Source organism: Pseudophryne corroboree, chromosome 4 (assembly GCF_028390025.1).
Source record: "Pseudophryne corroboree isolate aPseCor3 chromosome 4, aPseCor3.hap2, whole genome shotgun sequence".
In the NCBI taxonomy this organism is placed as follows: Eukaryota; Metazoa; Chordata; class Amphibia; order Anura; family Myobatrachidae; genus Pseudophryne; species Pseudophryne corroboree.
In genome coordinates, this window is record NC_086447.1 from 393,165,167 (window position 1) to 393,237,255 (window position 72,089).

At 46.4% G+C, this 72,089-nt stretch overlaps 2 pseudogenes; one reads left to right on the forward strand and one right to left on the reverse strand.

The window, feature by feature from the left end:
• Positions 1-8,033: 8,033 nt before the first annotated feature.
• Positions 8,034-8,152, reverse strand: LOC134912165 (5S ribosomal RNA; annotated as a pseudogene).
• Positions 8,153-9,533: 1,381 nt separating this feature from the next.
• LOC134913146 (5S ribosomal RNA) lies at positions 9,534-9,652 on the forward strand (annotated as a pseudogene).
• The last annotated feature ends 62,437 nt before the right edge of the window (positions 9,653-72,089 follow it).

The following is a 72,089-nucleotide window of genomic DNA, read 5'->3' on the forward strand; positions in this document are numbered from 1 at the left end:
GTGTTTTCCCTATTATGCTGTTTAGAAGTGCAAACCACCCATCGGCTGTAAGATCTGTACTGTCTGTGGTCACGCAGAAACCCCCATGGGTTACTTACTGTACCTACAAGTTTTTTCCTTGTTTTCACTTGTAATTGGCTTTCAGGTGGCAGCAGCATTACAGCGACACTGCTGGGTGCAGACATGTAGTCAGGTGCTGCTTGCTGCTGGAGAGCCAGGATCCAGGGGCCTGTAGGAGGTACATCGGGGCTATAAGAAGCAGCCGTGAGGGCGTCCCTTGGGAGCCATAGTTACATCCGCCTCACATGTGCATTCACTTGACTTGATGTTACACATGTCAGCATAGAGGAAGCGCTGAAACACTATGTGGTACAGCCTGATAGTGGTGGCTGCACCTGGTTAGACCTGCAGCAGTAGCAGCCAGCGCAGTGTAAAAGGAGGAGGCCACATACAGAGACATTCTTCTTCAGATGCTCGGATGTACACCAGGGAATAGCTTTGGAGCAGCATTAGCATAAACTGTGACTGTGGCAAAGAATGCAGACATGGATCTACATCTGACTCAGAATCAGGCCACCAATTACTACATGGATCTTATCTATGAGACAAAGGGGTATATGCAATTAGCGGTGAATCACGGCAATTTTTCGGCTGTTTTTTAATTCGATACAATTTGACCGTCTAATTTCGGCAACTGGGTGCCGAAATTGACCATATTCAATAAAAAACGGATTCGACAGTCCCGCTGACGAAAAACGGCCGATTTGACGGATTTTGTTCCGATTTTTAAAAAACGGGAAAAAAGGGTAAAAAACCCGAAAAAAAATTGCTTGGGGTCCCCCCTCCAAAGCATAACCAGCCTCGGGCTCTTCGAGCTGGTCCTGGTTCTAAAAATCCGGGGGGAAAATGGACAGGGGATCCCCCGTATTTTTAAAACCAGCACTGGGCTCTGCGCCTGGTGCTGGTGCAAAAAATACGGGGGACAAAAAGAGTAGGGGTCCCCCATATTTTTTACACCAGCATCGGGCTCCACTAGCTGGACAGATAATGCCACAGCCGGGGGTCACTTTTATACAGCGCCCTGCGGCCGTGGCATTAAATATCCAACTAGTCACCCCTGGCCGGGGTACCCTGGGGGAGTGGGGACCCCTTCAATCAAGGGGTCCCCCCCAGCCACCCAAGGGCCAGGGGTGAAGCCCGAGGCTGTTCCCCCCATCCAAGGGCTGCGGATGGGGGGCTGATAGCCTTGAGAAAATGACAAGAATATTGTTTTTTCCTGTAGTACTACAAGTCCCAGCAAGCCTCCCCCGCAAGCTGGTACTTGGAGAACCACAAGTACCAGCATGCTGGAGAAAAATGGGCCCGCTGGTACCTGTAGTACTACTGGAAAAAAAATACCCAAATAAAAACAGGAGACACACACCTTGAGAGTAAAACTTTATTTCACACCTGCCGACACACACATACTTACCTATGTTGACCCGCCGACTGCCACGTCTCCTGATCCGACGATCCGGGGTACCTGTGAATAAAATTATACTCACCTCAATCCAGTGTCCAGATATAAATCCTCGTACTTGGCAAAAAAAATAAACGAACACCCGACCAACGGTCTGAAAGGGGTCCCATGTGTAAACATGGGACCCCTTTCCCCGAATGCCGGGACCCCACGTGACTCCAGTCACAGAGGTCCCTTCAGCCAATCAGGAAGCGCTACTTCGTTGCACTCACCTGATTGGCTGTATGCGCGTCTGAGCTCAGACAGCGCATCGCACAGCTCCCTCCATTACTTTCAATGGTGGGAACTTTGCCGTCAGCGGTGGGGTTACCCGCGGTCAGCCGCTGAAAAGTTCCCACCATTGAGTATAATGGAGAGGCTTTGCGATGCGCTGTCTGACAGCTCAGACGTGCAGCCAATCAGCAGAGTGCCAGGACGTTGCGCTCGCTGATTGGCTTAAGAGACCTTTCTGTGACAGCAGTCACGGGGGGGTCTCTGCATTCGGGGAAAGGGGTCCCATGTGTAAACATGGGACCCCTTTCAGTCCGGCTTGGTCGGGTGTTCGTTTATTTTTTTTGCCAAGTACGAGGATTTATATCTGGACACTGGATTGAGGTGAGTATAATTTTATTCACAGGTACCCCGGATCGTCGAATCAGGAGACGTGGCAGTCGGCGGGTCAACATAGGTAAGTATGTGTGTGTCGGCAGGTGTGAAATAAAGTTTTACTCTCAAGGTGTGTGTCTCCTGTTTTTATTTGGGTATTTTTTTTCCAGTAGTACTACAGGTACCAGCGGGCCCGTTTTTCTCCCGCATTCTGGTACTTGTGGTTCTCCAAGTACCAGCCTGCGGGGGAGGCTTGCTGGGACTTGTAGTACTACAGGAAAAAACAATATTCTTGTCATTTTCTCAAGGCTATCAGCCCCCCATCCGCAGCCCTTGGATGGGGGGGACAGCCTCGGGCTTCACCCCTGGCCCTTGGGTGGCAGGGGGGGACCCCTTGATTGAAGGGGTCCCCACTCCCCCAGGGTACCCCGGCCAGGGGTGACTAGTTCGATATTTAATGCCACGGCCGCAGGGCGCTGTATAAAAGTGACCCCCGGCTGTGGCATTATCTGTCCAGCTAGTGGAGCCCGATGCTGGTGTAAAAAATACGGGGGACCCCTACTCTTTTTGTCCCCCGTATTTTTTGCACCAGCACCAGGTGCAGAGCCCGGTGCTGGTTTTAAAAATACGGGGGATCCCCTGTCATTTCCCCCCCCGGATTTTTATAACCAGGACCGGCTCGAAGAGCCCGAGGCTGGTTATGCTTTGGAGGGGGGACCCCACGCCCTTTTTTTCCGGGATTTTACCATTCCATCTAAAAATAAAAAAAATATTTTAATAAATATATAAATAATACTTGTGCCTCCCAAAAAGACAAACCAAGTACCTAATCCCTTCTAATATAAATAGATATGCTATTACCAATAAAAAAAACACCAAAAAAAACATGTTTTAATTTTTTTTTATTAGATTCACCTACCAAAGTGTGGCGGATTGAAAATGATGAATTTACTGTCTAAAAGCACTGTTGTCGAATTTCCAAACTTCAATTGAATATACTTTTGTCGAATTGCCGCATTTGTACCATTGCAGAAATGTCGAATTTGACAAATGTCGAATTTCAAAAAGTCGAATTTTGAAAGTCCGTTTTTTTGACGGAAAGTACTGAATTGCATTGTCGAATTTTTTTTTTTTGGAGAAAAAGTCCAGTTTTTCGACAATTTCGGGAATTCGACCGCAATTGCATATACCCCAAAGAGTATTTTAAATACTGTAAGCCACATAAATATCTTGGACTCCACTGCTGTCAGGGCTGCTTTAAGAGAAGTGAGGACCCATGTGCAGGCTCCATGCGGGCCCCTTCCTCTCTGGCAGCGAGTAGACTCTGGTTTTATGACAGAGTCTACTGTGCATGCGCAAGTCTCCGGGAACATTTAATCTGCACCTTGTTCTTGGGGGGCATCACTGTTGCACATGCGCAAACCACTGGGAAAATGGCTATTTTCCAAGTGACTTATGTCTAAAGTGGTGACCGCCACTGCGGGAGTCCAAGGGGTAAGTATATTTCTATAGGTGCAGGGGCTTGTGTGCATGGCACACCCTGCACCCAATTATAGATACACCTATGACTTGATCCTGCGTCAAGTCTACCCAAATCCTTACAAATGGAGGTGTAAATTGCAACTAATTAGTTGTTTGTGCTGGTTAGCCATTCAGGGCCATTCCACAATCACGTATGTAACAAACGCACTTTACATACATATATAATTAAGTCAATCTATTTCATAAATGTAGAAACTGATACCAAACTGTACTTTATACAGTACTATAGAAGGTTACGGTGCGGGATGCCGAATGATCTCACATGTTTTTTTAAAGGGGCAAACATTTACAAGTTATTTGCCCTGTAAGTGTTTGCCATTGATCTCGGACTCCATTACAAACCGCCGCCATTATTTTAAAGTTCTGGGAATCATTGAGTATATTCCAGATGTGTTGTGAATCTATTTTCAGGGTGGCAAAGGACTAACAGGTAAGTATCACTAAACACAATTTACTTATACTTTGTTATAATTTCTTAATGTGATAAAATGATGCCAGTCATCAGGTATGCGAAAATCTGGAGATCTTTCATCAGCTATGATGATCTTGATGTTTATAGCCTGCCTGATTTTTTAAGTCAGTACCAGTGGCGGATTTTACCTATGGGCTGCAGCCCCCCCCCCCCCCCGGTAAAATCCGCTACCTTACTCAGTGAGCCAGATGCACTCTGTTAGACTGCACTAGCTAAACTGTGACTGGCAGTGACTTCCTATTGGAGGCCTACCTGTCAGTCACCCGCAGGACAGGCAGTCCCATTGGGAGGTTTTTCCTCTCTACGGGACTGCCTAACCAGGCTGCTGTTAGCAGAGAGCTGGCTTCCTATAGGCAGGGCCGGAGCTTCCACTAGGCAGCTTTAGGCAGCTGCCTAGGGGCGCCGGGACCTGAGGGGGCAGCCTGCTACAGCTGCCTGAAAAAGGGGATCCGGTCTGAAGATCGACAGTGTCTAGGTCGACAATGTTTAGGTCAACCACTATAGGTCGACAGTCACTAGGTCGACATGGATGGAAGGTTGACAGGGTTTCTAGGTCAACATGTGCTAGGTCGACAGGTCTAAATGTCGACATGAGTTTTTCACATTTTTTTTTTCATACTTAACGATCCACGTGGACTACGATTGGAACGGTAAAGTGTGCCGAGCGAAGTGGTAGCGGAGCGAAGGCACCATGCCCGAAGCATGGCGAGCTAAGCGAGCCATGCGAGGGGACGCGGTGCACTAATTTGGGATCCCGGTCACTCTACGAAGAAAACAACAACAAAAAAATCCTCATGTCGACCTTTAGACCTGTCGACCTAGCACATGTCGACCTAGAAACCCTGTCGACCTTCCATCCATGTCGACCTGGTGACTGTCGACCTATAGTGGTCGACCTAAACATTGTCGACCTAGACACTGTCGATTTGATGAACCACACCCCTGAAAAAGGTAGTGTGGTCTTACATCTCACAGCCGCCGCAATCCCCCCGGCACTCGATTCTTACAGTAGCCACAACTGCAGATGGGTCTGGGGTGCTGTTCCCCCTGATTGGAGTGACCGGGCTGCTGTGGGGTAGCACACTATAATATTTATTTAGCACCCCCTTTAACACTGTTGTTAATCCTTTAGGTCTTTTAATTACACCGTCACTAGTGTATCACTTTTTGTATACAGATTTTGCTTTCCCTTTAATTAACACATACTAACACTTTACCCTCTCACATGTGTGCTGCCCTGGGGTGGCTGGCCTGTGCCGGTTTCTGGGGTTCTGCACCCTAGGCCCAGATATAGTATTAGGTTTAGGACCACCAGCATCAGAGGAGCCTTGTGGAGGCCTGGTGGCTTTGCCATATTTTTAAAGATATATGTAACTAAGACCTCTGGATTTCTATTATATATAGGTTTTCAAGTCATGTTACCAGTATAGTTTGGTGTGCTGGGGGGGCACTGGGGGTTAATCCCCATCCTGTCTCTTGCTTTAGAATTACCCCTCCCTTTCAAGCACCTGAAGTATATTGTCAAATTGATATGAGCAACTTGTATTCTGTTTTGCTAGTAGCCGCAACTGCCAAGCTCCCGTATTGCAGCCTCCAGCTCCGTCTCCACCCGGCACAGGCAGTAACTTTCACAGCTCCTGGGATCCTGGCTGGGGGTGACATGCGGTGCTGCTCTTCAATCCAGGCTCTTTCACAGACTCAGTGGCAGATTTATTAAGCCTGGTGAAGTGATAAGGTGGAAGGTGACAACACACCAGCCAATCAGCTCCTTACTGTCATTTTTCAAACCCAGCCTGTGACATGGAAGTAAGGAGCTGACTGGCCTGTGCTTTATCACCTTCCACTTATCGCTTCTCCAGGCTTAATAAATCTGGCCCTCAGTCCCAACTCTGCATCGCAGCCTGCGGGTAAGGTGGCTGCACAGTGCACCTTCTGCATTTGATAAGGAAAGAGGGAGAAAGCAGCAGTCTGGGGGGGAATGCACACAGATGGTGGGGGGGATAGAGCAGTAGACATTTAACAGAGTAGGGGGAGGGGGGAGGGGCGAGAGCAGCAGGCACCCACACAGACTGGGCAGATGGGGAGAAAAGAGCAACCATGCAACAGACTGGGGGTGGGGGAGAGCAGCAGCATGCCTTTCACTTGAAGGCAGCGCCAGATTAAGGTCCTCATGGGCCTGGAGCTGAAATTTATGCAGGGCCTATTGTGTGTCGCAGCAAAGGGTGTGGCCAGCATGGTGGGGGGGTGGCTACTGGTATGGGGGTGTGACCAGTGGTGTGTGTGTTTGAAACAGAGAAATCTCAGTACTTACATAATTCTATTACATTAATAATTTTTTTAAGAGGGGAGGAAAAAAGGGAGAAGAACAGTGGAAGATGGGAGGAAGACAGGAGGAAGAACAGGGTCTAGATGGAAGGAACAGGAGCGTATCTATGCTTTGGCCAGGATGGCACTCGCCAGGGGCGCCAGCAGAGGTGGGGCACCACCCAACGGTGCCACCAGCGGCCGCACAAAGTGAAAAAAACGAAACAAACTACAACTCCCAGAAGCCACATTGCCTGGTACAGCTACATGCCTATTGGCTGTATGCCCAGAGTAGGCATGTACTGTACTTGTCAGCAGCCGCGGGATGTTCAAGGCAGCTAAGCAGTGGACAGTGAGTGACGTGACCCGCTGTAACTTGTGACTACAGCGGTGGTGGTAAAATTATAATAAGGTAGTGGCAGGGTTAATCCTCTGACAGTTGTTACCCCTCCTTCCCTCCTCTCACAGCCTTCATGTCAGCACAGGAACGAGTGATGGATGGTGAGAGGCGAGCAGCAGCGAGTGTGCAGTGAATGCTGTGCTGCTTTATTACTAGTCAGGACGTGAGCACATATTCTGTGCTGCCTGGTAGGGAAGGGGTTACGAGAAAACTGTTATCGTTCTGGCCGGGGCATGATCTGGTCACGGGTGGCGGGTGCAGTGTGCTCTGTTAGGACAGGATGTTGCTGGTGATAGTAAATGCAAGTGAGGGTTGGAGGGAATTGAGGAGGGGGGATAATGATGGGTGGAGTAGGGAGTACCAAGCCTGAGACACCTGGTTTTAGAGTTAACAGAAATTTGGTTTGGTTCCGCACAGGAAAAATGTGGTAATGATGAACATAGATTAATACACAGATTGTAGAAAACTGTTCAGGGAATGACCAACGATACTAAGTTTAAATTTAAAGATTCTTAATGAAGACATCTAAATAATTATTTGAGTTGGTGGTGCTCCCAGAGTCAGTAATGGTTAAGCAAAGAGAAGAAAAAAGAAAGACTCTGTGTTGGGGCACGCTTAGAAATTTGAAATAAGTTTATTAAAACTTAACATTTAATTAATAACGAATAAAAGTAATGAGGAGTTTGATACAAAAAAATTGTTCAAGAACACAAAATAAACATATATATTGACAGAAATCAGGATAAGCCTGATACAAAATTATGGGCACCTGTGGTGAAAAATATACTGAAAAACATAAAAAATTACAAAAAATTAATATTATTAAGGTGCCTGAGTTAATCAAAATTCAAAATTGGAGTAGAGGTAAATGATATGTACATATAATCACCGCAGTGATAATTGTAGGTAAGCACCTAGTCTAAAACCTCATGAGAATAGATGAGAGGCACAAAGGTTCATAATTGAAATGTCAAATGACTGAGGGTAATCACCTGGTAGAGATTCTGTTTGCTAAAAGGCTAGATCCTTATAGATAACAAAGCATTTAAGATAAAAGTATGATTATTAAAGATATAAAAGAGCATTGATAAATAAGCCTAAAGGCAAAGCCAATTGTAGATAAATAGAAGGTTTGCGGGAAAGTTGGATAAGGAATAGGTAAGTTTCAGAAGTTGCTCTAACACTTCTGCTGTTTGTGATCAGAGGTCACAATCTTACTGCACCTGATATTCCCAAGGGGTCACCCTACTAGGTACTGATCAGGCTTATCAGCGCTTAGCTTCCAAGGTCGGATGAGATTGGGCGTTGCTGCTGAAATATGGCAGTAATAAACACTAGGACACAAATGAGAGAGTGTAATGAGTAGTGAGCAACAAGGTACTTCTGCTGTCCAGTTTCTAGCGCAGATTCTCTGTTGCTGTGAGCATTGCAGAGAGTGGTCTCGCATCTGGATGAGAGGGTACTAAAAATAGAAGTGAGATATGCTCAGAATAGGGAGGAAACCCTGCCTTCTGCTGTCCACTGTCTTATATAGATATATAGCGGACAGTGGATGAGAGAGGTGGGTTAGGCTTACCTATTGAAAAAAAGGGTGGTGGGAAAATTAGAAGAAGGAGAAGAAATGGTAATGTGGTGAGATCACAAATTAACAAAAAATTAAGTAAATTAGGAAATGAAACAATCATGAAATCAACGATTAATTGGAAAAAGGAAAGTAAACACAGGCTGCATGGTAAAGGCTTACCAAAATGGGTATAAGACCCTGTTTATGCAGAAAGGATTCTGCAAAAAAGTATTACATTTAAAAGGAAATACCAGAAAATGGTTTAGAGCAATAATTAAGGATCAAAAATAGCAAACATGGAAAAAAAACAATATTGATTATATATCAGTATCAGTTAAATAACTGGAGTCCAAATGGGCACATACAATACCAGGGAGTCCCAAAAGTGATCTGAGCTAGAAAGAGTTCAGCATCACTGAGCACAGACGGACCGTTTCACCAGGGTGGCTTGTTCACTGTGAACAAGCCACCCTGGTGAAACGGTCCGTCTGTGCTCAGTGATGCTGAACTCTTTCTAGCTCAGATCACTTTTGGGACTCCCTGGTATTGTATGTGCCCATTTGGACTCCAGTTATTTAACTGATACTGATATATAATCAATATTGTTTTTTTTCCATGTTTGCTATTTTTGATCCTTAATTATTGTTCTAAACCATTTTCTGGTATTTCCTTTTAAATGTAATACTTTTTTGCAGAATCCTTTCTGCATAAACAGGGTCTTATACCCATTTTGGTAAGCCTTTACCATGCAGCCTGTGTTTACTTTCCTTTTTCCAATTAATCGTTGATTTCATGATTGTTTCATTTCCTAATTTACTTAATTTTTTGTTAATTTGTGATCTCACCACATTACCATTTCTTCTCCTTCTTCTAATTTTCCCACCACCCTTTTTTTCAATAGGTAAGCCTAACCCACCTCTCTCATCCACTGTCCGCTATATATCTATATAAGACAGTGGACAGCAGAAGGCAGGGTTTCCTCCCTATTCTGAGCATATCTCACTTCTATTTTTAGTACCCTCTCATCCAGATGCGAGACCACTCTCTGCAATGCTCACAGCAACAGAGAATCTGCGCTAGAAACTGGACAGCAGAAGTACCTTGTTGCTCACTACTCATTACACTCTCTCATTTGTGTCCTAGTGTTTATTACTGCCATATTTAAGCAGCAACGCCCAATCTCATCCGACCTTGGAAGCTAAGCGCTGATAAGCCTGATCAGTACCTAGTAGGGTGACCCCTTGGGAATATCAGGTGCAGTAAGATTGTGACCTCTGATCACAAACAGCAGAAGTGTTAGAGCAACTTCTGAAACTTACCTATTCCTTATCCAACTTTCCCGCAAACCTTCTATTTATCTACAATTGGCTTTGCCTTTAGGCTTATTTATCAATGCTCTTTTATATCTTTAATAATCATACTTTTATCTTAAATGCTTTGTTATCTATAAGGATCTAGCCTTTTAGCAAACAGAATCTCTACCAGGTGATTACCCTCAGTCATTTGACATTTCAATTATGAACCTTTGTGCCTCTCATCTATTCTCATGAGGTTTTAGACTAGGTGCTTACCTACAATTATCACTGCGGTGATTATATGTACATATCATTTACCTCTACTCCAATTTTGAATTTTGATTAACTCAGGCACCTTAATAATATTAATTTTTTGTAATTTTTTATGTTTTTCAGTATATTTTTCACCACAGGTGCCCATAATTTTGTATCAGGCTTATCCTGATTTCTGTCGACACCTGGTTTTACACAGTTTATACACTGACCATTGCACAGCCCAGGCAAGCCCCTTTCTGTATTACCTGCTTCTAAGCAATCATATATTCTTATTCTTTATTAGCCATGTCTTAAGGTGGGTAAACACTGATAGATATATCTGCAGATCAATTGGTCGGCAGAGGCAGATATATCTATGGATGGATCGGGCAGTGTGCTGTGCATACACACTGCCCGATCCGCCCAGTTCAGCTGTCAATCACCGCCGGCCACCGCAGCATGTGTACGGGCGGCCGGCTGGTCGCCCATACACACACAGCGATGCGCCAATATATCGGCAGATATATTGGCTGTAGGCTGTGCAGCATGGCCGACGCGATATGTCTGTGAACGACGGAGTTCACAGACATATCGGCCATACACATTGGCCGACGGACCCGCGATATATCGGCCGTTCAATAGAACGCCCGATATATCGGCCAGTGTGTAGTGTGTACCCACCTTTACTATGTCCCTGCTTTCAGAGTACAATACAGTATCAAATGCCGGTTCTACCATTAGGCAGAGTTTGCGGCTGCAAAGAGCATCAGGTCTGATGAGGTGAAGGGTAGAGAGTGCAAGCACAGGGAAGAGAGTGCAGGCATAGGGGAGGGACTGTAGGCACAGGGGAGTGTAGGTACAGGCACAGGTGAGGGAGTGAAGGCACAGGGGAGAGAATGTAGATGTCGGGGAGCGAATGTAGGTGCAGGCACAGGGGATGGAGTGTAGGCGCAGGGTGAGAGTGCAGGCGCAAGAGATAGACTGTAGGTGCAAGGAGAGAGTGTAGATGCAAGGGAGAGAGTGCAGAGGAGAGAGTGCAGGTGCAGGGTGTGAGTGTAAGTGCTCGGGAGAGAGTGTAGGTGCAGGGGGAGAATGAGTGCAGACGCAGGGAAGAGAGTGAGTCGGTGCTGGGCGGGTTCAGTGGGGAGAGACGGCAGGATACCACTGCAGGCAGAGTCCGGGAGGAACGGTGACCTACTGGCTAGAAGAGTCCCTGCACAACATCCATGTTTGCAATAAGCACCGCAGTCAGCACTGTAATGCACGGATGACCGCACACGTCTATCACCTTGCCCACAAGTATGTACCTACGACAGAGAGAGCCGGAGTGGACGAAGCTAGGGAGGAGGGTCACATGGCCGGAAAGAACATAGGAGCTCTGCTGGGCACTATGCTTCTGCTCCCAGTCTGAGGTGAGTGCCTGCTGTGTACTTTCTGTGCCATGTGCCTGTTGCTGGTGATTAGGCAGCTGTTGGCTGAGAGGAGAGGGTTGCCTGCTGCACAGTGCCATAAAAAGTAAACTATAAACGTCCTGTCTCACTGCCCACCGTTGCCGCCTCCCTCTGTGTGCATTGGTACGATACTATTCTGTGGTCACACCCCTTCCATATGAAGCCATGCCCTAATATATTTCACTAAGGGGTGCCAAAATATATATTCACTTACCAAAGTTTTTTTGCTCGTGCCAGCCCTGGGTATATCAGCTGCTCGGCTCCTGTCCTAATCAGTTGACATTATGGCTGCAAATTGTTGTTCTTTACCTGTTGCCTTTAATAATACCAAGTTCTAGAATTATCAACACATTCATTACCGACTTCTTGCTCATTCCGTAACTGGAGGCTACATAGCCCCTGCACTGACTATGTATGTGCTACAAACCGCTATAATGGCTATAGATACCTTCTGACTATTCACCTTCCAAAATACATAATTTCTTCACACTTAGATGAATGTAATGCAGTGTAATGTGAGTAATGGGCACTACTGTGTGGTGTAATTTGAATTTGGGGTACTATTGAGTGGCCACGCGCTTTTTTCAGCCTTCACCATTACGAATATGGGGGGGGCGCCAGTCCCTTACTTTCACCTGGGGCGCTCGGACCCCTAGATACACCTCTGGGAAGGAAGACAAGAGAAAGACAGGGAGAAGAATAGGGGCTAGATGGGAGGAAGACAGGAGGGATATAGGGGGAAGAACAGTAGGAGATGAGGGAGACAGGAAGATGGCAGGAAAAAGGGAGGGAGCAGCGGCGGAACTTGCGCCGGTGCATTGCACCAAGGCCCGCCGCTGTGAAGGGGCCCACAGTCGGTAGCAGTATAATGAGACAGACTGACTCATTACATGCTGCCTGCCATTACACTGCAGGCCCTAACAATGGGGGTCATTCCGATTTGTTCGTTCGTTGCCGATTTTCGCAACGGAGCGATTAAGGCAAAAATGCGCATGCGCATGGTACACAGTGCGCATGCGGTTAGTATTTTAGTACAAAACTTAGTAGATTTACTCACGTCCGAACGAAGATTTTTCATCATTGAAGTGATCGGAATGTGATTGACAGGAAGTGGGTGTTTCTGGGCGGAAACTGGACGTTTTCTGGGACTGTGCGGAAAAAAACGCAGGCGTGCCAGGAAAAAACGCGGGAGTGTCTGGAGAAACGGGAGAGGGGCTGGCTGAACGCAGGGCGTGTTTGTGACGTCAAACCAGGAACGAAACGGCCTGAGCTGATCGCAATCTGTGCGTAAGTCTGGAGCTACTCAGAAACTGCTAAGAATTTTCTATTCGCAATTCTGCTAATCTTTCGTTCGCTATTCTGCTAAGCTAAGATACACACCCAGAGGGTGGCGGCCTAGCGTGTGCAATGCTGCTAAAATCTGCTAGTGAGCGAACAACTCGGAATGACCCCCAGTGAAGGAGGCCCGAATGCGGTCTGCGGCACCAGCAAAGGAGAACGGTGATGAGATCACCCTTCTTTGAACTCTGCACAGTGCGCACTGTTGGCTGTCACAATCTCCTCCAACCAGCTCCATACCTCCCAGCATTTTGAATCCCTAAATAGGTACCTCTCACGAGTCGAAGGTGCGTGCTCCCGAAAAGGGTGTGTGGTCTATGTAAAAGGAGCATGGGTTTGCGGCAATGCCACAATCGTGAGCCACGCCCCCTATTTCTGTCACTCTGGGTGAATGCCCAGCATTCTATGAGCTGCTGGCATGCCCCCAGTCCCTCTGTTACCTGTATATACATGCTGTGCGCATGGGACTGTCCCGCGAAAATCGGGACAGTTGGGAGGTATGCAGCTCTGTCTCTGCTGGCCGAGGGTTCACCACTGCGTGCTGGGAGAAGGGGGAGGGAGCGTCTCGGGAGCATGCTGTGTCCAGGAGACGTCAGCAGTTGCCCTGAAGAGCGTTGCTGGAGCCAGAGAGCTAGCCAGGAGGGGCGCACAGCACAGTATGTTGTGGGGAAAAAACATAAAAAACTGTAAATACCAGACTGTGTACAGTATATATGTGTTTTGCTGTGTGTGTTTTGCTATGGGTGTTTTGCTGTGTGTTTTACGATGTGTGTGTTGTACTTTGTGTGTGTTTTTTACTTTGTGTGTATATATTTAACTATCTGTCTATAAAAATAGTGCACTCACATACTGTGTGTCATAACGTGTATAAGGAGTACTACAGTGAGTCGCAACATGTATAAGGTGCTCTACTGTGTGGCGTTGTGTATAATGAGCACTACTGTGTGTGGCGTTACATGTATAAAGAGCACTACTGTGTGGCGTGTATAATGAGCACTACCGTGTGTGGCATTACATGTATAAGGCATACTACTGTGTGGCATTATGTGTATAAGGAGCGCTGCTGTGTGGTGTTACATGTACAAGAAGCACTGCTGTGTGGGCGGGACATGTGTAAGGAGCGCTGCTCTGTGATGTTACATGTATAAGGAGTGCGGCTGTGTGGGATTACATGTATAAGGAGCACTGCTGTGCGGCATTATGTGTATAAGGAGAGCTGCTGTGTGGCGTTACGTGTATAGGAAGCACTGCTGAGTGGCGGGACATGTGTAAGGAGCACTGCTGGGTGACGTTACGTGTATAAGTAGTGCTGCTGTGTGGGATTACAAGTATAAGGAGCGCTGCTGTGTGGTGTAAGGTGTGTAAGGAGCGCTGCTGTGTAGTGTAAGGTGTGTAAGGAGCGCTGCTGTGTTGCGTAAGGTGTTTAAGGTGCACTGCTGTGTGGCATAATGTGGAAAATGAGCGCTGCTGTGTGGTGTAAGGTGTATAATGAGTGCTGCTGTGTGGTGTAAGGTGTATAATGAGCGCTGCTGTGTGGTGTAAGGTGTATTAGGAGCGTTGCTGTGTGGCGTAAGGTGTATAATGAGCGCTGCTGTGTGGTGTAAGGTGTATTAGGAGCACTGCTGTGTGGTGTAAGGTGTATTAGGTGGTGTAAGGTGTATTAGGAGCACTGCTGTGTGGTGTAAGGTGTATTAGGAGCGTTGCTGTGTGGCGTAAGGTGTATAATGAGCGCTGCTGTGTGGTGTAAGGTGAATGAGCGCTGCTGTGTGGTGTAAGGTGTATAATGAGAGCTGCTGTGTGGTGTAAGGTGTATAATGAGCGCTGCTGTGTGGTGTAAGGTGTATTAGGAGCACTGCTGTGTGGTGTAAGGTGTATTAGGAGCACTGCTGTGTGGTGTAAGGTGTATTAGGAGCACTGCTGTGTGGTGTAAGGTGTATTAGGAGCGTTGCTGTGTGGTGTAAGGTGGATAATGAGCGCTGCTGTGTGGTGTAAGGTGTATAATGAGCGCTGCTGTGTGGTGTAAGGTGTATAAGGAGCGCTGCTGTGTGGTGTAAGGTGTATAATGAGCGCTGCTGTGTGGTGTAAGGTGTATTAGGAGTGCTGCTGTGTGGTGTAAGGTGTATAATGAGCGCTGCTGTGTGGCGTAAGGTGTAAAATGAGCGCTGCTGTGTGGCGTAAGGCGTAAAATGAGTGCTGCTGTGTGGTGTAAGGTGAATGAGCGCTGCTGTGTGGTGTAAGGTGTATAATGAGCGCTGCTGTGTAGCGTAAGGTGTAAAATGAGCGCTGCTGTGTGGCGTAAGGTGTACAATGAGCACTGCTGTGTGGCGTAAGGTGTATAATGAGCGCTGCTGTGTGGTGTAAGGTGTATAATGAGCGCTGCTGTGTGGCGTAAGGTGTATAATGAGCGCCATAATCCTGTTGAGCATATATACATATATATCTCTCTGAGAGCGCTTTTGTCTTTTAACTATTTATTATACAATAAAATACAATTAGCTTTGCATTCATCAATTACCATAAAATTACATAAAATATCATAGGGCTATTTTGAAACACTATAATGTACTATATTCAAGGACTATATATAGTATCCTCTCCTTTAACAATCATTGCTTTCCATCTATAGCCAGCTGTTACTTAGATGAGAAAAGATACTTTGAATCCTTTCAATTTCTACTGCTATAGCTCAAGATATTGAAAGTCCAAATTTAACAGATAGAAAGTCTCTCCAGTGAGTTATTGTCTAAATGAGTATAGTTATACCATGTATTCCAGAATCTGTAGTTGTTCCTAGATTCTGCTTTTATAAATATGTGCAGACTATGGAACAATAGTACATTTTGCTTTATCAAGTTGTAGCAATTAGGATTTTAGTTCTTATTGTAGCACAGTTGTTAGGCCAGCTGCCAAATTATAGATGTTTTATAGATAGTGTATTCTCACCTCGCCACAGTCACACACTTGGGTGTAGAGAGCCGGAAAAAAGCAGTGCCGGCTGCGGCCGCACGCCACTGGATGAACCTTTTGCTGGAGTCGCTTATTTTCCGGAACCAGTCACCATCTCATTCCCCAGCCGGGGTCAGCGGTGTGTTGGTATGAGTGGCGGTGTCCGGCTGCAGCTACACGCCGCCGAGCCTATCCTCATTAGGTGCCGCTCAGCTCTTTCTCTTGCTGAAACAGGTATTCAGTGTTTCCGCTGCGGCTCAGAGGTGAAGGCAGTATCCCAGGTGTGCAAGTGTTTCAAAAGCCCAGATAGTGGATTATCCTTAACGCGTTTCTCCGTTGTGTCCTTATAACGGTTTCCTCAGAAGGTATCCTGCAGTGCTTAGCACCATCCTATTTAAACTAGTCTCCTCCAATCGATTGAATTTGTTAATTATAGGAAACAGGTGTATTTACTAATATCGTATGCATTTAGATAGTGACCAGCTGAATGTTTTTTACAACAATTCTAAGGTGACAAATCTCCCATAGTACCTATATATAAACTAGGGGTGTATTTTTAGGGGTGTATTTTCCCCTTCATATTTCATACTTCCTTTTATAAAATTTATTATTACAGAACAAATAAAAAGTATTAATAATAATCATAATAAAACCATCAATATATACATACAGATAATTATATATATATAATGGCAACACGTGAATAGAAACAATATCGTCAAGGTAGAGAGATAAATGAATATAGCAAACCAACAATCCCATTAGAAAGAGCGTGGCCCAGTGGACAGAACCACCGGCTTCCATCACACCAACCTGGGTTCAAATCCCACCCAGTAATTCTTTTTATCTATCTATTATTTTGTTATGATATTAATGGCATTAATCTCACCACCGCACATAACAGAGTGTATTTCACACTCAATCCTCAAAACTCTTTCTTCCTCGATTTTTCTAGAGATCTAACAGGATTGTAATTGTTAACTATTACTATCATGAACAGATCTAATGTAACTTCTATAATAATAAGATTTTTAGAAGCAAAATCAACAGACTTATACACAGCCTGAGTTATTTACCAGAGCTCTTTTTTAGATATTATCAGGTGAACCACATTTTTCCATGAATATGCAGATCTCATATATTGTTCATTTCTATATTGTCATTAAGCCCTAAAGGCGATAATGAACCAAGGGAAAAGATCCAAAACGCCTCCCTTTTACAGAGACGATTGAACCTATCCCCACCTCTTGCGGTAACTGGTATAAACTCAATACCCTGTACCACGAGGCCATCCATATTACCTTGATGTTTAAATTTAATGTGTATAGACAAGCTGTGTGTTCTTATACCTTTCGTAATATTTAGTCTGTGTTCTAAAAATCTTATATTTAATTTTCGTGTAGTTCGACCTACATACTGGATGCCACATATGCAAGTTATTAAATAAATCACATACGTGGCATTACAGTCAATATGTCCCTTGATTTTAAAATCCGTACCATATGTAGTGGAGTGAAAATGTGTACTTCTATGTCCCATAAATTTGCATGTTATGCAACCTAGACGTCCACATTTAAAACATCCATCTTTTAAGGGAATGGAACTAAGCCAAGTTTCATCTGTTTTCCTAGCTAGAGCTGGGCCTACATAATGACTGGGTGTTAGAAAACTCTGCAGATTTCTGGCTTTCTTGAAGACTATATGAGGTTCTGTTTCCAACAGAGGTGCTAATATTTTATCAGCCCTCAAGATAGCCATATTCTTCTTAAACACTTGTTTTATCTCTCTTGAGCTAGAATTAAATTTAGTTATAAACCGAAGTTCAGTATTTTGTTTAGAATTAATCAAACTATTAGATTCATGAAGATGGAGCAATATCCAAACAGGAGTATCATTTTTTATTTAATCCGCACCCTGTAATACCCACTTATTATAATTTGCCCAAGATCTACAAATCCATCACTTCACCTCCCGGGCGTCCCATTATATCCGGTATTGGGTCCCTCACCACTAATTTATCTTCCTTTATTGATTCATTTTTGCAACCACATGTGGTCTCGCTCAGGTCATACATTAGAGACTCTGCGCATTTTTTGAATTTATTATCCACTATAGTATGGCAAGAAAATTATATTTTCATCACATGTGACGTAGAGTCACTATACACTAACATCCCACATTCAGAGGGAGTGAAAGCTATTGAGCACTATTTGAGTACTGATGGTGACCTGAGCGAGGACAGACGGCAGTTCGTTTTAGATGCTATCACATTTACTTTAACTCACAATTATTTTACTATTAGTTAACAATTACAATCCTGTTAGATCTCTAGAAAAATCGAGGAAGAAAGAGTTTTGAGGGTTGAGTGTGAAATACACTCTGTTATGTGCGGTGGTGAGATTAATGCCATTAATATCATAACAAAATAATAGATAGATAAAAAGAATTACTGGGTGGGATTTGAACCCGGGTTGGTGTGATGGAAGCCGGTGGTTCTGTCCACTGGGCCACGCTCTTTCTAACAGGATTGTTGGTTTGCTATATTCATTTATCTCTCTACCTTGACGATATTGTTTCTATTCACGTGTTGCCATGATATATATATAATTATCTATATGTATATATTGATGGTTTTATTATGATTATTATTAATACTTTTTATTTGTTCTGTAATAATAAATTTTATAAAAGGAAGTATGAAATATGAAGGGGAAAATACACCCCTAAAAATACACCCCTAGTATATATATAGGTACTATGGGAGATTTGTCTCCTTAGAATTGTTGTAAAAAACATTCAGCTGGTCACTATCTAAATGCATACGATATTAGTAAATACACCAGTTTCTTATAATTAACAAATGAAATCGATTGGAGGAGACTAGTTTAAATAGGATGGTGCTAAGCACTGCTGGATACCTGTTATGCATACCAGTGCCAGCAGGAATGTACTGGTGTCTGAACGGTGAGGGATGCGAAACAAATGAACTCACAGACAGACTGGGGAATATGACATTACATACACAGAAGGTGATAGGGTAACAAAATAAACACAAAGTGAACAGAGAAGCCCAAAGGCTAAGAAACTGGGTGTCTCCCTAGTATTAGGAATGCTCAGATGGAAAGAAGCAGGATGTAGTGATTTAATACGTAGAGAACCCGAAATGCTGTTGCTAAGGGCAACAGCAAAACCCTAAAGGGTTACCAACGGGTGTGGCAGTAAACTCCTTGGTCAGAGATGGAATAATAGACACAAGGAGAGTCTCCACAATCCTAGTCCTCACTTGCAGTGCACTGGTTCAGCTTACTGCCACTAAACTGACACCTGAACACCTTGCACAGTGAGAAAGGATTTTGGCAGGCAAGTCTGAGAATATAGCCGCAAACTTGCTAGGTTCACAGAGTAGCAAAAGAACCCCAGCAGGTTAAACGACTGACTCCAGTCTTACTGCTAGGTCTGGATTGGCAGAGTGTAATACCAAATCCCAAGGCCTATTTGCAGTAAGCAACAAACAAATACAAAGTTTACACAGTACTAGCTAGCTTTCAGGAACTGACTAACCAACAAAGATTCAGCAGCATCTGCCTAACCTGAGAAGAGGGTTTATATAGCAGGTGCTGTCCACGCCCCACTCAGACCTCACAGACTGTGAGTACAAAAACCAGCACTGGATCCCCTGCCGTGCACAGAGCCTGTAACCACTGCACAGCAAAAGACCCGAACCGGAGTATCAGCTACGCTCAGGTTACTCCGCTAGCACTTGTCTCCCGGTTGCCATGACGACGTGGCAGCACAGAGCAGGAGACCCTAACAGTACCCCCCCTCTGACGAGGGGTCAAAGAACCCCTACCACCGGGTTTATCGGGGAACTGCGAGAAGAAAGAGCGTAACAGTCTGGGGGCATGAAGATCACAACTGCGCACCCACGACCGCTCCTCCGGGCCATACCCCTTCCAGTGCACCAAAAATGACAGCCGACCCCGAACCATCTTGGAGTCAAGAATCCTTTCAACAACAAACTCCCTCTGGCCACGTATCAGAAGAGGGGAAGGTCTTCCACTGGAAGAAGGATTACTAATCGCCCGTTTTAAAAGGGAACAATGAAATGTTTTATTGATACCCAAAGAACGGGGTAGATCTAACTGAAATGCCACCGGATTGATAACCCTAGTGATCTTATAAGGACCGATGAACCGGGGGCCTAACTTATGAGATGGCTGTCTCAACTTCAAATTCTTGGTAGACAACCAGACGAAGTCTCCTAATTTGAAGCTGCAGGGTCTTTTCCGCTTATCAAAAACCCTTTTGGTCACTAATGACATAGACACAAGGGCTTTCTTCACTTTCCTCCAAATACCTCTAAGGACCGAAACCACAGAGGAACCACCAGGCGTGGAGTCCAGGGGGTCAAAAGAATTGGCCTTAGGATGATGCCCATACACACAAAGGAAGGGAGAGATCCCTGTAGCAGAGTGAGCCGCGTTGTTATAGGCAAACTCCGCCATGGACAGATGAGCAACCCAGTCAGTCTGACACTTGGAGACATAACACCTGAGGAACTGCTCCAGGGACTGGTTCACCCTTTCAGTCTGCCCATTAGACTGCGGATGGTAGCCTGATGACAAGCTGACAGAAATCTGGAGATCGGAACAAAATGCCCTCCAGAATTTGGCCACAAACTGGGATCCGCGGTCAGAGACCACATCAAGTGGCAACCCGTGGAGGCGCACAACATGCAGCATAAATAATTCAGACAGGCGTCTGGCCGATGGCAGCCCAACCAATGGAACGAAGTGCGCCATCTTTCGAAAACCTGTCAACGACAACCCAGATGGCTGTCATCCCCGAGGATTTGGGCAAGTCCACCACAAAATCCATTGAAATGTGGATCCATGGCTTAGATGGAATAGAGAGTGGATGTAATGGGCCAACAGGAACCCCTCTAGGAGTCTTATTTCAGGCACAGATGTCACATGCCCGAACCCACTGATCCACATCCCTAGCCACCGAGGGCCACCACACCGCCCTAGATAGCAACTCCCAAGTTCTGGCAATACCCGGGTGACCTGCCGACTTCTTGGCATGGAATTCCAGGAACACTCGCTGTCTTAACCTAGGAGGCACAAACAAAAGACCTACCGGAAGGACTGGAGGAGCCTGCTCCTGTGCTCTAAGGACTAATGACAAGAGGTCCTGGGTAATGCCCACTTTAATACATGATGGGGACACAATGGGCAATGACTCCTCGGTGGTCTCCTGGATTGGAGCAAAACTCCGCGAGAGCGCATCAGCCTTTATGTTTTTTGACCCAGGGCGATATGTTATCAAAAAATTAAAGCGAGCAAAAAACAAAGCCCATCGTGCCTGCCTGGCATTGAGGCGCTTCGCTGACTCTAAATATGCCAAATTCTTATGGTCGGTGAGAATTGAGACCACAAACTTAGCCCCCTCAAGCCAGTGTCTCCACTCCTCGAGTGCATCCTTAAAAGCCAACAATTCCCGGTTACCCACGTCATAATTCATCTCGGCAGGTGAAAATGTACGGGAAAAGTAAGCACAGGGATAAAGGCGATTATCAGACACCCCCATCTGAGAGAGCACTGCCCCAATACCCATCTCAGAGGCATCCACCTCCACCACAAAAGGACGCTCTGGATCTGGGTGTCGCAGCACCTTGGCCAAGAGAAATGCCCTTTTGAGACGGGCAAAAGCCGCTTTGGCCTCACAAGACTAGTGAGCAACATCCGCCCCTTTCTTAGTGAGTGCCACCAAGGGCGCCACTATAGACGAAAATCCAGCGATAAATCGTCTATAAAAATTCGCAAAGCCCAGAAAACGCTGAAGCGCCTTCAAACTAGTGGGCTGCACCCAATCCAGGACTGCCTGTACCTTGGAACCCTCCATTTGGAAACCTTCTGGGGAGATAATATATCCTAGAAATGCAATTTGCTGAACTTCAAATTCGCACTTCTCCAGCTTCGCCCCAAGCCAGTGGTCTCTGAGTTTCTGGAGGACTAAGCGTACATGCTTCCGATGTTCCTCCAGGGAATGGGAGAAGATTAGGATGTCATCTAAGTATACAACTAAGAATCTATCCAAATATTCCCTGAGCACATCGTTCAGGAAGTCCTGGAATACTGCCGGGGCATTACAGAACCCAAAAGGCATCACCAAATATTCATAATGCCCTGAGTGGGTATTAAAGGCAGTCTTCCATTCATCCCCCTCTCTTATTCGGATTAGATTGTACGCACCGCGTAGGTCAATCTTAGAAAAAATGGTGGCAGTACGAAGCTGGTCAAACAAGACCAAAATGAGAGGCAGTGGGTATGAGTTTTTAATCGTGATACGGTTCAATTCCCTGAAGTCGATGCAAGGTCGCAATGAACCGTCCTTTTTACCCACGAAGAAGAACCCCGACCCAACTGGAGACTGTGAGGTCTGATAAATCCCTTAGCCAAGTTCTCCGGAATGTACTCTGCCATAGCCTGAGTCTCAGGACGTGACAGGGAGTACAACCTGCTCTTGGGAAGCTTAGCATTCGGCAACAAATCAATGGCACAGTCATAGGGGCGATGGGGAGGTAGTACCTCTGCAACTCTTTTGGAGAACACGTCCGCAAAATCTGCATAACATCCTGGCAATCCTGGCAAACTTAGCTGCGAAAGCCTGACTGGAAGGCTCAAGCAACTCCTGAAACAATCAGTACCCCAACTAAGAATCTCCCCAGAGACCCAGTCAAATTGAGGATTGTGGGCCCTTAACCAGGGTAACCCCAACACCAATGGGGCAAAAGTACAGACAGTCACATAAAAGGAACAACAAACTAATCCCCTCCTGCGCTATAAATGTTATGATATGGCTCAGAGTTCAATGAAAAACAAATAAATAAATTATTATATTATGTATATTTTTTATTATTTAATAATATATATGTAGAATACACTTCAGACCGGTCAAATAAAAATCATTTACAAATATCTTGCCTAACTGTAGGAGGTGGATCTTAGATAAACTTCTGTGCACAGAATAGAATAAAAAAAAAAATATAAAAATAAAAATGAAAAATTAATGAAAAATCAGTCCATATATTGGATAAAAAGGAAGCCCCCATAAGAGGAGCGAAACGCGTCAGAAGCAGATCTTTGGACCCGTATACCAGCTCAATTACACCCCTACAACAGACCTCCATTCAGCAGCATTTTCTGTGGAGGTAACGGAGAACGGGACATCACAACCGTGACTGAGGTGTCTGCATACGGCACTTGGAGACGTGAACTCACAGAGCCTGAAAGTCGGGTAAAATATCAGCATAGCAGGCGCCAGTGAAGCGCCGTTCCCGCAGCCCGAGACCGTCTCACATGTCATTGAACTTTCCCGTATGACAACCATCGGTGCAAGCTACACGTAAGGCTCCAGCGTGGAGCTGTTTTCTTGCACAACATTGTCTTCTTTGCCAAGTGGTAACGTATTGAGGATACCCAATACATAACAACATATGAATATGCTACCTACTACATGGGTGTGAATTTAGCTGGTAATTTTTTATCCAATATATGGACTGATTTTTCATTAATTTTTCATTTTTATTTTTATATTTTTTTTTATTCTATTCTGTTCACAGAAGTTTATCTAAGATCCACCTCCTACAGTTAGGCAAGATATTTGTAAATGATTTTTATTTGACCGGTCTGAAGTGTATTCTACATATATATTATTAAATAATAAAAAATATACATAATATAATAATTTATTTATTTGTTTTTCATTGAACTCTGAGCCATATCATAACATTTATAGCGCAGGAGGGGATTAGTTTGTTGTTCTAGTGTTACCGCGGACTGTAAAGTGCCGGTTCTTTTTGACTTGACTTACCCCAAGTCAAGTTTTCTCCTGCAGCTGGTTTATACACATATTGTAACATTTTTTGTATAGGAAATTCATTACCAGCAATACAATTATCTAAATATGGTAATGATATATTAGCGCCTGGTTACAGTTTTTTGCATTGTAGTCACATAAAAGGACAATTTTTCAGAGTGTGTGGCTCCAATAAACAAAGAAATCTGGCTAGTGCAAGAGGTAATTTTACCCTGGGATAATGGTTCCCCGTTTAACCCACAAATCTCAATTTCCGATGCCAAGGGTACTAAGGGAACAGAGTGTTTCAGGGCGAATTGGCGGTCCATAAAAACCCCGTCGGCCCCACTGTCCACAAAGGCCTCAGTCTTGACAGTTTGACCAAGGATCTTCAAGGTCACCGGAATGATAAAAGTCTTCTTGGGAAATTCTGACTTCTGGCCTGACAGGATATTTCCCATCACCCTCAGGCCCTGAAGTTTTCCGGCTTTTCTGGGCATGATACTACCACATGACCTTTATTCCCACAGTACAAACATAACCCCTGCTGTCTCCTCCGCGTCTTCTCACGCGAGGAGAGGCGGGTAGCCCCAATCTGCATAGGCTCCTCGGAAAATTCCTCAGAGTCTGAGGTTCCCTTGGGAAAGAAGGAAACCTCGGTCTCCCTTTCAAGCCTGCGCTCTCTCAGCCGTCTATCCACCCGAATGGATAACTGCATGAGCTGATCCAAGCTATCAGGCAAGGGATATTGTACCAGTTGGTCTTTTAACTGGTTAGAAAGACCTCTTCGGTACTGGTGTCTCAGGGCTGGGTCATTCCACTGGGTATCATGGGCCAACCTCCGAAACTCCGTACAATAAACCTCAACTGGCCATCGCCCTTGCTTAAGGATCGAAATCTGAGCCTCGGCTGAGGCCGTCTTGTCAGGGTCATCATACAACATGCCCAGTGCCGTAAAAAAAGCATCAACACTTTTAAGCGACGGACAGTCAGGCTGCAACCCATATGCCCAGACCTGTGGGTCTCCTTGTAGCAAGGAAATCACTATGCCCACCCACTGAATCTCCGACCCAGAAGACTGAGGCCTAAGCTGGAAATATAGCTTGCAGCTCTCCTTGAAACAAAAGAACTGCGAGCGATCTCCAGAAAAATGATCCGGGAGATTTACTTTCGGCTCCTTAACCCCTGAAGGTACTGCTGCTGCGGAAACTCTGCCAGCGGCCTGCGAGGTGTGCATTTTAATGGACACATCATTAAATTGTCGAGTCAGGACCTGCACCTGATCGACCACCTGTTGCAAAGTATTTTGAGGGGTATGCTCCATATTCCCACAAAATTTCAACAGGAGTATTAGGCTGCTGAATATGTTATGCACACCAGTGCCAGCAGGAATGTACTGGTGTCTGAACGGTGAGGGATGCGAAACAAATGAACTCACAGACAGACTGGGGAATATGACATTACATACACAGAAGGTGATAGGGTAACAAAATAAACACAAAGTGAACAGAGAAGCCCAAAGGCTAAGAAACTGGGTGTCTCCCTAGTATTAGGAATGCTCAGATGGAAAGAAGCAAGATGTAGTGATTTAATACGTAGAGAACCCGAAATGCTGTTGCTAAGGGCAACAGCAAAACCCTAAAGGGTTACCAACGGGTGTGGCAGTAAACTCCTTGGTCAGAGATGGAATAATAGACACAAGGAGAGTCTCCACAATCCTAGTTCTCACTTGCAGTGCACTGGTTCAGCTTACTGCCACTAAACTGACACCTGAACACCTTGCACAGTGAGAAAGGATTTTGGCAGGCAAGTCTGAGAATACAGCCACAAACTTGCTAGGTTCACAGAGTAGCAAAAGAACCCCAGCAGGTTAAACGACTGACTCCAGTCTTACTGCTAGGTCTGGATTGGCAGAGTGTAATACCAAATCCCAAGGCCTATTTGCAGTAAGCAACAAACAAATACAAAGTTTACACAGTACTAGCTAGCTTTCAGGAACTGACTAACCAACAAAGATTCAGCAGCATCTGCCTAACCTGAGAAAGGGTTTATATAGCAGGTGCTGTCCACGCCCCACTCAGACCTCACAGACTGAGCACAAAAACCAGCACCGGATACCCTGCCGTGCACAGAGCCTGTAACCACTGCACAGCAAAAGACCCGAACCGGAGTATCAGCTACGCTCAGGTTACTCCGCTAGCACTTGTCTCCCGGTTGCCATGACGACGTGGCAGCACAGAGCAGGAGACCCTAACAATACCTTCTGAGGAAACCGTTATAAGGACACAACGGAGAAACGCATTAAGGATAATCCACTATCTGGGCTTTTGAAACACTTGCACACGTGGGATATTGCCTTCACTTCTGAGCCGCAGCGGAAACACTGAATACCAATTTCAGCAAGAGAAAGAGCTGAGCGGCAGCTAACGAGGAGAGGCTCGGCGGCGTGTAGCTGCAGCCGGACACCGCCACTCATACCAACACTCCGCTGACCCCGGCTGGGGAATGAGAAGGTGACTGGTTCCGGAAAATAAGCGACTCCAGCAAAAGGTTCATCCAGCGGCATGCGGCCGCAGCCGGCATTGCTTTTTCCCGGATCTCTACACCCAAGTGTGTGACTGTGGCGAGGTGAGAATACACTATCTATAAAACATCTATAATTTGGCAGCTGGCCTAACAACTGTGCTACAATAAGAACTAAAATCCTAATTGCTACAACTTGATAAAGCAAAATGTACTATTGTTCCATAGTCTGCACATATTTATAAAAGCAGAATCTAGGAACAACTACAGATTCTGGAATACATGGTATAACTATACTCATTTAGACAATAACTCACTGGAGAGACTTTCTATCTGTTAAATTTGGACTTTCAATATCTTGAGCTATAGCAGTGGAAATTGAAAGGATTCAAAGTATCTTTTCTCATCTAAGTAACAGCTAGCTATAGATGGAAAGCAATGATTGTTAAAGGAGAGGATACTATATATAGTCCTTGAATATAGTACATTATAGTGTTTCAAAATAGCCCTATGATATTTTATGTAATTTTATGGTAATTGATGAATGCAAAGCTAATTGTATTTTATTGTATAATAAATAGTTAAAAGACAAAAGCGCTCTCAGAGAGATATATATGTATATATGCTCAACAGGATTATGGTGTAATTTTATTCTGGTACAGTTTCAGAGTACCATGTGGGAGCGGCTTATAGGTCTATAACCTTTTTAGTGACCAGCTCTTAGTAAAAAGATCTTCCTTTTTTAAGTAACATTTTATAAAGCTAATTAGTTTTGTTTATATCGCGCCTGAAATTATATACACAAACGGACATATTTAAACATTATAAATCTATTATTATTTAATTTGATTGTCCGCCTGTGTATATAGTACCTGTAAAAAGGGAAATATATAGTATAATGAGCGCTGCTGTGTGGCGTAAGGTGTATAATGAGCGCTGCTGTGTGGCGTAAGGTGTATAATGAGCGCTGCTGTGTGGTGTAAGGTGTATAATGAGCGCTGCTGTGTGGTGTAAGGTGTATTAGGAGCGCTGCTGTGTGGTGTAAGGTGTATAATGAGCGCTGCTGTGTGGTGTAAGGTGAATAAGCGCTGCTGTGTGGTGTAAGGTGTATTAGGAGCGCTGCTGTGTTGTGTAAGGTGTACAATGAGCGCTGCTGTGTAGTGTAAGGTGAATGAGCGCTGCTGTGTGGTGTAAGGTGTAAAATGAGCGCTGCTGTGTGGTATAAAGTGTATAATGAACGCTACTGTGTGGTGTAAGGTGTATAAGGAGCGCTGCTGTGTGGTGTAAGGTGTATTAGGAGCGCTGCTGTGTGGTGTAAGGTGTATAATGAGCGCTGCTGTGTGGTGTAAGGTGTATAAGGAGCGCTGCTGTGTGGTGTAAGGTGTATAATGAGCGCTGCTGTTTTGGGTGTAAGGTGTATTAGGAGCGCTGCTGTGTGGTGTAAGGTGTATAATGAGCGCTGCTGTGTGGTGTAAGGTTTATAATGAGTGCTGCTGTGTGGTGTAAGGTGTATAAGGAGCGCTGCTGTGTGGTGTAAGGTGTATAATGAGTGCTGCTGTGTGGTGTAAGGTGAATAACGAGCGCTGCTGTGTGGTGTAAGGTGTATAATGAGCGCTGCTGTGTGATGTAAGGTGAATAAGCGCTGCTGTGTGGTGTAAGGTGTATAATGAGCGCTGCTGTGTGGTGTAAGGTGTATTAGGAGTGCTGCTGTGTGGTGTAAGGTGGATAATGAGCGCTGCTGTGTGGTGTAAGGTGTATAATGAGCGCTGCTGTGTGGTGTAAGGTGTATAATGAGCGCTGCTGTGTGGTGTAATGTGAATGAGCGCTGCTGTGTGGTGTAAGGTGTATAATGAGCGCTGCTGTATGGTGTAAGGTGAATGAGCGCTGCTGTGTGGTGTAAGGTGTATAATGAGCGCTGCTGTGTGGTGTAAGGTGTATTAGGAGCGCTGCTGTGTGGTGTAAGGTGTATAATGAGCGCTGCTGTTTTGGGTGTAAGGTGTATAATGAGTGCTGCTGTGTGGTGTAAGGTTTATAATGAGTGCTGCTGTGTGGTGTAAGGTGTATAAGGAGCGCTGCTGTGTGGTGTAAGGTGTATAATGAGTGCTGCTGTGTGGTGTAAGGTGTATAATGAGCGCTGCTGTGTGGTGTAAGGTGAATGAGCGCTGCTGTGTGGTGTAAGGTATATAATGAGTGCTGCTGTGTGGTGTAAGGTGAATAAGCGCTGCTGTGTGGTGTAAGGTGTAAAATGAGCGCTGCTGTGTGGTGTAAGGTGTATAATGAGCACTGCTGTGTGGTGTAAGGTGTATTAGGAGCGCTGCTGTGTGGTGTAAGGTGTATAATGAGCGCTGCTGTTTTGGGTGTAAGGTGTATAATGAGTGCTGCTGTGTGGTGTAAGGTTTATAATGAGTGCTGCTGTGTGGTGTAAGGTGTATAAGGAGCGCTGCTGTGTGGTGTAAGGTGTATAATGAGTGCTGCTGTGTGGTGTAAGGTGTATAATGAGCGCTGCTGTGTGGTGTAAGGTGAATGAGCGCTGCTGTGTGGTGTAAGGTGTATAATGAGTGCTGCTGTGTGGTGTAAGGTGAATAAGCGCTGCTGTGTGGTGTAAGGTGTAAAATGAGCGCTGCTGTGTGGTGTAAGGTGTATAATGAGCGCTGCTGTGTGGTGTAAGGTGAATGAGCGCTGCTGTGTGGTGTAAGGTGTATAATGAGCGCTGCTGTGTGGTGTAAGGTGTATAATGAGCGCTGCTGTGTGGTGTAAGGTGTATAATGAGCGCTGCTGTGTTGTGTAAGGTGTACAATGAGCGCTGCTGTGTGGTGTAAGGTGAATGAGCGATGCTGTGTGGTGTAAGGTGTAAAATGAGCGCTGCTCTGTGGTATAAAGTGTATAATGAGCGCTGCTGTGTGGTATAAGGTGTATAATGAGCGCTGCTGTGTGGTGTAAGGTGTATAAGGAGTGCTGCTGTGTGGTGTAAGGTGTATTAGGAGCGCTGCTGTGTGGTGTAAGGTGTATAATGAGCGCTGCTGTGTGGTATAAGGTGTATAATGAGCGCTGCTGTGTGGTGTAAGGTGTATAAGGAGTGCTGCTGTGTGGTGTAAGGTGTATTAGGAGCGCTGCTGTGTGGTGTAAGGTGTATAATGAGCGCTGCTGTGTGGTGTAAGGTGTATAAGGAGCGCAGCTGTGTGGTGTAAGGTGTATAATGAGCGCTGCTGTGTGGTGTAAGGTGAATAATGAGCGCTGCTGTGTGGTGTAAGGTGTATTAGGAGCGCTGCTGTGTGGTGTAAGGTGTATAATGAGCGCTGCTGTGTGGTGTAAGGTGTATAAGGAGCGCAGCTGTGTGGTATAAGGTGTATAATGAGCGCTGCTGTGTGGTGTAAGGTGTATAATGAGCGCTGCTGTGTGATGTAAGGTGAATGAGCGCTGCTGTGTGGTGTAAGGTGTATAATGAGCGCTGCTGTGTGGTGTAAGGTGTATTAGGAGCGCTGCTGTGTGGTGTAAGGTGGATAATGAGCGCTGCTGTGTGGTGTAAGGTGTATAATGAGCGCTGCTGTGTGGTGTAAGGTGTATAATGAGCGCTGCTGTGTGGTGTAAGGTGTATTAGGAGCGCTGCTGTGTGGTGTAAGGTGTATAATGAGCGCTGCTGTTTTGGGTGTAAGGTGTATAATGAGTGCTGCTGTGTGGTGTAAGTTTTATAATGAGTGCTGCTGTGTGGTGTAAGGTGTATAAGGAGCGCTGCTGTGTGGTGTAAGGTGTATAATGAGTGCTGCTGTGTGGTGTAAGGTGTATAATGAGCGCTGCTGTGTGGTGTAAGGTGAATGAGCGCTGCTGTGTGGTGTAAGGTGTATAATGAGCGCTGCTGTGTGGTGTAAGGTGAATGAGCGCTGCTGTGTGGTGTAAGGTGTAAAATGAGCGCTGCTGTGTGGTGTAAGGTGTATAATGAGCGCTGCTGTGTGGTGTAAGGTGAATGAGCGCTGCTGTGTGGTGTAAGGTGTATAATGAGCGCTGCTGTGTGGTGTAAGGTGTATAATGAGCGCTGCAGTGTGGTGTAAGGTGTATAATGAGCGCTGCTGTGTGGTGTAAGGTGTATAATAAATGCTGCTGTGTGGTGTAAGGTGTATAAGGAGCGCTGCTGTGTGGTGTAAGGTGTATAATGAGCGCTGCTGTGTGGTGTAAGGTGAATGAGCGCTGCTGTGTGGTGTAAGGTGTATAATGAGCGCTGCTGTGTGGTGTAAGGTGAATAAGCGCTGCTGTGTGGTGTAAGGTGTAAAATGAGCGCTGCTGTGTGGTGTAAGGTGTATTAGGAGCGCTGCTGTGTGGTGACCACTTTTTGGGTGGTCCCTATTTTGTATATAGAAGGGGGTCCCAATGCATATTGATGTGCATGGGCCCACCACTCTCTAGTTCCGCCACTGGGAGGGAAACAGGTGGAAGAACAGGGTTGGGAGGAGGAATAGCGGCTATATGGTATGAAGATGGAAGGGAGATATGAGAAGAGCAATGGAAGATGGGAGGAAGACAGGGGGAAGAACAGTCAGGTGATGAGGTAGGAGGGGGATTAGCCTGGTGGCAAGGGATGGAAAGGGGATTAGCCTGGTGAGGAGGAGGGGGGGTAGCTTGGTGACAAGGGGAGGGGGGGATTAGTCTGGTGAGGGGGGGGGGGGTTGCCTGCTGAAAGGGGGAGGAGGGGGATTAGCCTGGTGATGGGGGAGGAGGGCAGATTAGTCTGGTTGGGGATGGGGGGTTAGCCTGGTGACGGGGAGGAGGGGGATTAGTTTTGTGAGGGGGATGGTTATCCTGGTGACAGGGGGAGGAGGGGGATTATTTCTGTGAGGGGGTTAGCCTGGTTATAAGGGGAGGAGGGGGATTTGCCTGGCGACAGGAGGAGAATGGGAGGATTAGCCTGGTGAGTGGGGGCGGGTTAGCCTGGTGACAAGGTGGGGAGGGTGGATTAGCCTGGTAAGTGGGGGCATGTTAGCCTGGTGACAGGGTGAGGAGGGGGTATTAGCCTGGTAAGTGGGGGCATGTTAGCCTGGTGACAGGGTGAGGAGGGGGGATTAGCCTGGTGATGGGGAGGAGGGCAGATTAGTCTGGTTGGGGGGGTTAGCCTGGTGACAGGGGGGAGGGAGATTAGTTCTGTGAGGGGGAGGGATAGCCTGGTGACAGGGGGAGGAGGGGGGGTTATTTTTGTGGGGGGGGGGATTTGCCTGCTGACAGGAGGAGAATGGGAGGATTAGCCTAGTGAGTGGGGGCAAATTTGCCTGGTGACAAGGGTATGAGGGGGGATTAGTCTGGTGAGGGGTGTCGGTTAGCCTGGCGACAGGGTGAGAAGGGGGGATTAGTCTGGTGAGGGGGGGGGGGTTAGCCTGGTGACAGGGTGAGGAGGGGTGATAGACTGGTGTCATGGGCAGGAGGGGGGGTTAGGCTGGTGAGGAGGGGAGGTAGCCTGGTGACAGGGGAAGGAGGGGGGTTAGGCTGGTGAGGAAGGGAGGTAGCCTGGTGACAGGGGAAGAAGGGGGGGTTAGTCTGGTGAGGAAGGGGGTAGTCTGGTGACAGGGGAAGGAGGGGGATTAGTCTAGTCTTGGGGATGGGGGGTTAGCCTGGTCTGGGGAGGGGGATTAGTCTGGTGACAGGGGGAGGAGAGGGGATTAGTCTAGTCTTGGGGGGGGGGGGGGATTAGCCTGGTCTGGGGAGGGGGATTAGCCTGGTGACAGGGGGAGGAGAGGGGATTAGTTTAGTCTTGGGGGGGGGGGGGATTAGCCTGGTCTGGGGAGGGGATTAGCCTGGTGACAGGGGGAGGAGAGGGGATTAGTCTAGTCTTGGGGGGGGGGATTAGCTTGGTCTGGGGAGGGGGATTAGCCTGGTGACAGGGGGAGGAGAGGGGATTAGTCTAGTCTTGGGGGGGGGATTATCTTGGTCTGGGGAGGGGGATTAGCCTGGTGACAGGGGGAGGAGAGGGGATTAGACTAGTCTTGGGGGGGGATTAGCCTGGTCTGGGGAGGGGGGATTAGCCTGGTGACAGGGGGAGGAGAGGGGATTAGTCTAGTCTTGGGGGGGGGGGATTAGCCTGGTCTGGGGAGGGGGATTAGCCTGGTGACAGGGGGAGGAGAGGGGATTAGTCTGATTAGGGGGCACTTTCACTTGTGCTGCTCTTGTTACATATTGCAGAGCTCTGGGTTATGTAATTTATACTATATATGACAGTACCTGTCACTTGCAGATGGCGGCTCCGTTGATGCTATAATAGGGGGCTCCGGCGTTTCTGACCTACTTGCACCTACTTGCACCAGACAGTGTGAGGGGGACACCCAGCTTTCCACGGCCGCCACTCACTGCACATTCGCGGACGGCCCGTCGGGCATCTAGAGGGAGCCGCGGCTGAGAACAGAACAGCGCGGGAGCCGCCAGAGCCAGGAATTCAGCAAGGGCTACCTGGTAGGCTGGGGTCGTGGTCCAGGCTGCTAGGCGCGTACGCGGTGTAATGGTAGGGCCTTCCCTGTCCCCTCCCACTCATCCCCACTGCGGAGAAGCCGCCAGCGGCAGCAGCAGAGCAGTGCTGGGTCTTAGTGCCGCTGGCTAGATCATCTTGCCCTGCAGCCGGCAGTAAACAGAGGTGCTGGCGGGGTGGCTCTGCACTGCAGCTGTGCTCAACACACCGCAGCGTCACTGCCAATCTGCTGTAGCAGGAATGTTTTTTTCCTGTTTACAGCAGCACAGCAGTCTGCAGTTGCTGTGGGCCTATTTTGAAGGTGGGCCTGGAGCTGCAGCTGCATCAGCCCCATTGTTAATCCGGCCCTGCTTGAAGGGCAGGTAGGGGGAAGGGGCAGTAGACAGAAATTTTGCCTAGGGTGCCGAGAAACCTTGCACCGGCTCTGCCTATAGGTATCACTCCCTGCTTCATCAGCCCTAGCCAGCTTCTATGGGCTGCAGCCCATGCAGTCCATTAAAGCTGGGGTTTTACACATGCGCAGTATCGCCACAGCTATTCCGCATGCACCAGTCCCAGCATCCGTCATGCTACATTGCACAGGTACCAGGACCTGGCCGGCATTGGGAGCAGGCAGCGTGGACAAAGCAGCAGGGACCTGGCAACACACCCAGTAGCAGCTCACCTCCTGCATCAAGGTAGGAGCTGCCACTGATCAGTACTGCTGCACATAACACCTTTTTGCCTGACACTTCAACAACAATATAAAGTTTTCAGACGTTTTGCATGTGCATTGATCATTAGTAGTGTCTTTAATGAGAATAACATTTTGTTGTCTAAAGTGAATATAGTAGTATTCCGACTGCCAGCATCACGAACACCGGCATGGTGTATCTCGTATATACAATGCCTGGTCTACATAAGAATATTACCAACATTCTCTCTCTTCAGTTGACATAGAGGGGGACATTCTGACCCATTCGCTCACTGCTTTTTATCCCACCCGAGCGAACGGGTACCCACTGGCGTATGCCAGACGGCCGAAGGCCATAGCTGGGCTGCGATCGTCTCTGCCTGATTGACACGCAGAGGCGGTCGCTGGGCGGGAGGGGGCGTAATGGCGGTGTTTGGCCGCCATTTCGTGGGCGCGGTCTGGCCAACGCAGACATGGCTGGACCATGCGGGGAGTGGCCTGCAGCGGCTGTGTGACATCATACGCAGCCACTGCGGGTCGGGGAGCGACGAGTAGCTCCCGGCCAGCACGCTAAAGCTGCGCTGGTCGGGAGCTACTCTTGAAGTGCACCTCTGCGGGGGGAAGGGGGGGCACTGTCATGCGGGGCGGACTAGCCCCGCATGACATGCCCCCTGCATGTCAGTGTTAATGATCGTAGCTTGGTTTTATGTAGTTTTAAACTCACCTTATTCACCAAACTGCCCATAACTACTAAATGTTTACGTGGGTATATTGCAAGGCTTTCAAATATGTCTTTTCTGCCTTACCTAGCATTAATTGTTGGTACTGCCTGATTCACTTAGCTGCAGGAATCCTGCGCGTTAGTCCCCAGAGGCAGGATTTTTCCTCATGGGTTTCTGCACGTTCCCTGTGTGGTAAACCTTGTGCTTACAGTAATTGAATATTTCCCAGAGTCTTTAGAGTTCTATAAGGTGAGGTCAGAGAGGTAGAAGCAGTGGGAGTAGACACACCTGATAATTCTGATAATGTATTATTCCTCTTCTTGGCAGCTGTACATTTCTGCTGTTGTTCCTTAGCGGCCTCAGTTTGTTTCTTTCTCTGTCTCTTTGTCTTAGTGATGACCTTTGTCTGCTATAACCTTTTCTGTCCTTTTCTTTCTTTCTCCTTTAATCTGGCATAATTCCTTTTTCTTCTGGTAATATCTTCTCAATTTTTCGTCCTTCATTGCTTTCTGTTCAATGTCAGTCTTTTGCTTGATTGTATAATAAACATGAATGTAATAATTTGAAATCAACTGTCTTCTTTTAAGCAAACTGTACTGCAATAGTCTGCGAGATGCAGACATCGGTGTGATTCCAATGAATCAGACCAATGGTTTAAAGAGGCAATAATTTGGAAGTGAATATTAGGTTGGTTTTGCCTTTTTTGAAATTATTGCCACTTTAAAACATGGGGCAGACTCATTAGAATCATGACAATCCCTACATCTTGCAGGCTGTTATATTTCCCTCCATGTGATCTAAACAGGGAATTGCTATTAATGATCTATAGTGAGAATATCAGAAAAAAAATGTATTGCTCTCTAAGGAGAAAAACAATAATTCACATTTGTATGCTATGCCATGGATCTGCGAATGTTAGCAAGTGAAGCTGCCACCCAGAAATGAAGAGAAACCCCATCGGATACATTGCAAACACATTCGCAATTATATACACATTCAAAGGCTACACGAAAAAATGAGGAACATCAGAGCTAAGGGTTGGGGTCAGGGGCGCTGTAAGAGAGGAGGAGGCCCGTGTGCAGCCTCTTCCGTCCGGACCCCCTCCTCTCTGCTGGCAGCGCTGTAGAGTCTGAGCTCTAGAAGGCTCAGACTCTACTGTGCTTGCATAGATCTCCGGGAAAATGGCGTGGTGCAGGGCCGGAGCTTCCACTAGGCAGCTTTAGGCAGCTGCCTAGGGGCGCCGGGACCTGAGGGGGCGGCCTGCTGCAGCTGCCTAAAAAAGGTAGCATAGTCCTACCTTTCACAGCAACTGCAATCCCCCAGAATGCGTATCTTACAGTAGCCGTGGCTGCTAAGCTCCCGTATTACAGCCTCCAGCTCCACCTCCTCCCGGCACAGGCAGTAACTTTGACAGCTCCTGGAGTCCTGGCTGGGGGTGACATGGAGCACTGCTCTTCATTCCAGGCTCTTTCATAGACTACTCAGTTCCAACTCTGCACTGCAGCCTGCAGGTAAGGTGGCTGCACAGTGCATTCTCTGCATTGATAAGAAAAGAGAGCGAGAGCAGCGGTGTGGTGAGGGGTTGGGGGGAGAAGATAAGGAGTAGGCATGCACACAGTCTGGGGGGATGAGCAGCAGCATGCACACAGATGTTGGGGGGATAGAACAGCAGACATTTAACAGAGTAGGGGGGAGGGGGTGAGAGCAGCATGCCTTTCATCTGAAGGGTGGGTAGGGGGAAGGGGCAGAAGGCAGAAGTTTTGCCTAGGGTGCCGAGAAACCTTGCACCGGCCCTGGCGTGGTGGTCATTTTCCCAGTGGTTTCTCTACCTTGCATGTGCAGAACTCTGTGTTGATTTAACACCACTGCTGACGTCGGCGGCCAGGACTCCGGAGTGGTGAGTATTCAAAAAATGGGTGCAGTGCAAGAGCGTAGCTACCATAGGTGCAGGCAGTGCAGCTGCTATGGGTCCCAGAGCTGGGAGGGGCCCACCTTCCCTGTCAAAGTTGCATGTCTTATGTACATGTTTCACCATTGGGTGATACATAGGAGCCCTTCAAACATTTGCCTTGGGGCACAGACAATCTAGTTATGCCCCTGGACCTGCTAATTGTAATGTGGTATAAAATGAACTGGATGGCATTATAATGTTACATAATATGAACTGGGGCACTGTATTATGGTATAATATGAAGTAGAGGCACTGTAATGGGACATAATCTGAACTGGGGTCACTGCATGTCATAATTGAATGAATTATTGTGTTGCATAATATGTACTGGCAGCCCTACAATGTGATATAATGTTAACAAAGGCACTACTATGGTTCAGAAAATAAAATAGGGCACTATTATGGGGTAGAAAATTAACACCTGCTGTGAAGAGGTGTCTATCTAGAAGCATTGGGACAGGGGCCCATTCAATATGCTGCTATGGGGCCCACAAAGTTCCGGCTATGTCCCTGGTGCAGTGTGTGCCCCCCTGAACTCGGGGCCAGTGTGCACCGCACACACTGCATTCATTATAAATGGGGAGTGGCTATGCAGACTGGTCTCAGCAGTAGCAAGTTTTTCCACATACGAGCTCGCAGCAGTTAGCAGATACACACCCCGAAAACATCGATGACACATCTGCGTTTTACCAACCACTCCCCATGAATACTCCATACGGTAACTTGCTGTCTATCACTTTTCCATGAATTCCTCATTGAACGCGGGACCACAGCGACACCTTCATGCATGCACATTGCAAACGCAGCACATGCACAGTCTGATAATCCCTCCATTGCATACAAACATGAATTAGGCCCAATGTCACATACATGATGATTATTAATCCTTATACCAGTGCTTCCCAATCTTTTTTGTATCAGAATTTTTTTTACTGCATGCCTTGGCCAAAGTTGTTTATTGAGAAATTTAGAAAGAAATATTAAATTAAATAAATTGTGTTTATATGTTATCCTAACATCAATGGTGTGGTGTGATAGACATGATTTGCTTCTGCTTGTCCACATATTTTATGACTGGCAGCCACCAGCACTGGCTTTGCCTATTACATTGCCCATAAACAATTTGAATTGGTCCTGGACCACCAATCCAAGGCATGCTTGCAAGTGTCCCGAGGCACCCCAGGGTGCCACGGCACACAGTTTGAGAACCACTGTATTATACAAAAAAAAAAACTAAAAAAAAAACATTTTTTTAATTATTTTTTTTTTATTAAGCTGACATGAATTGCTTTTGCACATTAAAAAAAATGGATTTTCTATTGCACACCAAATAATCTGGTGGGGAAATATTGGGGGTAATTCCAAGTTGATCGCAGCAGGAATTTTGTTAGCAGTTGGTCAAAACCATGGGGGTCATTCCGAGTTGTTCGCTCGGTAAAATTCTTTGCATCGCAGCGTTTTTCCGCTTAGTGCGTATGCGCAATGTTCGCACTGCGACTGCGCCAAGTAAATTTGCTATGCAGTTAGGAATTTTACTCACAGCTTTTTCATCGTTCTGGTGATCGTAATGTGATTGACAGGAAGTGGGTGTTTCTGGGCGGAAACTGACCGTTTTATGGGAGTGTGTGAAAAAACGCTACCGTTTCTGGGAAAAACGCGGGAGTGGCCGGAGAAACGGAGGAGTGTCTGGGCGAACGCTGGGTGTGTTTGTGACGTCAAACCAGAAAAGACAAGCACTGAACTGATCGCAGATGCCGAGTAAGTCTGGAGCTACTCAGAAACTGCTAAGAGAGGTGTAATCGCAATATTGCGAATACGTCGTTCGCAATTTTAAGAAGCTAAGATTCACTCCCAGTAGGCGGCGGCTTAGCGTGAGTAAATCTGCTAAAAGCAGCTTGCGAGCGAACAACTCGGAATGACCCCCCATGTGCACTGCAGGGGAGGCAGATATAACATGTGCAGAGAGAGTTAGATTTGGGTGTGGTGTGTTCAATCTGCAATCTAATTTGCAGTGTAAAAATAAAGCAGCCAGCATTTACCCTGCACAGAAACAAAATAACCCACTCAAATCTAACTCTTTCTGCACATGTTATATCTGCGGGGGTAATTCCAAGTTGATCGCAGCAGGATTTTTGATAGCAATTGGGCAAAACCATGTGCACTGCAGGGGAGGCAGATATAACATGTGCAGAGAGAGTTAGATTTGGGTGTGGTGTGTTCAATCTGCAATCTAATTTGCAGTGTAAAATTAGAGCAGCCAGTATTTACCCTGCACAGAAACAAAATAACCCACCCATATTTAACTCTTTCTGCACATGTTATATCTGCCTCCCCTGCAGTGCACATGGTTTTGCCCAACTGCTAACAAAAGTCCTGCTGCGATCAACTTGGAATTACCCCCTTTGTACAAAGAGTCATGTATATGACTTGAAAATGCTTAGTGTTTTCTGATGCACAATATATCAAGTAAACAACTATTGTTTTGATGGTGCCCTTTTATTCAGAATACATTGAAAACAGATAATACACAATGGACTTTTTAAGTGATGTATAGATAGGTTAAAGGAAAAACACAATGAATAGAGATTTTCTAAATATTTACAAAACACTCAGGGCTAGATTTACTAAAATTCGTGTTTGGTCAAGATTGCATTTGCGTGTTTGGCAATTTGTTTAAACACAAAATTTACTAAAGGCAAACACAGGAGTGTTACATCGATTCAAACTTCAAAACACGGGTGAAATCACAAAAAATGATCAAATACTCCATAGGCCATACTCGGAAGTACTTTCCACAGGAAACAACAGTGCACAGAAATTAAACAAGAATCGTGTTTGCAAAAACACCTGAGAATTAGGCAAACTCAGGCCAAATTTCACTTTAACAATTGAGCAGTGTGTTTTGAGAAGCCTGCACAGATCAGTGTGATCTGTGCAGTGCTTCTCTGTGCGTGAAAGAGTTATAACAAAACAGGAAGAGAAAAAAAACAACAGAGAAAGGAATGTGTATAACCAAAATAACCAGCCCTGGGCTCTTGGAGCCAGCCCTGGTTCTAAATATATGGGGCGAAAATTGCGTAGGAGTCCCCCGTATTTTTAGAATCAGCACTGGGCTCCACTAGCAGGGGGTAATGCCACAGCCATTGGATACAGGTCAGTTGTCACCCCGGCCAAAGCATTCATCCCCCCTAACTAGTCACTCCAGCCTTGGGATTCCACGGAAAGTAGAGCCCACCCAATAAAGGCGCCCCTCCTCCAGAGGATCCCCCAGGGCTAGGGTGATGCCTGGGCTATCTAGGTCACCCCTGGCCAGTGGGTGCTGAGTTGATAGCAATCAAAGTTAGAGTAGAATAAGATTGTCTTTTACAGGAGGACTACAGGTTTCAGCAAGCCTTCACCGCATGCTGGTTCTTGGAGAACCACAAGTATCGGCATGTTGGGGATTAAGGGCCTGCTGATAGTTTATACCTTAAACGACTGACAAATACGAATCCATACGCCATGGAAAAACACAATTTTGGAAAACACCATTCATAGTAAATTTCCGTGCTTAACTTAGAAAAATTCACCCATGCCCGGTTGATTACCAGCATGTTTAATATCGGGCATAACATGATTCTTAGTAACTTTAGCCCTCCAAATATGCAATTTACTGTATGTCTCGATCCAAGTGTTTGAGACAAAAATATAATTAACCACAAAAACAATCACACTTTGTCTGTATGAATGATAAATGTTACCCATCATAATTAAAAAACAAAATACAATGTAGTTTCAAATTATGTGGAATGTACCTTCAGGGTACAATATACAAGCATTAACATTCATGTTATATTTGGTCACTATTTCAATATGTACATGTCTGGTATAGTGCAAAGCACATTCTCAATTAATTCATTTTTTTTTCTTTACAGCATGGAAGGAAAAAAAAAGAAAAAAAAAAGATATATGTGTGTATATATTAGTGATGTGCACCGGACATTTTTCGGGTTTTGTGTTTTGGTTTTGTATTCGGTTCCCCGGCCGTGTTTTGGATTTCGGACGCGTTTTGGCAAAACCTCCCTGAAATTTTTTTGTCGGATTTGTGTGTTTTTTTTACAAAAACCCCTCAAAAACAGCTTAAATCATAGAATTTTGGGGTAATTTTGATCCCATAGTATTATTAACCTCAATAACCACAATTTCCACTCATTTCCAGTCTATTCCGAACACCTCACACCTCGCAATATTATTTTTAGTCCTAAAATTTGCACCGAGGTCGCTGGATGACTAAGCTAAGCGACCCAAGTGGCCGACACAAACACCTGGCCCATCTAGGAGTGGCACTGCAGTGTCACGCAGGATGGCACTTCAAAAAAATAGTCCCCAAATAGCACATGATGCAAAGAAAAAAAGAGGCGCAATGAGGTAGCTGTGTGACTAAGCTAAGCGACCCAAGTGGCCGACACAAACACCTGGCCCATCTAGGAGTGGCACTGCAGTGTCAGACAGGATGGCACTTCAAAAAATAGTCCCCAAACAGCACATGATGCAAAGAAAAAATGAAAGAAAAAAGAGGTGCAAGATGGACATAGGTGTGCGCAGGGGGGGTGCCTGGTGCGCACAGGCACCCCCTAATGTCTGGCACCCTGATCTCACATGCCTGATGTAGCGATCGCCGAGCAAGCTGATTACTGTCCCCTCTGCGCTGCACCCTCTCAGGACTGTATTACTGAACGGATGCCTGGGTTAATCAAGGGTGCCACTGCCACTGGCTTTCAAACTCCCAGCTCCACCTCCATGTACAAAAACAGCGTGATGTGACGTGATTACCCGCCACACCCGCCACATGCCCACCTCTCTCCTTCTATGCTATGCCAACGCCAGCCACTGATGAGGATCAGCAACATTGACACGTCACTCGTTTTTCCAGCAGCAGCAGTACTAGTCTGCGAGTGTCAGTGAGTGACTGACTTGTAAGTAAGCTGCTGCAGCTTGCAGAGGAAAGAGGGGGAGCCAGACCAGGCTGAGGAGGAGCACTGTAATTGCAGTGAGTGCCATCAGGGGTGTTTGTTTGGGGCACACCACAACATCTGTATCTGCTTTATTAGGATTGGTACAAGGGTGGACATTTTATATTGCGTTAACCGTCAATAGATGGTGCTAGACATGCCCAAAAGGCGGTGCTAGACACACCCCTCCGACGGTGCACCCCCTAATAAAATATGCTGCGCATGCCTATGAAGATGGACTTGTCCTTGGGCCCTCCCACCCACCCTTATGTTGTATAAACAGGACATGCACACTTTAACAAACCCATTATTTCAGCCACAGGGTCTGCCACACGACTGTGACTGAAATGACTGGTTGGTTTGGGCCCTCAACAAAAAAGAAGCAATCAATCTCTCCTTGCACAAACTGGCTCTACAGAGGCAAGATGTCCACCTCCTCCTCATCGTCCGATTCCTCACCCCTTTCACTGCGTACATCCCCCTCCTCACAGATTATTAATTCATCCCCACTGGAATCCACCATCTCAGGTCCCTGTGTACTTTCTGGAGGCAATTGCTGGTGAATGTCTCAATGGAGGAATTGATTATAATTCATTTTGATGAACATCATCTTCTCCACATTTTCTGGAAGTAACCTCGTACGCCGATTGCTGACAAGGTGAGCGGCTGCACTAAACACTCTTTCGGAGTACCCACTGGAGGGGGGGCAACTTAGGTAAAATAAAGCCAGTTTCTGCAAGGGCCTCCAAATTGCCTCTTTTTCCTGCCAGTATACGTACGGACTGTCTGACGTGCCTACTGCGCTTTGAGTCCTGTTGGAGAAAGAGCGCTATATATATAAAATTATTATTAATTATTATTACTTGGATGCGGTCACTCATATAATCCTCCACCATTCTTTCAATGGTGACAGAATCATATGCAGTGACAGTAGACGACATGTCAGTAATCGTTGGCAGGTCCTTCAGTCCGGACCAGATGTCAGCACTCGCTCTAGACTGCCCTGCATCACCGCCAGCGGGTGGGCTCGGAATTCTTAGCCTTTTCCTCGCACCCCCAGTTGCAGGAGAATGTGAAGGAGGAGCTGTTGACGGGTCACGTTCCGCTTGACTTGACAATTTTCTCACCAGCAGGTCTTTGAACCTCTGCAGACTTGTGTCTGTCGGAAAGAGAGATACAACGTAGGTTTTAAATCTAGGATCGAGCACGGTGGCCAAAATGTAGTGCTCTGATTTCAACAGATTGACCACCCGTGAATCCTGGTTAAGCGAATTAAGCGCTCCATCCACAAGTCCCACATGCCTAGCGGAATCGCTCTGTTTTAGCTCCTCCTTCAATGTCTCCAGCTTCTTCTGCAAAAGCCTGATGAGGGGAATGAACTGACTCAGGCTGGCAGTGTCTGAACTGACTTCACGTGTGGCAAGTTCAAAGGGTTGCAGAACCTTGCACAACGTTGAAATCATTCTCCACTGCGCTTGAGTCAGGTGCATTCCCCCTCCTTTGCCTATATCATAGGCAGATGTATAGGCTTGAATGGCCTTTTGCTGCTCCTCCATCCTCTGAAGCATAAAGAGGGTTGAATTCCACCTCGTTACCACCTCTTGCTTCAGATGATGGCAGGGCAGGTTCAGGAGTATTTGCTGGTGCTCCAGTCTTCGGCACGCGGTGGCTGAATGCCGAAAGTGGCCCGCAATTCTTCGGGTCACCGACAGCATCTCTTGCACGCCCCTGTCGTTTTTTAAATAATTCTGCACCGCCAAATTCAATGTATGTGCAAAACATGGGACGTGCTGGAATTTGCCCAGATGTAATGCACGCACAATATTGGTGGCGTTGTCCGATGTCACAAATCCCCAGGAGAGTCCAATTGGGGTAAGCCATTCTGCGATGATGTTCCTCAGTTTCCGTAAGAGGTTGTCAGCTGTGTGACTCTTATGGAAAGCGGTGATACAAAGCGTAGCCTGCCTAGGAACGAGTTGGCATTTGCGAGATGCTGCTACTGGTGCCGCCGCTGCTGTTCTTGCTGCGGGAGGCAATACATCTACCCAGTGGGCTGTCACAGTCATATAGTCCTGAGTCTGCCCTGCTCCACTTGTCCACATGTCCGTGGTTAAGTGGACATTGGGTACAACTGCATTTTTTAGGACACTGGTGACTCTTTTTCTGACGTCTGTGTACATTTTCGGTATCGCCTGCCTAGAGAAATGGAACCTAGATAGTATTTGGTACCGGGGACACAGTACCTCAATCAAATCTCTAGTTGCCTGTGAATTAACGGTGGATACCGGACACACGTTTCTCACCGCCCAGGCTGCCAAGGCCTAAGTTATCCGCTTTGCAGCAGGATGACTGCTGTGATATTTCATCTTCCTCGCAAAGGACTGTTGGGCAGTCAATTGCTTACTGGAAGTAGTACAAGTGGTCTTCCGACTTCGCCTCTGGGATGACGATCGACTCCCAGCAGCAACAACAGCAGCACCAGCAGCAGTAGGCGTTACACTCAAGGATGCATCGGAGGAATCCCAGGCAGGAGAGGACTCGTCAGACTTGACAGTGACATGGCCTGCAGGACTATTGGCTTTACTGTCTAAGGAGGAAATTGACACTGAGGGAGTTGGTGGTGTGGTTTGCAGGAGCTTGGTTACAAGAGGAAGGGATTAAGTGGTCAGTGGACTGCTTCCGCTGTCATCCAAAGTTTTTGAACTTGTCACTGACTTCTGATGAATGCGGTCCAGGTGACATATAAGGGAGGATGTTCCTAGGTGGTTAATGTCCTTACCCCTACTTATTACAGCTTGACAAAGGCAACACACGGCTTGACACCAGTTGTCCGCATTTCTGTTGAAATAATTCCACACCAAAGAGGTGATTTTTTTTGTATTTTGACCAGGCATGTCAATCGCCATATTCGTCCCACGGACAACAGATGTCTCCCCGGGTGCCTGACTTAAACAAACCACCTCACCATCAGAATCCTCCTTGTCAATTTCCTCCCCAGCGCCAGCAACACCCATATCCTCATCCTAGTGTACTTCAACAGTGACATCTTCAATTTGACTATCAGGAACTGGACTGCGGGTGCTCCTTCCAGCAATTGCAGGGGGCGTGCAAATGGTGGAAGGCGCAACCTCTTCCCGTCCAGTGTTGGGAAGGTCAGGCATCGCAACCGACACAATTGGACTCTCTTTGGGGATTTGTGATTTAGAAGAACGCACAGTTCTTTGCTGTGCTTTTGCCATCTTAACTCTTTTAAGTTTTCTAGCAGGAGGATGAGTGCTTCCATCCTCAGGTGAAGCTGAACCTCTAGCCTTGAACATAGGCCAGGGCCTCAGCCGTTCCTTGACACTCTGTGTCGTAAATGGCACATTGGCAAGTTTACGCTTCTCCTCAGACGATTTTGATTTAGATTTTTGGGTCATTTTACTGAGCTTTATTTTTTGTGATTTTACATGCTCTCTACTATGATATTGTGCATCGGCCTTGGCAGACGACGTTGATGGCATTTCATCGTCTCGGCCATGACTAGTGGCAGCAGCTTCAGCACGAGGTGGAAGTGGATCTAGATCTTTCCCTATTTTACCCTCCACATTTTTGTTCTCCATTTTTTAATGTGTGGAATTATATGCCAGTATCAATAGCAATGGCCTACTACTATATATACTGTGCACAACTGAAATGCACCACAGGTATGGATGGATAGTATAGTTGACGACACAGAGAGTTAGGTAGAGCAGTGGCCTACTGTACCGTACTGCTTTATATTATATACTGGTGGTCAGCAAACTGTGCAAAACTGAAATGCACCACAGGTATGGATGGATAGTATAATTGACGACACAGAGGTAGGTAGAGCAGTGGCCTTCTGTACCGTACTGCTACATATTATATACTGGTGGTCAGCAAAATGATGCACTGTACTCCTACTATATACTACAATGCAGCACAGATATGGAGCGTTTTTCAGGCAGAGAACATATAATACTGGTGGTCACTGGTCAGCAGAACTCTGCACTGTACTCCTCCTATATAATACTGGTGGTCCCCAGTCCCCACAATAAAGCAGTGTGAAACCAGATATATGCAGCACACTGAGCACAGATATGGAGCATTTTTCAGGCAGAGAACGTATAATACTGGTGGTCACTGGTCACTGGTCAGCAAAACTCTGCACTGTACTCCTCCTATATAATACTGGTGGTCCCCAGTCCCCACAATAAAGCAGTGTGAGCCGAGATATATGCAGCACACTGAGCACAGATATGGAGCATTTTTCAGGCAGAGAACGTATAATACTGGTGGTCACTGGTCACTGGTCAGCAAAACTCTGCACTGTACTCCTCCTATATAATACTGGTGGTCCCCAGTCCCCACAATAAAGCAGTGTGAGCACAGATATATGCAGCACACTGAGCACAGATATGGAGCATTTTTCAGGCAGAGAACGTATAATACTGGTGGTCACTGGTCACTGGTCAGCAAAACTCTGCACTGTACTCCTCCTATATAATACTGGTGGTCCCCAGTCCCCACAATAAAGCAGTGTGAGCACAGATATACGCAGCACACTGAGCACAGATATGGAGCGTATTTCAGGCAGAGAACGTATAATACTGGTGGTCACTGGTCACTGGTCAGCAAAAGTCTGCACTGTACTCCTCCTATATAATAGTGGTGGTCCCCAGTCCCCACAATAAAGCAGTGTGAGCACAGATATATGCAGCACACTGAGCACAGATATGGAGCGTTTTTCAGGCAGAGAACGTATAGTACTGGTGGTCACTGGTCACTGGTCAGCAAAACTCTGCACTGTACTCCTCCTATATAATACTGGTGGTCCCCAGTCCCCACAATAAAGCAGTGTGAGCACAGATATATGCAGCACACTGAGCACAGATATGGAGCATTTTTCAGGCAGAGAACGTATAATACTGATGGTCACTGGTCAGCAAAACTCTGCACTGTACTCCTCCTATATAATACTGCTGGTCCCAAGTCCCCAACAATAAAGCAGTGAGCACAGATATTTGCAGCCACCTGAATAAAAATGAGAGGACGCCAGCCACGTCCTCTCACTGTAATTTCCAATGCACGAGTGAAAAATGGTGGCGACGCGCGGCTCCTTATATAGAATCCGAATCTCGCGAGAATCCGACAGCGGGATGATGACGTTCGGGCGCGCTCGGGTTAACCGAGCAAGGCGGGAAGATTCAAATCTGCCTCGGAACCGTGTAAAATGGGTGAAGTTCGGGGGGGTTCGGATTCCGAGGAATATATATATATACACATACATACACAGGGCTGCCACCAGAAATTGTGGGGCCCGGGACTGACAAAATAGGAAGGCTCCCCCCGCAAAAAAAAAAGTTAAATACAGATAAATATGTATTTTAATTTTTTTTTATTTCTGTGCAGACACGAAGCCACCCCCTCAAGTTTCAAGTCTGTGTATTTAAGGTAGGAATATTTATTTATTTATTTTAGTTGAAATTTTTAAATTCGCCATCAGACACCTTAAGATCACACCTCATTTTTCTTTTTTTAATATATATATTATATGCACATGCATACATACATGTGCCGCTGTCTGGAGGGCCCATGATGCTCATGCTTCTGCCTGTCCACCTCTGTCTCCGCTGTTCTGCTGCTGTCCTTCATCCTCCTGCAGCTCTGTATCGAAAATGACCCACTCAAAATGGCCGCTGCCTCAAAGGAGACAGTTATTAAAGATACTAGAGGGCTCCTCTAGTATCTTGATTAACTGTCTCCTCTGTGGCGGCGGCCATTTTGGGAAAGACATTTTTTGATCCAGAGCTGCTGGAGGATCGGTGGACAGCGGGTATGACAGCGGAACGATGGGGATGGCGGCGGGTGGGCAGGCGGCTGCATGAGCATCCCAGTCCCTTCTCTGTCTTCAGAGAGGCTGGGCCCGGGACAGCTGTGCCTCAGCACCCCCCTGATGGCGGGCCTGCATATACATATATACAAACAGAAAACCCAGCACTCACCAAAGTAAGCTCACTTATCCTCAACACTTCAATAAATAAATGATGGGGGTTTAGTTAGTGAATTGACCAATGCACGGAAGCCTGCAAACCAATCGCCAAGGTACCCCACCTTCATGCAGGTCCTACACTATCACAGAGTCTTAAAACCTGACTACTGAACTACTGTTTCACGCATCATCTTCCTGCTAGATTTAATGTGACACCCGCCAAACACTTTATGGCTATTAAAGGTACACTAGTCACCTTACATTGGCTAGATAGATTGCTAAGGAACAACTGAGACAGGTTCAGAATAATAAAGTCCACATAGGGGTGCATGAGAAAGCTAGTGGCCATGGTTAATAAGAGTTAACCATAGATTAACCCCATCATATACACAAATAGAAAACCACAGCACTCACCACCCCAGAAGCGGGGTACAGCAATGCACTTACCACTCATAAGGTGGGGTGCATGTAACACATCACTCGCCACACCAGAAGCGGGGTACACAACTGCACTTACCACTCATAGGTTGGGGTGCATGTAGCCCATGACCACATCACTCTAATACATACAAACAGAAAACCCAGCACTCACCAAAGTAAGCTCACTTGTCCTCAACACTTCAATAAATAAATGATGGGGGTTTAGTTAGTGATTTGGCCAATGCACAGAAGCCTGCAAACCGCTCGCCAAGGTACCCCACCTTTACGCAGGTCCTACACTATCACAGAGTCTTAAATCCTGACTACTGAACTACTGTTTCACACATCATCTTCCTGCTAGATTTAATGTGCACCTGCCACACACTTTATGGCTTTTAAAGGTACACTCAGTGGCGCATGCAGGGGGGGTTTCCGAGCACCCAGAAACCCCCCTCACTAAAAAAAAAAAAAAAATTTTGTTTTTTTTTTTTTTAGTTTTTTTTAGTTTTTTGTCCTGCATGACTATTATTATGCCTGCTGTCTTCCTGGTGGTACTTATAAGTACTTACAAAAAGTTTACTTTACTTTAATTATAGTACATATATATCCATGTGCATACATATATACATTATACACATGTATATACATACACTTAAACACACACACATATGATATATATACATGTGTGTATATGTATATGTGTACTGTATATATATGCATGTTTAATATGCTATGTATATGTGTATATATATATATATATATAGAGAGAGAGAGAGGTGTATATACGGTATATATATATATGTGTATATATATATATATATATATATATGTATACATACATACATACACACAGACACACTAGTTTTACGGACCCATCATATACTGGTCACCTCAGTCCCCACCCCCGTGCTTGGCTCCTCCCAGTTCAGGAAACCCCCCCATGCAAATCCTGCGTTTGCCACTGACACTAGTCACTATATATATATATATATATATATATATATATATATACACACACAACACTATTATATAGAAACAATTTAGCTTCCTCTGACTTTATTTATCACCAGTTATTTATAGAGTGCACACATATTCTGCAGCTCTTTACAGAGAATATTTGGCCATTCACATCAGTCCCTGTCCCAGTGGAGCTTACAATCTATGTTCCCTACGACATGTACATGCACACACATTCCTGCTAGGGTTAATTATGTTAGGAGCAAATTTTACCTACCAGTATATTTTGGATTGTGGGAGGAAAGCGGAGTATCTGGAGGAAACACACGCAAGCACGGGGAGAATATACAAACTCCACACAGTTAGGGCCATGGTGGGAATCAAACACATCCACGCTGCCCTGGGTGGTGTAATGGTTACGGGAACATGATATTTAACAGTACTTCACTATACATTTAGATCTGTCATTTCCGAGCAAGTAGTGACATGTATTATTTTGTTGGAGAACTGGAAGCAGCATTCAACCCAAACACTGCTATGCTTTTTGCCTATTGTACTACTGTATTATGCACACCTGAGCATTGGGTTAGTGGTGCATCCACCATTGGTGCTGGTTATGCAGTACATGAGCCTATGAGACAAGATGAAATGCACTGGTCCTTTGACTTGAGTGAGTGTAACCTGTACATAGAGGTGCTGATTCTGAGTTGAATGCATCTCAGTGCATGTATGCAAATGGTGAGTTTTTAAATAAAGCATGTGGGCAAATGCAAATGTACTCATTTTTGACTAGGTCCATCCTATTCTGAGTTATACGGTAGGGAGCCTGGCCAGATGTGTTTGTCTGGGAAATGAGGTGTTTCATCAATGCAAGTGCAGGGCACCATCCTGTCTTGTGGTCGTGTCATGGTAGAGTCATGGGCATGGCATGGGTGTGTATCAATAGCTCAATGCAATTCTGAGTAATGCATACAGATAAGGGAAGCCTGTTTGTGACAAATCGCTTACACTTAGCATGGGACTGGTGCAAGTGCCAATACTAATGATGACAGCTGTGGCTGCAGGCATAAAATAAATGGTGGCACAGCTTTCTGCTTACAGATTACATTAGCTGTATGGATTCTAGCATTAGCATAAGGCAGTAAATCAGGCTTTAGTGGCTGCCTGCAACTACAGCTATTTTATGTGCCACTGAGAGTCGTCCTGAGGGTTGTAATCACATCCACAGTCTGATCTAGAGCAGTCTAAGGGTAAAGCAGGAGTCTTTTTGGAATGCTTTGGCATTCATGATCCTGCCACCAAGTTCCATTACCTGGTGTCACCCACTACACATACAAGTCTGCTACTCCGCTCCTAACTCATGCATAGTAATGTCTTAGCAAACTCTCCTATAAGACACAGTGGGGGTCATTCCGAGTTGATCGTAGCCCTGCTAAATTTTGCAGGGCTACGATCATGTCCATAGACATGCGGGGGGATGCCCAGCACAGGGCTATCCCACCCTGCATGTCAGTGCTGCCCCCCCCCCAGCAGAAGTGCAAAAGCATCGCACAGCGGCGATGCTTCTGCACTTTAGGAGTAGCTCCTGCCCAGCGCAGCTTTAGCGTGCTGCCGGAAGCTACTTATCGCTCCCTGGCCCGCAGCAGCTGCGTGTGACGTCATGCAGCCGCTGCGGCCTGCCCCTCGCACGGTCCGGCCACGCCACCGTTTTGTACCCCCCCCCTCTGCCTTTGTCCGTCTGGCATGCGTCAGCGCACTGCGGCGCATGCACAGTTCTGACCCGATCACACGGCTGCGATAAACTGCAGCTTGCGATCGAGTCAGAATGACTCCCAGTATGTGAGCAGAGCATTTTTGTAAATCACTCTCATTTGTGTAGACAGTGTATTTTGGTAGATTTATTTTACAGTAAATGGGATAAAAGTTTAGACATTAGATGATTAATTACAAACATGGAAGCTTGGAGTTGCTAGGGATCCACAGAGGAGTTTCAGCAATATTTCAGGTAAAAACCTATAGTAGCTTCTCTTTAACTGCTAAATTCATGTTACTGGGTCAAATGAGCTCAAGTGTTCCCCTGCGGAAAGGAGCACTGAAATGCATTGACCAGGCTCCTTCCCTGTCACTCCAACCCTTTAGTCCAGCATCTAACACCTACATTCCCTGGAAAAGAAAAAGATACAAATTGGTTAAACCTACAAAGGAAAGTATCTTATACTTAATCCAGTGGCGGAAATAGCAAGCGGAGGGCCCAGGTGTGACAAAATGCTTTGCCCCCACCCCCTCATCCCATCCAAGTCCACCCCCTCACTCCTGGAGAGGATCTGGTGAGGGGGACCTGCTCAGGGCCAGAGAAATGGATACCTAGCAACAGTGCCGTAACTAGACATTTTAGCACTGTGTGCAAAAAACGGCATCGGAGCCCCCACCCCTCATGTAAAACAGGGCAGTGCGCGCCATAGGCGTGAACAAAAAATATAGGGGCATGGTTTGGTTGGGAAGGGGAGTGGCCACAAAATAATACCAATTCATATAATGGTGCACAGTAGTCTCCATTATTCAAATTACGCTGCACAGTAGCACCACTACACCAGGTAGAGCCCCTTTTACACCTTACGGTGGACAGATTCCCCTTTTTACACATTATGGCAGACAGCGTCCCCCTTTTTACACATTACGACAGACTGAGTCCCCTTTTCACACATTACGGCAGACAGCGTCCACTTTTTATACATTACGGCAGACAGCGTCCCCTTTTTTACTCATTACGGCAGACAGCATCCCCTTTTTACACATTACGGCAGACTGCGTCCACTTGTTACACATTACGGCAGACAGCGTCCCCCTTTTTACACATTACGGCAGACAGCATCCCCCTTTTTACACATTACGGCAGACAGGAAAGAAAGAAAGAAAGAAAGAAAGAAAGAAAGAAAGAAAGAAAGAAAAGAAAGAAAGAATGAATCATACTTACTCTCTCCGCTGGCAGTCAGGCTCCTCGGTGCAGCTTCTGGCAGAGATCCCAGGCAGGAGAGAAGGAGGAGGAGGGAGGTGGAGTTTGCCTATGCCTAGGGCCGGCTCTGGCCCCACCCCTCCATGTAAAACAGGGGCAGTGCGCTCCGTAGGCGCGCCCAAAATATATAGGGGCATGGCTTGGTTGGGAAGGGGTGTGGCCACAAAATAATACCAATTCATATAATGGTGCACAGTAGTCTCCATTATTCAAATTACGCTGCACAGTAGCACCACTACACCAGGTAGATTCCCTTTTACACCTTAGTGTGGACAGATTCCCCTTTTTACACATTATGGCAGACAGCGTCCCCCTTTTTACACATTACGGCAGACTGCGTCCCCTTTTTACACATTACGGCAGACTGCGTCCCCTTTTTACACATTACGGCAGACAGCGTCCACTTTTTACACATTACAGCAGACAGCATCCCCTTTTTACACATTACGGCAGACAGCGTCCCCCTTTTTACACATTATGGCAGACAGCGTCCCCCTTTTTACACATTAAGGCAGACAGGAAAGAAAGAAAGAAAGAAAGAAAGAAAGAAAGAAAGAAAGAAAGAAAGAAAGAAAGAAAGAAAGAAAGAAAGAAAGAAAGAGAGAATTAAACTTACTCTCTCCGCTGGCAGTCAGGCTCCTCGGTGCAGCTTCTGGCAGAGATCCCAGGCAGGAGAGAAGGAGGAGGGAGGTGGAGTTTGTCTATGCCTAGGGCCGGCTCTGGCCCCAACCCTCCATGTAAAACAGGGGCAGTGCGCTCCGTAGGCGCGCCCAAAATATATAGGGGCGTGGCTTGGTTGGGAAGGGGTGTGGCCACAAAATAATACCAATTCATATAATGGTGCACAGTAGTCTCCATTATTCAAATTACGCTGCACAGTAGCACCACTACACCAGGTAGAGACCCTTTTACACCTCACAGCGGACAGATTCCCCTTTTTACACATTATGGCAGACAGCGTCCCCCTTTTTACACATTACAGCAGACTGCTTCCCCTTTTTACACATTACGGCAGACAGCGTCCACTTTTTACACCTTACGGCAGACAGCGTCCCCTTTTTTACTCATTACGGCAGACAGCATCCCCTTTTTACACATTATGGCAGACAGCATCCCCCTTTTTACACATTACGGAAGACTGCGTCCACTTTTTACACATTACGGCAGACAGCGTCCCCCTTTTTAACCATTACGGCAGACAGCGTCCCCCTTTTATACATTACAGCAGACAGCATACTCCTTTTTACACATTACGGCAGACAGCGTCCCCCTTTTTACACATTACGGCAGACAGCGTCCACTTTTTACACATTACGGAAGACAGCGTCCTCCTTTTTATACATTAAGGCAGACAAGAAAGAAAGAAAGAAAGAAAGAAAGAAAGAAAGAAAGAAAGAAAGAAAGAAAGAAAGAAAGAAAGAAAGAAAGAAAGAATGAATTATACTTATTCTCTCAGCTGGCAGTCAGGCTCCTCGGTGCAGCTTCTGGAAGAGATACCGGGCAGGAGAGAAGGAGGAGGAGGGAGGTGGAGGAGGGAGCTGCAGCAGCGCTGTTTAATTGGTGGAGGCGCTGCTGCAGCTGTCCCTGTCCTTCACCACAGGCTGTTCTCCGCCGCTGTGAATGCTGGGATGCGCTTCCCAGCATTCACAGCGTCGGAGAACAGCCTGTGGTGAAGGAGAGGGACAGCAGCAGCAGCGCCTCCACCAATTACACAGCGCTGCTGCGGCTCCCTCCTCCACCTCCCTCCTCCTCCTTCTACCCCGTGGCCGATGCGCTCCTTTCCTCAGCGGCGGCTGTGTGCTGCGGGCGGCGGTTGCCAGGGCTGCTTTGGGCCCCTGGACAGTGGCGGGCCCCAGTGCAAGGCACTGCTTGCACTGGCAGTAGTTCCGCAACTGACTTGTTCAGTAGTTCATGCAAAGCATGAAAATTCATTAACAACAGCACTAAACTTGTATTGAACTTTGACTACATAGATGGGAAGATATATCAAACCTTGGCAAGAGATAAAGTAGAGAAAGATAAAGTAACAATCAATCAGCTCCTGTAATTTTCAAAATACACCCTGTAAAATGACAGAAGCTGATTGTCTGACACTTTATCTCTCTCCACTCCATCTCTCTCCAAGGTTTGATTAATCTCCCCCAGGGTATGAAATAAAAGACTATGGGGTCTATTTGCTTAGCACTGGATAGAGGTAAAGTGGATGGAGATAAAGGGACTCATTCTGAGTTGATCGCAGCAGCAATTTTGTTAGCAGTTGGGCTAAACCATGTGCACTGCAGGAGGGGCAGATATAACATGTGAAGAGAGAGTTAGATTTGTGTGGGGTGTATTCAAACTGAAATCTAAATTGCAGTGTAAAAATAAAGCAGCCAGTATTTACCCTGCACAGAAACAATATAACCCACCCAAATCTAACTCTCTCTGCAAATGTTATATCTGCCCATCTCCCCCCCCCCCCTGCAGTGCACATGGTTTTGCCCAATTGCTAACAAACTTGCTACTGCAATCAACTCGGAATGACCCCCAAAGTACCAGCCAACCAACTCCTAACTGTCATTTTTCAAACCCAGAATGTGACAAGGCAATTAGTAGCTGATTGGCTGGTACTTTATCCCCTGGGACTTTATCTCTATCCATGGCTTAGTAAATAGACCCCTATATCATCTATGTCTATAGGTGCATACACACTTTACGAGAAAATAAGCGACGTTGCTCATTTTCACCCTTCCTGAGTGACGTTGCTTACTTTCTCGGCAAGTGTGTATGCCGCTGCCGACCAGCGATGCATGGCTTTCATTAACGACCATCGCTGTCAGCCGTGCAGGCAGCTCAATTTGGACTGTCGTCCAAGAGCTGCCTGCATGACCCCGGTCGCTGCGTGATGTCACTGAGCGATATGAACATCATATTGCTTAGTTTGTATGCCCGGCTGCTGACCGCCACAGCCTGGGAGGGGAAACACTAGGCGACGTCGATCATAGATCACGTCGCCTAGTGTGTACCCACTTTATGACTTTATTATTTTTTCTTTTTTTTATATTTTGATTTGAGTGCCTGTGCAGGCTCCAATATATTAGTAATATATCAAGGCCATTAATGATAAGAATAAATTAACTGCTTCTAAACATACTGTAGAAAAAGGACTCCAATCACATATAGGTAAATTTACTAAAAATCGTACTGTATCTCACCCCACATAGGTGAGATCGATCAGACATTAGAGATGAGCGCCTGAAATTTTTCGGGTTTTGTGTTTTGGTTTTGGGTTCGGTTCCGCGGCCGTGTTTTGGGTTCGACCGCGTTTTGGCAAAACCTCACCGAATTTTTTTTATCGGATTCGGGTGTGTTTTGGATTCGGGTGTTTTTTTCAAAAAACCCTAAAAAACAGCTTAAATCATAGAATTTGGGGGTCATTTTGATCCCATATTATTATTAACCTCAAAAACCATAATTTCCACTCATTTTCAGTCTATTCTGAATACCTCACACCTCACAATATTATTTTTAGTCCTAAAATTTGCACCGAGGTCGCTGGATGACTAAGCTAAGCGACCCTAGTGGCCGACACAAACACCTGGCCCATCTAGGAGTGGCACTGCAGTGTCACGCAGGATGGCCCTTCCAAAAAACACTCCCCAAACAGCACATGACGCAAAGAAAAAAAGAGGTGCAATGAGGTAGCTGTGTGACTAAGCTCAGCGACCCAAGTGCCCGACACAAACACCTGGCCCATCTAGGAGTGGCACTGCAGTGTCACGCAGGATGTCCCTTCCAAAAAACCCTCCCCAAACAGCACATGACGCAAAGAAAAAAAGAGGCGCAATGAGGTAGCTGTGTGAGTAAGATTAGCGACCCTAGTGGCCGACACAAACACCGGGCCCATCTAGGAGTGGCACTGCAGTGTCACGCAGGATGTCCCTTCCAAAAAACCCTTCCCAAACAGCACATGACGCAAAGAAAAATAAAAGAAAAAAGAGGTGCAAGATGGAATTGTCCTTGGGCCCTCCCACCCACCCTTATGTTGTATAAACAGGACATGCACACTTTAACCAACCCATCATTTCAGTGACAGGGTCTGCCACACGACTGTGACTGATATGACGGGTTGGTTTGGACCCCCACCAAAAAAGAAGCAATTAATCTCTCCTTGCACAAACTGGCTCTACAGAGGCAAGATGTCCACCTCATCATCATCCTCCGATATATCACCGTGTACATCCCCCTCCTCACAGATTATCAATTCGTCCCCACTGGAATCCACCATCTCAGCTCCCTGTGTACTTTGTGGAGGCAATTGCTGCTGGTCAATGTCTCCGCGGAGGAATTGATTATAATTCATTTTAATGAACATCATCTTCTCCACATTTTCTGGATGTAACCTCGTACGCCGATTGCTGACAAGGTGAGCGGCGGCACTAAACACTCTTTCGGAGTACACACTTGTGGGAGGGCAACTTAGGTAGAATAAAGCCAGTTTGTGCAAGGGCCTCCAAATTGCCTCTTTTTCCTGCCAGTATAAGTACGGACTGTGTGACGTGCCTACTTGGATGCGGTCACTCATATAATCCTCCACCATTCTTTCAATGTTGAGAGAATCATATGCAGTGACAGTAGACGACATGTCCGTAATCGTTGTCAGGTCCTTCAGTCCGGACCAGATGTCAGCATCAGCAGTCGCTCCAGACTGCCCTGCATCCCCGCCAGCGGGTGGGCTCGGAATTCTGAGCCTTTTCCTCGCACCCCCAGTTGCGGGAGAATGTGAAGGAGGAGATGTTGACAGGTCGCGTTCCGCTTGACTTGACAATTTTGTCACCAGCAGGTCTTTGCACCCCAGCAGACTTGTGTCTGCCGGAAAGAGAGATCCAAGGTAGGTTTTAAATCTAGGATCGAGCACGGTGGCCAAAATGTAGTGCTCTGATTTCAACAGATTGACCACCCGTGAATCCTTGTTAAGCGAATTAAGGGCTGCATCCACAAGTCCCACATGCCTAGCGGAATCGCTCCCTTTTAGCTCCTTCTTCAATGCCTCCAGCTTCTTCTGCAAAAGCCTGATGAGGGGAATGACCTGACTCAGGCTGGCAGTGTCTGAACTGACTTCACGTGTGGCAAGTTCAAAGGGCATCAGAACCTTGCACAACGTTGAAATCATTCTCCACTGCACTTGAGACAGGTGCATTCCACCTCCTATATCGTGCTCAATTGTATAGGCTTGAATGGCCTTTTGCTGCTCCTCCAACCTCTGAAGCATATAGAGGGTTGAATTCCACCTCGTTACCACTTCTTGCTTCAGATGATGGCAGGGCAGGTTCAGTAGTTTTTGGTGGTGCTCCAGTCTTCTGTACGTGGTGCCTGTATGCCGAAAGTGTCCCGCAATTCTTCTGGCCACCGACAGCATCTCTTGCACGCCCCTGTCGTTTTTTAAAAAATTCTGCACCACCAAATTCAAGGTATGTGCAAAACATGGGACGTGCTGGAATTTGCCCATATTTAATGCACACACAATATTGCTGGCGTTGTCCGATGCCACAAATCCACAGGAGAGTCCAATTGGGGTAAGCCATTCTGCGATGATCTTCCTCAGTTGCCGTAAGAGGATTTCAGCTGTGTGCGTATTCTGGAAAGCGGTGATACAAAGCGTAGCCTGCCTAGGAAAGAGTTGGCGTTTGCGAGATGCAGCTACTGGTGCCGCCGCTGCTGTTCTTGCGGCGGGAGTCCATACATCTACCCAGTGGGCTGTCACAGTCATATAGTCCTGACCCTGCCCTGCTCCACTTGTCCACATGTCCGTGGTTAAGTGGACATTGGGTACAACTGCATTTTTTAGGACACTGGTGAGTCTTTTTCTGACGTCCGTGTACATTCTCGGTATCGCCTGCCTACAGAAGTGGAACCTAGATGGTATTTGGTAACGGGGGCACACTGCCTCAATAAATTGTCTAGTTCCCTGTGAACTAACGGCGGATACCGGACGCACGTCTAACACCAACATAGTTGTCAAGGACTCAGTTATCCGCTTTGCAACAGGATGACTGCTGTGATATTTCATCTTCCTCGCAAAGGACTGTTGGACAGTCAATTGCTTACTGGAAGTAGTACAAGTGGGCTTACGACTTCCCCTCTGGGATGACCATCGACTCCCAGCAGCAACAACAGCAGCGCCAGCAGCAGTAGGCGTTACACGCAAGGATGCATCAGAGGAATCCCAGGCAGGAGAGGACTCGTCAGAATTGCCAGTGATATGGCCTGCAGGACTATTGGCATTCCTGGGGAAGGAGGAAATTGACACTGAGGGAGTTGGTGGGGTGGTTTGCGTGAGCTTGGTTACAAGAGGAAGGGATTTACTGGTGAGTGGACTGCTTCCGCTGTCGGCCCAAGTTTTTGAACTTGTCACTGACTTATTATGAATGCGCTGCAGGTGACGTATAAGGGAGGATGTTCCGAGGTGGTTAACGTCCTTACCCCTACTTATTACAGCTTGACAAAGGGAACACACGGCTTGACACCTGTTGTCCGCATTTCTGGTGAAATACTTCCACACCGAAGAGCTGATTTTTTTGGTATTTTCACCAGGCATGTCAACGGCCCTATTCCTCCCACGGACAACAGGTGTCTCCCCGGGTGCCTGACTTAAACAAACCACCTCACCATCAGAATCCTCCTGGTCAATTTCCTCCCCAGCGCCAGCAACACCCATATCCTCCTCATCCTGGTGTACTTCAACACTGACATCTTCAATCTGACTATCAGGAACTGGACTGCGGGTGCTCCTTCCAGCACTTGCAGGGGGCGTGCAAATGGTGGAAGGCGCATGCTCTTCACGTCCAGTGTTGGGAAGGTCAGGCATCGCAACCGACACAATTGGACTCTCCTTGTGGATTTGGGATTTCGAAGAACGCACAGTTCTTTGCGGTGCTACTGCTTTTGCCAGCTTGAGTCTTTTCATTTTTCTAGCGAGAGGCTGAGTGCCTCCATCCTCATGTGAAGCTGAACCACTAGCCATGAACATAGGCCAGGGCCTCAGCCGTTCCTTGCCACTCCGTGTGGTAAATGGCATATTGGCAAGTTTACGCTTCTCCTCCGACAATTTTATTTTAGGTTTTGGAGTCCTTTTTTTACTGATATTTGGTGTTTTGGATTTGACATGCTCTGTACTATGACATTGGGCATCGGCCTTGGCAGACGACGTTGCTGGCATTTCATCGTCTCGGCCATGACTAGTGGCAGCAGCTTCAGCACGAGGTGGAAGTGGATCTTGATCTTTCCCTAATTTTGGAACCTCAACATTTTTGTTCTCCATATTTTAATAGGCACAACTAAAAGGCACCTCAGGTAAACAATGGAGATGGATGGATACTAGTATACAATTATGGATGGACTGCCGAGTGCCGACACAGAGGTAGCTACAGCCGTGGACTACCGTACTGTACTGTGTCTGCTGCTAATATAGACTGGTTGATAAAGAGATGTAGTAGTAGTATGTATGTATAAAGAAGAAAGAAAAAAAAACCACGGGTAGGTGGTATACAATTATGGACGGACTGCCGAGTGCCGACACAGAGGTAGCTACAGCCGTGGACTACCGTACTGTACTGTGTCTGCTGCTAATATAGACTGGTTGATAAAGAGATGTAGTAGTAGTATGTATGTATAAAGAAGAAAGAAAAAAAACCACGGGTAGGTGGTATACAATTATGGACGGACTGCCCAGTGCCGACACAGAGGTAGCTACAGCCATGGACTACCGTACTGTACTGTGTCTGCTGCTAATATAGACTGGTTGATAAAGAGATGTAGTAGTAGTATGTATGTATAAAGAAGAAAGAAAAAAAAACCACGGGTAGGTGGTATACAATTATGGACGGACTGCCGAGTGCCGACACAGAGGTAGCTACAGCCGTGGACTACCGTACTGTACTGTGTCTGCTGCTAATATAGACTGGTTGATAAAGAGATGTAGTAGTAGTATGTATGTATAAAGAAGAAAGAAAAAAAAAACCACGGGTAGGTGGTATACAATTATGGACGGACTGCCCAGTGCCGACACAGAGGTAGCTACAGCCGTGGACTACCGTACTGTACTGTGTCTGCTGCTAATATAGACTGGTTGATAAAGAGATGTAGTAGTAGTATGTATGTATAAAGAAGAAAGAAAAAAAAACCACGGGTAGGTGGTATACAATTATGGACGGACTGCCCAGTGCCGACACAGAGGTAGCTACAGCCGTGGACTACCGTACTGTACTGTGTCTGCTGCTAATATAGACTGGTTGATAAAGAGATGTAGTAGTAGTAGTATGTATGTATAAAGAAGAAAGAAAAAAAAACCACGGGTAGGTGGTATACAATTATGGACGGACTGCCCAGTGCCGACACAGAGGTAGCTACAGCCGTGGACTACCGTACTGTACTGTGTCTGCTGCTAATATAGACTGGTTGATAAAGAGATGTAGTAGTAGTATGTATGTATAAAGAAGAAAGAAAGAAAAACCACGGGTAGGTGGTATACAATTATGGACGGACTGCCCAGTGCCGACACAGAGGTAGCTACAGCCGTGGACTACCGTACTGTACTGTGTCTGCTGCTAATATAGACTGGTTGATAAAGAGATGTAGTAGTAGTAGTATGTATGTATAAAGAAGAAAGAAAAAAAAACCACGGGTAGGTGGTATACAATTATGGACGGACTGCCCAGTGCCGACACAGAGGTAGCTACAGCCGTGGACTACCGTACTGTACTGTGTCTGCTGCTAATATAGACTGGTTGATAAAGAGATGTAGTAGTAGTAGTATGTATGTATAAAGAAGAAAGAAAAAAAAACCACGGGTAGGTGGTATACAATTATGGACGGACTGCCGAGTGCCGACACAGAGGTAGCTACAGCCGTGGACTACCGTACTGTACTGTGTCTGCTGCTAATATAGACTGGTTGATAAAGAGATGTAGTAGTAGTATGTATGTATAAAGAAGAAAGAAAAAAAAACCACGGGTAGGTGGTATACAATTATGGACGGACTGCCCAGTGCCGACACAGAGGTAGCTACAGCCGTGGACTACCGTACTGTACTGTGTCTGCTGCTAATATAGACTGGTTGATAAAGAGATGTAGTAGTAGTAGTATGTATGTATAAAGAAGAAAGAAAAAAAAACCACGGGTAGGTGGTATACAATTATGGACGGACTGCCGAGTGCCGACACAGAGGTAGCTACAGCCATGGACTACCGTACTGTACTGTGTCTGCTGCTAATATAGACTGGTTGATAAAGAGATGTAGTAGTAGTATGTATGTATAAAGAAGAAAGAAAAAAAAACCACGGGTAGGTGGTATACAATTATGGACGGACTGCCGAGTGCCGACACAGAGGTAGCTACAGCCGTGAACTACCGTACTGTGTCTGCTGCGACTGGATGATAAATAATGATATAAAAAATATATATATATCACTACTGCAGCCGGACAGGTATATATTATATAATGACGGACCTGCTGGACACTGTCTGTCAGCAGAATGAGTTTTTTATAGAATAAAAAAAAAAACACCACACAAGTGAAGTCACACGACGAGTGTTTAACTTTTTCAGGCAATCACAATATAGTATACTATACTACTAACTATACTGGTGGTCAGTGTGGTCAGGTCACTGGTCAGTCACACTGGCAGTGGCACTCCTGCAGCAAAAGTGTGCACTGTTTAATTTTAATAATAATATGTACTCCTGGCTCCTGCTATAACCTATAACTGGCACTGCAGTGCTCCCCAGTCTCCCCCACAATTATAAGATGTGTGAGCTGAGCACAGTCAGATACGAGTGTTTAACTTTTTCAGGCAATCACAATATAGTATACTATACTACTAACTATACTGGTGGTCAGTGTGGTCAGGTCACTGGTCAGTCACACTGGCAGTGGCACTCCTGCAGCAAAAGTGTGCACTGTTTAATTTTAATAATAATATGTACTCCTGGCTCCTGCTATAACCTATAACTGGCACTGCAGTGCTCCCCAGTCTCCCCCACAATTATAAGATGTGTGAGCTGAGCACAGTCAGATATATACATAGATGATGCAGCACACTGGGCTGAGCAGTGCACACAGATATGGTATGTGACTGAGTCACTGTGTATCGTTTTTTTCAGGCAGAGAACGGATATATTAAATAAAACTGCACTGTCTGGTGGTCACTGTGGGCAGTCACTAGTAAACTCTGCACTCTCTACAGTTCTACAGTACTCCTAAGCTCCAGTAAATCAGGTCAATCTCTCTCTCTCTCTCTTCTAATCTAAATGGAGAGGACGCCAGCCACGTCCTCTCCCTATCAATCTCAATGCACGTGTGAAAATGGCGGCGACGCGCGGCTCCTTATATAGAATCCGAGTCTCGCGAGAATCCGACAGCGTCATGAAGACGTTCGGGCGCGCTCGGGTTAACCGAGCAAGGCGGGAAGATCCGAGTCGCTCGGACCCGTAAAAAAAAACATGAAGTTCGTGCGGGTTCGGATTCAGAGAAACCGAACCCGCTCATCTCTATCAGACATGGGTGCTTTTTTATAACTGAAACACAGAAATTTACTGTGTGCCTGTATTTTCGTTGTGTTTTCCGATGGTGTATGTATCCATGTTTGGTGTTTGTTGGCAGCCAAACTCTCCCGTTCATGAAGTCTGCACAGATCAGTAACATCTGAAAAGGCTTCTCTGTTTAAATGTATAAAAAAAAATATATATATATAAAAATTACTGTATGGGGCCCACTACCACAAACAGAACCTGCCATGGGCTCTTTGAGCCGGTCCTGGTTCAAAAAATATACGGTAAAAAATGCAACAGATTTGTAGACATCCCCCTTATTTTTAAAACCAGCACTGGGCTCCACTAGCCAGGGGGCATGGCCATAACTAGGGGTGGGCTAAGAGGTCACATGCACCAGGCGCTGGTTTAAAGGGAGTGCCGAGAACCGTGCTCAGCTCCCTCGACCAGCTGCTCCTTTACTCCCGCCCGCCGCAATCTCCTCCCATAGTCAGGGCCAGCTGGCACATTAAATAGTTATGGAGCTGCCCATCGCGCTGTCATCAGGGCCGGTTCTGGCGCTCTGAGCGCCCTGGGCGGCAATAGGGGGCGTGGCTTCATACAGGGGGTGTGATCATTTACGACCCCTGTACAGACTGAAATGATGTGCAGTGCGCGATGACGTCATCGCGCACCGCACAGTAAAGAACCTCTCCTCGAAGGGAAACTAGACGCGTACGCGTCTAGTTTCCCTTCACAGCGGCAGCAGGGGGGCAGCGGCCAGCGGCAGCAGGTGGGCAGCGGGGGACACACAGCAGCAGCGGATCTTGCCCTGGTGCGGCGCCCTCTGGATGGCGCCCTGCGCCCTCCGGAAAGCGGCGCCCCGGGCAAAAGTCCTGCTTGCCCGTGGCAAGATCCGCTACTGGCTGTCATGTTAACAGCGCAGTCACAGTCCTGCCCTGCTGCACGTCAGCGCCCGTCACCGCCTTCGCATCCCTCTGCGCGACCGCCCGCCAGAGTCTCCCTCTCCCTGAAATTGCCATAGCCTCTCTCTCCTTGTCCGCCCGGCAAAGCCTACCTCTCCCTGACCGCCCGCCAGATCCTCTCTCTCCCTGTCTGCCCGGCAAAGCCTCCCCCTGCCTAACAGCCTGGCACCATCTACTGCGAATCCGCCTGCCAGGCTGACTTTCAAGAGCCTTCCAGAGCTGTACAGCAGACAGCATCTGTAGAGAAGAGGGCAGAAGACAGCCGGCAACAAAATCATCTCATCTACCATCTCCCACTGTGGGGCTGAGGCAAGTAGGCAATGTGAGGGGGGAGGCCGGGTAGGAGTATAGTATATGTGTTTATATATATATATATATATATATATATATATTAGTGATAAGCGGGTTCGGTTCTTCGGGATCTGAACCCCCCCGAACTTCACCCATTTTACACGGTTCCGAGGCAGCCTCGGATCTTCTCGCCTTGCTTGGTTAACCCGAGCGCGCCCGAACGTCATCATCCCGCTGTCGGATTCTCGCGACATTCATATTTTAAGGAGGCGCGCATCGACGACATTTTCACTCGTGCTTTGGAGATGATAGCGAGAGGACGTGGCTGCGTTCTCTCAGTTTCTGTGTTCAGTGTGCTGCAAATGTCTGCTCAGTGTGCTGCAAATATCTGTGCTCAGTGTGCTGCAAATATCTACGTTCTCTGCCTGAAAACACTCCATATCTGTGCTGCATTGTAGTATATATATATATATATATATATAATATATATATTAGTGATGTGCACCGGACATTTTTCGGGTTTTGTGTTTTGGTTTTGGATTCGGTTCCGCGGCCATGTTTTGGATTCGGACGCATTTTGGCAAAACCTCACTGAAATTTTTTTGTCGGATTCGGGTGTGTTTTGGATTCGGGTGTTTTTTTCAAAAAACCCTAAAAAACAGCTTAAATCATAGAATTTGGGGGTCATTTTGATCCCATAGTATTATTAGCCTCAATAACCATAATTTCCACTCATTTCCAGTCTATTCTGAACACCTCACACCTCACAATATTATTTTTAGTCCTAAAATTTGCACCGAGGTTGCTGGATGGCTAAGCTAAGCGACAAAAGTGGCCGACACAAACACCTGGCTCATCTAGGAGTGGCACTGCAGTGTCAGGCAGGATGGCACTTCAAAAAAATTGTACCCAAACAGCACATGATGCAAAGAAAAAAAGAGGAGCACCAAGGTCGCTGTGTGACTAAGCTAAGCGAGACAAGTGGCAGACACAAACACCTGGCCCATCTAGGAGTGGCACTGCAGTGTCAGACAGGATGGCACTTCAAAAAAATAGTCCCCAAACAGCACATGATGCAAATAAAAAAAGAGGCACACCAAGGTCGCTGTGTGACTAAGCTAAGCGACACAAGTGGCCGACACAAACACCTGGCCCATCTAGGAGTGGCACTGCAGTGTCAGGAAGGATGGCACTTCAAAAAAATAGTCCCCAAACAGCACATGATGCAAAGAAAAAAAGAGGCGCAATGAGGTAGCTGTGTGACTAAGCTAAGCGACACAAGTGGCCGACACAAACACCTGGCCCATCTAGGAGTAGTACTGCAGTGTCAGACAGGATGGCACTTCAAAAAAATTGTCCCCAAACAGCACATGATGCAAAGAAAAAAAGAGGCGCACCAAGTTCGCTGTGTAACTAAGCTAAGCGAGACAAGTGGCAGACACAAACACCTGGCCCATCTAGGAGTGGCACTGCAGTGTCAGACAGGATGGCACTTCAAAAAAATAGTCCCCAAACAGCACATGATGCAAATAAAAAAAGAGGCACACCAAGGTCGCTGTGTGACTAAGCTAAGCGACACAAGTGGCCGACACAAACACCTGGCCCATCTAGGAGTGGCACTGCAGTGTCAGGAAGGATGGCACTTCAAAAAAATAGTCCCCAAACAGCACATGATGCAAAGAAAAAAAGAGGCGCAATGAGGTAGCTGTGTGACTAAGCTAAGCGACACAAGTGGCCGACACAAACACCTGGCCCATCTAGGAGTAGTACTGCAGTGTCAGACAGGATGGCACTTCAAAAAAATTGTCCCCAAACAGCACATGATGCAAAGAAAAAAAGAGGCGCACCAAGTTCGCTGTGTGACTAAGATAAGCGACACAAGTGGCCGACACATACACCTGGCCCATCTAGGAGTGGCACTGCAGTGTCAGGCAGGATGGCACTTCAAAAAAATAGTCCCCAAACAGCACATGATGCAAAGAAAAAAAGAGGCGCAATGAGGTAGCTGTGTGACTAAGCTAAGCGACCCAAGTGGCCGACACAAACACCTGGCCCATCTAGGAGTGGCACTGCAGGATGGCAGGCAGGATGGCACTTCAAAAAAATAGTCCCCAAACAGCACATGATGCAAAGAAAAAAGATGCGCAATGAGGTAGCTGTGTGACTAAGCTAAGCGACCCAAGTGGCCGACACAAACACCTGGCCCATCTAGGAGTGGCACTGCAGTGTCAGACAGGATGGCACTTCAAAAAAATTGTCCCCAAACAGCACATGATGCAAAGAAAAAAAGAGGCGCACCAAGGTCGCTGTGTGACTAAGCTAAGCGACACAAGTGGCCGACACAAACACCTGGCCCATCTAGGAGTGGCACTGCAGTGTCAGGCAGGATGGCACTTCAAAAAAATAGTCCCCAAACAGCACATGATGCAAAGAAAAAAAGAGGCGCAATGAGGTAGCTGTGTGACTAGGCTAAGCGACCCAAGTGGCCGACACAAACACCTGGCCCATCTAGGAGTGGCACTGCAGTGTCAGGCAGGATGGCACTTAAAAAAAATAGTCCCCAAATAGCACATGATGCAAAGAAAAAAGAGGCGCAATGAGGTAGCTGTGTGACTAAGCTAAGCGACCCAAGTGGCCGACACAAACACCTGGCCCATCTAGGAGTGGCACTGCAGTGTCAGACAGGATGGCACTTCAAAAAATTGTCCCCAAACAGCACATGATGCAAAGAAAAAAAGAGGTGCACCAAGGTCGCACCACAGGTATAGAATATAGATGGATAGTATACTTGACGACACAGAGGTAGGTACAGCAGTGGCCTTCCGTACCGTACTGCTATATATACTGGTAGTCACTGTCAGCAAACTGCAAAACTAAAATGCACCACAGGTATAAACTGTAGATGGATAGTATACTTGATGACACAGAGGTAGGTACAGCAGTGGCCTTCCGTACAGTACTGCTATATATACTGGTGGTCACTGTGTCAGCAAACTGCAAAACTAAAATGCACCACAGGTATAGAATGTAGATGGATAGTATACTTGACGACACAGAGGTAGGTACAGCAGTGGCCTTCCGTACCGTACTGCTATATATACTGGTGGTCACTGTGTCAGCAAACTGCACAACTGAAATGCACCACAGGTATAGAATCTAGAATAGTATATTTGACGACACAGAGGTAGGTACAGCAGTGGCCTACTGTACCGTAATGCTATATATTATATACTGGTGGTCAGCAAACTGTGCAAAACTGAAATGCACCACAGGTATGGATGGATAGTATACTTGAAGACACAGAGGTAGGTACAGAAGTGGCCTACTGTACCGTAATGCTATATATTATATACTGGTGGTCAGCAAACTATGCAAAACTGAAATGCACCACAGGTATGGATGGATAGTATGCTTGATGACACAGAGGTAGGTACAGCAGTGGCCTACTGTACCGTAATGCTATATATTATATACTGGTGGTCAGCAAACTGTGCAAAACTTAAATGCACCACAGGTATGGATGGATAGTATACTTGCCGACACAGAGGTAGGTACAGCAGTGGCCTTCTGTACCGTACTCCTATATATTATATACTGGTGGTCAGCAAAATTATGCACTGTACTCCTACTATATACTACACAATGCAGCACAGATATGGAGTGTTTTTCAGGCAGACAACGTATACTGGTGGTCCCCAGTCCCGACAATAAAGCAGTGTGAGCACAGATATATGCAGCACACTGAGCACAGATATGGAGTGTTTTTCAGGCAGACAACGTATACAGGTGGTCACTGTCAGCAAAACTCTGCACTGTACTCCTCCTATATAATACAGCTGCTCCCCAGTCCCCACAATTAAACAGTGTGAGCACAGACATATGCAGCACACTGAGCACAGATAAGGAGCGTTTTTTTCAGGCAGAGAACGGATAAAACTGGTGGTCACTGATCAGCAAAACTCTGCACTGTACTCCTCCTATATTAATATAAAGCTGCTCCCCAGTCCCCACAATGATATAAGCAAGCACAAATATTTGCATCAACTCAACAATGAATAAACGGAGAGGACGCCAGCCACGTCCTCTCCCTAACATTTCCAATGCACGAGTGAAAATGACGGCGACGCGCGGCTGCTTATATAGAATCCGAATCTCGCGAGAATCCGACAGCGGGATGATGACGTTCGGGCGCGCTCGGGTTAACCGAGCCATACGGGAGAATCCGAGTATGCCTCTGACCCGTGTAAAATGGGTGAAGTTCGGGGGGGTTCGGTTTCCGAGGAACCGAACCCGCTCATCACTAATATATATATATATATATATATTAGTGATGAGCGGGTTCGGTTTCTCGGAAACTGAACCCCCCCGAACTTCACCTTGTTTACACGGGTCCGAGGCAGGTTAGAACCTTCCCGCCTTGCTCGGCTAACCCGAGCGCGCCCGAACCTCATCATCCCGCTGTTGGATTCTCGCGAGATTCGGATTCTATATAAGCAGCCGCGCGTCGCCGCCATTTTCTCACTCGTGCATTGGAGATGATAGGGAGAGGACGTGGCTGGCGTCCTCTCCGTTTATTGTAGAACTAGAAGTTGATTGGTTTATTGCTTTTGCTTAATTGTGGGGAGGATTGGGGAGCAGCTGTTAGTTAGTACAGTGCAGAGTTTTGCTGATAAGTGACCACCAGTTTTTATCCGTTCTCTGCCTGAAAAAAACGCTCCATACCATATCTGTGCTCAGTGTGCTGCATAATATATCTGTGCTGAGTGCTCACACTGCTTAATTGTGGGGACTGGGGAGCAGCTATAGCAGGAGTACAGTGCAGAGTTTTGCTGACAGTGACCATCAGTATACGTTGTCTGCCTGAAGAAAAACACTCCATATCTGTGCTCAGTGTGCTGCTTTATTGTGGGGACTGGGTACCACCAGTATAATTAATATTATATAGGAGGAGTACAGTGCAGAGTGCACTGCTGTACCTACCTCTGTGTCGTCATCCATTAAGTATACTATCCATCTACATTCTAAACCTGTGGTGCATTTTAGTTTTGCAGTTTGCTGACAGTGTCCACCAGTATACTATATATAGCAGTACGGTAGGCCACTGCTGTACCTACCTCTGTGTCGTCACTCGTCATCCATTAAGTATACTATCCATCTACATTCTATACCTGTGGTGCATTTTAGACAGTTTTGCAGTTTGCTGACAGTGTCCACCAGTATACTACATATATACTTATAGCAGTACGGTAGGCCACTGCTGTACCTACCTCTGTGTCGTCACTCGTCATCCATTAAGTATACTATCCATCTATATCCTATACCTGTGGTGCATTTTAGACAGTTTTGCAGTTTGCTGACAGTGTCCACCAGTATACTATATATATACTTATAGCAGTACGGTAGGCCACTGCTGTACCTACCTCTGTGTCGTCACTCGTCATCCATTAAGTATACTATCCATCTACATTCTATACCTGTGGTGCATTTTAGACAGTTTTGCAGTTTGCTGACAGTGTCCACCAGTATACTATATATATACTTATAGCAGTACAGTAGGCCACTGCTGTACCTACCTCTGTGTCGTCACTCGTCATCCATTAAGTATACTATCCATCTATATCCTATACCTGTGGTGCATTTTAGACAGTTTTGCAGTTTGCTGACAGTGTCCACCAGTATACTATATATATACTTATAGCAGTACGGTAGGCCACTGCTGTACCTACCTCTGTGTCGTCACTCGTCATCCATTAAGTATACTATCCATCTACATTCTATACCTGTGGTGCATTTTAGACAGTTTTGCAGTTTGCTGACAGTGTCCACCAGTATACTATATATATACTTATAGCAGTACAGTAGGCCACTGCTGTACCTACCTCTGTGTCGTCACTCGTCATCCATTAAGTATACTATCCATCTACATTCTATACCTGTGGTGCATTTTAGACAGTTTTGCAGTTTGCTGACAGTGTCCACCAGTTTATTATATATATACTTATAGCAGTACGGTAGGCCACTGCTGTACTTACCTCTGTGTCGTCACTCGTCATCCATTAAGTATACTATCCATCTACATTCTATACCTGTGGTGCATTTTAGACAGTTTTGCAGTTTGCTGACAGTGTCCACCTGTATACTATATATATACTTATAGCAGTACGGTAGGCCACTGCTGTACCTACCTCTGTGTCGTCACTCGTCATCCATTAAGTATACTATCCATCTACATTCTATACCTGTGGTGCATTTTAGACAGTTTTGCAGTTTGCTGACAGTGTCCACCAGTTTATTATATATATACTTATAGCAGTACGGTAGGCCACTGCTGTACCTACCTCTGTGTCGTCACTCGTCATCCATTAAGTATACTATCCATCTACATTCTATACCTGTGGTGCATTTTAGACAGTTTTGCAGTTTGTTGACAGTGTCCACCAGTATACTATATATATACTTATAGCAGTACGGTAGGCCACTGCTGTACCTACCTCTGTGTCGTCACTCGTCATCCATTAAGTATACTATCCATCTACATTCTATACCTGTGGTGCATTTTAGACAGTTTTGCAGTTTGCTGACAGTGTCCACCAGTTTATTATATATATACTTATAGCAGTACGGTAGGCCACTGCTGTACCTACCTCTGTGTCGTCACTCGTCATCCATTAAGTATACTATCCATCTACATTCTATACCTGTGGTGCATTTTAGACAGTTTTGCAGTTTGTTGACAGTGTCCACCAGTATACTATATATATACTTATAGCAGTACGGTAGGCCACTGCTGTACCTACCTCTGTGTCATCAATCATCATCCATTAAGTATACTATCCATCTACATTCTATACCTGTGGTGTATTTTAGACAGTTTTGCAGTTTGCTGACAGTGTCCACCAGTATACTATATATATACTTATAGCAGTACGGTAGGCCACTGCTGTACCTACCTCTGTGTCGTCACTCGTCATCCATTAAGTATACTATCCATCTACATTCTATACCTGTGGGGCATTTTAGTTTTGCGCAGTAAATATAGTAGTAGGCCATTGCTATTGATACTGGCATATAATTCCACACATTAAAAAATGGAGAACAAAAATGTGGAGGTTAAAGGGAAAGATCAAGATCCACTTCCACCTCGTGCTGAAGCTGCTGCCACTAGTCATGGCCGAGACGATGAAATGCCATCAACGTCGTCTGCCAAGGCCGATGCCCAATGTCATAGTAGAAAGCATGTAGAATCCAAAACACAAAAGTTCAGTAAAATGACCCAAAAATCAAAATTGAAAGCGTCTGAGGAGAAGCGTAAACTTGCCAATATGCCATTTACGACACGGAGTGGCAAGGAACGGCTGAGGCCCTGGCCTATGTTCATGGCTAGTGGTTCAGCTTCACATGAGGATGGAAGCACTCATCCTCTTGCTAGAAAAAAGAAAAGACTTAAGCTGGCAAAAGCACAGCAAAGAACTGTGCGTTCTTCAAAATCACAAATCCCCAAGGAGAGTGCAATTGTGTCGATTGCGATGCCTGACCTTCCCAACACTGGACGGGAAGAGCTTGCGCCTTCCACCATTTGCACGCCCCCTGCAAGTGCTGGAAGGAGCACCCGCAGTCCAGTTCCTGATAGTCAAATTGAAGATGTCACTGTTGAAGTACACCAGGATGAGGATATGGGTGTTGCTGGCGCTGGGGAGAAAATTGACAAGGAGGATTCTGATGGTGAGGTGGTTTGTTTAAGTCAGGCACCCGGGGAGACACCTGTTGTCCGTGGGAGGAATATGGCCATTGACATGCCTGGTCAAAATACAAAAAAAATCACCTCTTTGGTGTGGAATTATTTCAACACAAATGCGGACAACAGGTGTCAAGCCGTGTGTTGCCTTTGTCAAGCTGTAATAAGTAGGGGTAAGGACGTTAACCACCTCGGAACATCCTCCCTTATACGTCACCTGCAGCGCATTCATCATAAGTCAGTGACAAGTTCAAAAACTTTGGGTGACAGCGGAAGTAGTCCACTGACCACTAAATCCTTCCTCTTGTACCCAAGCTCCTGCAAACCACACCACCAACTCCCTCAGTGTCAATTTCCTCCTTACCCAGGAAAGCCAATAGTCCTGCAGGCCATGTCACTGTCAAGTCTGACGAGTCCTCTCCTGCCTGGGATTCCTCCGATGCATCCTTGAGTGTAACGCCTACTGCTGCTGGCGCTGCTGTTGTTGCTGCTGGGAGTCGATCGTCATCCAAGAGGGGAAGTCGGAAGACCACTTGTACTACTTCCGGTAAGCAATTGACTGTCCAACAGTCCTTTGCGAGGAAGATGAAATATCACAGCAGTCATCCTTGGCAGCCTGGGCGGTGAGAAACGTGGTTCCGGTATCCATCATTAATTCAGAGGCAACTATAGACTTGATTGAGGTACTGTGTCCCCGGTACCAAATACCATCTAGGTTCCATTTCTCTAGGCAGGCGATACCGAAAATGTACACAGACCTCAGAAAAAGACTCACCAGTGTCCTAAAAAATGCAGTTGTACCCAATGTCCACTTAACCACGGACATGTGGACAAGTGGAGCAGGGCAGACTCAGGACTATATGACTGTGACAGCCCACTGGGTAGATGTATTGCCTCCCGCAGCAAGAACAGCAGCTGCGGCACCAGTAGCAGCATCTCGCAAACGCCAATTCGTTCCTAGGCACAGTGGCGCACCCAGGGGGGGTTTCCGAGTACCCAGAAACTCCCCTCCACTAAAAAAAAAAAAAAATACATACATACACATGTATATACATACATACATACATACATATACATGTGTATATATATATGTGTACTGTATGTGTGTGTACATATATATATATATATATATATATGTATGCATGTTTAATATGCTATGTATATGTGTATATGGGTTCACAACGATCTCCCGGCGGCCGGCCTCCCGGCGACCAGCATACCGGCGCCGGGAGGCCGGCTTACCGACAGTGTGGCGAGCACAAATGAGCCCATTGCGGGCTCGCCACGCTACGCGCGCCACACTATTGTATTCTTCCTCCAGGGGGGTCGTGGACCCCCACGAGGGAGAATAAGTGT